The sequence below is a fragment of the Theropithecus gelada genome, chromosome 1 (assembly GCF_003255815.1).
Source record: "Theropithecus gelada isolate Dixy chromosome 1, Tgel_1.0, whole genome shotgun sequence".
NCBI lineage: Eukaryota > Metazoa > Chordata > Mammalia > Primates > Cercopithecidae > Theropithecus > Theropithecus gelada.
Genome location: NC_037668.1, coordinates 34,384,924 through 34,456,139, shown reverse-complemented (window position 1 = coordinate 34,456,139; position 71,216 = coordinate 34,384,924).

Here is a 71,216-nt window from a genome sequence, read left to right as displayed (position 1 = left end):
GGCAGCAGTGGGATTTCCTCTTGGAATGTCCGCTTGGTCCTGCATAGACATGCAAGGGTGGAGAATCTTCCAGGCGTCTGCATTCGCAGGTTTGAGCGATGCTTTCTCCTCGCTGGCCTCAGTTTCCTCCTCTGTGAAATGGGGATCGAGCCAGAGGCTCTCTCTGTCTACAAGAGTTCTAAGTGTGCCTGGTCCTCTGGCTTCACCAAACCACTTTCCAGCCATAGCTGGGTTTGCCAGGGCAGGGGCTCCAGCCGGGGACCTGGGGGGTGTGGTCAGAGCAGGCTCAGGACCCAGGAGAATGTGGGCAACCTCTGAGCCGGGGAGGCTGGGTTCGTCTCCTGGCCGGACCACTACGCACTTGGGGGAAATGATACAATTCCTTTCCCTTTGGTTTGCTTGACTCTAAAATGGGGCTGGTGATGGTTTCTAGCTCTAGGCTATGGTGCGGTCCCACAGCATATTTAATCGAAACGGAAACTTTTCAGGAAATTTTAGTTTTTCTTTTCCATGAGTCTGATGTTTAGTTTTAATCAAACCCTCCTTGGCGTCCCTTCATCCTGTCTGCCTATCTTTCAGGGCCCTGAGCCTAGGGTGTCCTGGCATCAGATGGGAAATGTCAACTCCAGGCACAAAGGACACAGCAGTTTGTATTCAGTCAGTGACTGCTTTCAAGTTAGAAGGTGGATGTCATTTTGCAGGGGCCCGATTCAGACCCAGAGGCTCCTAGACGGATTTAGCTGATGTTTGATACTGAGTGAGGGATTTCAGGGATCCATCAGCCATCGTCTCTGAGTTAACTGTCCAGGGGGCGAGCTTTGCTGTGCAGGATTTTCCTCCCTTACTTAACCTCTTGGGCTCAGCAGGTCCCTTTAATTCAGCCCACAGCTTTGGGTATCTCTGCCTGTGTTTGTGGGCCCCCAGGTGTGTTGTCCCTGGTTTCTGGGGTCCCGGGGACCTTTGCTCTGTCTCTAGTACTTTGGCACTCCTGAGTCATGTGGTCTCCTGCCATGCTGTGAGCAGGGGTTGTGCCTTCTTGTCTCTGTACCCAGTCCCACCTACACTGTCTCAGGGAGGGTGCTCAGAGGGCCTAGGGGGAAGCAAGGGCCCCCACCCCATTCATGGCCTCCTACCAGGGCCAGTGGTGAGTCTGGGCTCAGGGTGCTCCCACAGGTCAGGCCTGCAAGGTGACAGCAGGCACTTCTGTGCACGTGGCCAGCCATTGACAAAGGAGGGAGCTCTTGTCCCTAGAATGGAGACAAGTGAATAAACATTTGTAATTGGAATGTTCCTTCTACCCAAGGGGCTCTTTAAGTAGCTGGCTTGTGGGGAGAAAGAGGTGGAATCTGCATGGAATTTGCAAATATTCATGCTCCTTCAGCTCTGAGAGCTTTCTCTCTTAATAACGGAAATTTGTTCTCACTCTAGGAGTGGCACAAACGGAATCTGCGTGGCTGACATGAGCCTTTATTTAGGATAATTCCAGATAAACAGCTCTGTGACCCGGTAAGTGCCTGTGCTTGAAACATCTCAACCTCACTCTGTTTTGGAAAAATTGTTTTCCAGCTTGGGTTGAGGTGGATGTCTGTGGGGATGTCTGCCCCGCACTGTCCCTGTCCTGAGCCCCCGCTGCCCTGGGATGGTCCCCTGGGGGCAGGAGATGAGATGACGTTCCTGCCTGAAAGTCTCAGGTTATGGGTCCAGGGCTGTGCTAATTTTCAAGATTTTTCCCCTCAGCCCTTTAATGCTTTCTGGGCTTCTCCTCTCCAGGATGAGAGCTGGGGACAGCGACTCTTTTAGTTGAGGTCAGGGGTCAGAGTTGGCATCTTTGGACTGGGTTTGCATTGCCAGGAGCTGGCGGGGTTTTCAGAATATGTCTGGGTTGGCCGCTGGTTATTCTATTAGAGTCTGTTGGTTCTAGAAACCCTGGTCTGGTCGGCTGTTGGTTTGCTAGGACTACTATCACCACGTGCCCCAGTCTGGGAGACTTGAACGGCAGAAATTGATTTTCTCATCATTCTGGAGAAATCTGAGATGCAAGTGTGGGCAGGGCTGTGGGGAAGACTGTTCCCCCTGCATGTCTCTGTCCAAATTCTCCCTTTTGTAAGGACACAGTCTTACTGGATTAAGGCCTGGACTAATGAACTCATCTTAACTTGTTCATCTACAAAGACTCTATTTCCAAATAAGATCACATTTGGGTGCTGGGGGTGAGGACTTCAAGATCTGTTGGGAGACACCATTCACCCATAACATCTTTCTAGAAGGAGCGCTTGTCCCCAGCAGGAAATGACGGCAAGCATTTCCGGGCTGAACTGTTTCGCGGTGGTGCTTGTACGGGGCGTTCCACCAGCTGGGCTTTCTGATGGACTGCTGTTACTTTCCTGCAGACAGAGGAGGGGGCCTTCTCAGAGTGAAGAGGGCTGGGAGGCAGAATGCAGAGTGCAGAAGCAGGTGTCAGAGCACTGCTGTGAGCTCAGGTTGCAAAGCCAGAAGGCCTGGGTTCAAACCCCAGCTCTGCCGCCTACTTGCTGTGTAACTCTAGAAAAGTGACTTAACCTCTCTGAGCCTCTCCCGCCCTCAATCTGTGAAAGAAGGGCTTTTTGACTTTACAGGGGCAGATGCAGGCAAAGTTCCCAGCATGTGCCTGACCCTCCCCAGGCTCCGGACACTGGGTTCCTGGGGCTTTTGTGTTCAGTGTTATCCTCAGTGTCCCTGAGGCCCATGCTGTCCCAGCTAATCGCACCTCATGGCACCCTGGGCTCTGCTGGGAGCAAGGCTCCCTCAGCAACAGGTTTGGGATCTCAGTCTGGGCTGCCCTTTTTCTGAGGGGACCTCAGCTATCAGAGGCCCAGCATTGGGAGACAAAGTCAAAGCCCAGCGTGGGGGCAGAGCCACAAGGGTCGTGTCGGAAACCAGGGGCAGGGACTGCCACAAGCGCTCTCGGGCCCTGGTGGGGTGGAGGTCTCTCTTGTTTGCTTCAAGACATAAAGGAGAAGAGTGCCAGTCTCCAGGGGTAGGCGGGGGCATGGGATTCCGCCACAGCCCCCTCCCTCCACAGGAAGGAAGGAAGTGCCGCCTCAGCCACGCGACAGGGCTCCATGGGGATGAGGGGAGACTGTGGAGAGCGGGAGAGGAGCAAGTCTGCAATGCAGATAGACAGACAGACAGAGAGACAGACAGACAGAAGGTGGAGTTCCAGGCAGGCCAGGCCCAGGTCTCAACACATGAGCCTCTCTGGGGCCAGCTGGTGAACAAGAGCTGGGGTCCTCTAGGCACAGAGTGGGGACTGGAGGGAGATCCTGGAATGCAGAGGCCATGATACCTGGGATGCACTGCTGGAGGAAAATTTTAACCTGGACCTGGGTGTAGCCTCATCCCAGAAAGTGAAGGGCTGTCCCCAGAGGGCAGGCTGGAGCAGGGGTTGGTCACAGGCTACGGGTGGATGCAGAGAGGCCGCCGGTGCTGGCCCCGTCTGACATTTACTGCCCATCCCGAACAGGGCCCTCTCCTGTGCATCTCTCTCTCTGTCTCTGTCTCTATCTATGTCTCTTTCTCACTTTCTCACTGTTTCTATCTCTAGCTCTGTCTCCCTCTGTTTCTGTATCTGTATCTCTCTGTCTCTGTTTCTCTCTGTCTTTGCCTCTGTCAGTCTGTCTCTGTCTCCACCTTACCGTCTTTATGTCTGTTCTTCTCTGTCCCTTTTTCCATCTCTCTCTCTTTCTCTGTGTCTCTGTCTCTGTGTCTCTCCATCTCTGTGTGTCTCTGTCTCTTCCTCTGTCTGTCTTTGCATCTCTCTGTCTCTTTGTCTCTGTCCATCTCTCCCTTTGTGTTTGTCTCTGTGTCTCTCTGTCTCTGTTTCTCTGTGTCTTTCTGTTTTTCTCTGTATCTGTCTCTCCAGAGACATACACACAGAGGGAAAGATAGAGAGTCTCTCCATCTCTGTGTTTCTCTGTGTCTCTGTCTGTTTCTGTCTCTGTCTGTCTGTCTCTCTGTCTGCCTCTTTGTCTCTCTGTCTCTGTCTCTCTGTGTCTCCCTGTCTCTGTCTTTCTGTCTCTCTGTGTCTTTCTCTCTGTCTGTCTCTGTCTCTCTGTGTCTCCTTGTCTCTGTCTCTGTCTCTTTGTGTCTCTCCATCTTTCTCTGTCAGTCTGTCTCTCTGTCTGTCTCTCTCTCTCTCTCTCTGTCTCCCATCTCTTTGTCTCTTCACGTACTGAGAGCTGCACTGCCCTCTCTCTGGGGTCATTGCTCTCCCCTCTCGGGGATCGTTGCTGTCCTCCTCTCTTGCCCTCTTCTTCACTGTGCATCTACTCCAGGGCCAGGAGCCCCTGGAAGGCAGGGATTTAGTCTGTGCTATTCACGGCTCCCTCTGATGCATGAGCCTGGCATACCACAGGTGCTCAATAAATGCCCGTGGAGTATTGTTAGATGCCCAGCGGCCGCACCTTGAGCTGAGTGACTGAGCCATGAGGCTGTACCCTGAGGGACTGGCACCTTGATGGGCTCTGTGGGGTCCACTCGTTCCTCCTGTGGAGTCGGGAGCTTTCGGGCCTGTGGCGTCCCCACCCACGTGGTGTTTGTGCTGGGCTTGACAGGCATCAGTTGCTGTGGCAGGGGCCCAGGGCACCATGGGAGGGAGGGACTGGCCCCTGGTGCTCTGTCCCAATCCTGGTGCCTTGGCAGCTCCATGTTCCTGCTGGCGGCAGGAATGCACAGCCAAGAAGGTGGCTGTCCCCTCTCACTGGCCTGTGTGCAATCCAGGGGGGACAGAGAAAGAAGAACCAAAGGCTCTGGGGCTCACTCCCTCCTGGTAGTGCTCATCCCAGGCCCAGAGACCATCTCCCAGTGATTGGTTTTGCTGGAGGACAGCCCCGGCCTGCAGGACCAGGTGCACCTGAGGCCCTTCTCCCAGGCAAAAGCCGGGGACCCTGGGCTGAGGTGGGTCTGAGTTTGCACCATGTGGCAGCTGCTCCTGAGGGTGCAGGGCTGGGCAGTTGTTTGAATTCCCAGTGGCGTTCATGTTCTCATCTGTAAGACGCAGCCAATACGAACCCCAATGCTGCCCGGCTCACGTGGGCCTCATGAAGGATGAAGGGAGGTGGCTGCAGCCCTCTGTGAACTGCAGCTGTTATCTCTGTCCACACTGCATTTGTGAGTCTTGCTGGGGCTGGGCGGGGGCACTGCTGGAGCCAGAGAGGACGATGTCCACTGCTCAAGAACGTGGATCTTGCCCAGGCCCCCCTCTGCAGGCATCAGACAGAACCGACGGCCCTGGGGATCAGCCCAGCACTCCACGGACAGACCCCCAGAGGCTCCCACTTGGTCTTCTGCCCATGGGAGTCATGCGTCCACCTCGAGGGGCGAACAGTCCTCGGGTCCAGGTTCTGAGCTCCTTAGTGCTGTGCTGTTGGGGACTTTCTAGCCACATAGGGGACTTTGTTGCATTTGGAAGACTTGCCACTTGGGGACTAGCATGTGAGCCCCGGGCCATCTGCTGGTGAGGCCTCCCTTGTCTTGAGTGTGCACAGGGAGCTCTCCCAAGCACAGGCAATTCTGGCCCTGGCCCTTGGCTCTCCAGGACACTGTAGCCTCTCGCTCGGTGTTCTGGGGTCCTGTGAACACTATCTGGCCTCTCTAGGTCCCCAGGGGTTCACTGGCAGCGCGGGCCGGCCTATACGGGGACCCTGAGGCTGCCCATCAGAGACACCCCCATGGGACCAGTGGTGGGTTTGGTCATGCGGCTTCCTCGGTCCCCCATTCCTAGGGCAGTGCTGCTTTAGTGGCTGGTTGTAGAAGTCTCCAGTGTGGTTCCGCACACAGGGCAGCATCCCTGCAGTCCTGGGCCCCAGGCTGCCCTGAGGACTGTTGAAGAGGAGCCACCCTGGCCCCCAAGCACTGGGACCCTCACAAGGACCCGCCCAGGCCACCCGTGCCTGATGATACCAAGGGACATTAGACCTCTGGCAGCACAGATGTCACTCGAGCTCTGCAGGGAAACGCAGCCAGGAGAACCCCCGCTAGCTCCCTGGGACCTGGGGAGCTGTCATCATTCATTCAGACCCACCTCAGAGACCCAGTATCCTCCAGGGTGAGCAAAAGGGTCCCCCAGTCTGGAGGAAGGAGCCGGCAGAAGGAGAGCACGGCCGGCCAGCGGGGACCACGGAGCAGCCACTTCCCTCAGCTGAGAAGCAGAAATCAAGGGGTCAGGCTGAGACAGGGCCAAGCCCAGGTGGAGAAGGCAGTGCACCCTTGTCCTCGCCCGCTGAGCACGTGTCACCCGGAGGGGAGAGGGGGGCCCTGAATGGACACCGAGCAGGAAGGGAATAACTGTTGAGCGCCGTGCCAGGCGCGGTGCTGAGCACTTCCCATCACATAGCCCCGCTTAGCTCCCAACAGCCCTGCCAGGGAAGAGCTGCTACCCAGTCCATTTAACAGGTGGGGAAAGGGAGGCCAGAGGTGAGGAAACTGCCGGAAGTGGCACGACTCGTAGACAGCAGGGCTAGGTTCACCCCCGGCTCTTCTGACTCCAACACCCATTTGCTTCCCTCCTCCCTCTCTCCCTCCTCCCTCTCCCTTTCTCCCTCCTTCCCTTTCTCCCTCCTTCCCTTTCTCCCTCCTCCCTCCCTCCTCTTTCCCTCTTCCTTCTCCTGTCTCTCTCCCTCCCTCCTTCCTTCCCTCTCTCCTCCCTCCCTCCCTTCCTTCCCTCTCTCCTCCCTCCCTCCCTTCCTACCTCCCTCTTCCTTCTCCTTCCTCCCTTTCTCCTCCCTCCCTCTTCCTTCTCCTTTCTCTCTCTCCCTCCCTCCCTCCTCCCTTTCTCCCTCCCTTCCTTTCTCCCTCCTCAATTTCCTTCTCCCTCCTCTCTTTCTCCCTCTCTCCCTTCCTCCCTCTCCCCCTCCCTCCCTCTCCTCTTCCTTCCCTCCCTTTCATCCTCTTTCCCTCTTCCTGTCTTTCCTCCCTGCCTTTCTCCCTTCCTCCCTTCCCCGCCTCCTTCCTCCCTTCCTGCTGTTGGTCTATTGCACAGCCTTCTCTGCACTTGCTTTGAGAAGAGGCTCTGCCTTGGGACTTCCAGGCCTGCTTAGAGGCTTCAAGCTTTCTGAGCCCCAGAGCCTTTGATTCTTCTTTCTCTGTCCCCCCCTGGATTGCACACAGGCCAGTGAGAGGGGACAGCCACCTCCTTGGCTGTGTCAGGTTACCTGACTTCTCTGTTAGGGATGTGAGAAGGGGCAGAGGGAGCCCTTGGTCCCCACCCAATTCCCTGGGTCACTGAGTGCTGCTTCCTAAAGGCAGGCCTGTGGCAGGGGCAGCCCTGGCTCCTCACATCTGGGTAAGGGAGCGGCCTTCTCAGGTGTCTCTGGGCTCCCCAGAGTTCCCTGCTGATGTTACTCCATGTAGTCTTGGAACCCCGTGGAAGATCATGGCCCACGGCTTCCTCCAACAGGGATCTGGGCCCCACACTGGAACTACTCAGCCCCAGCGGCAGGTGGGCAGCGTGGTCCTGCTGAGTCCTGCGCAGATCCACCCCGAGCTCCTCTGCTGGCTCAGGTCTGGGTCTGGGCTGCAGCTCAGGCAGGCAAAGGAGCAAAGCCGGCTGCGGCACCTGGTGCGCTCCTGACTGACAGCTTGGCAGGTGCAGCCCTCACCCTGCCTCTGCGCTCTGACTTTCCGGGTAAGGCGGGTCACATTGCACACCGCTGCCCTCGCCGTTTCAACTGTAAGTCCCCTGATTTGGAATAACAGTGACTTGCATATTTGAGGAGCTCAAGAGGGGGAAGTTTAATAAGATGCCAACTGAGTAAATGCCAGTTGCTTCAAAAAAAGCAATTTAAATTGTTCAGTGGATACACGTTTGGGAAGCCTACGAAGCCTGGGAAGCCCGCCTGCTGCCACCATCGTGCTGGGCTCTTCTCGGTGCCTGTCTGATGGCTGCTGTCAGCGGCTGCAGGCTGTTTGCTTCCAGAAATCATGCAACAGACAAAACTGGAGGTCCCTGCACTTGGTGCAATGTTGGCTCCCCGGGAGCTGCGCTCAGAAAGCACCAGCACTGACATCATGATTGAGACCAGGGCTCAGAGTCCAGGGTCCAGGTGCTGCCATCAGTGGCTCAGGGGCTATGGATGGGATGGCAGAGCCCTTCCAAGTCTAGGGCCTGGCCAGGGACCCAGGGCCAGGTCAGCATCCCTTGTCTGCAGTGCCGATTGGTTGGGCTCTGGGCAGACAGGCCTCAGCCACTTGCTTGTGGATGGTGGCAGGACTGTCGTGGCCAGAGGATCCCTGGTGCTAACTGGCCTCCCCTGTCAGCTGCTCCCTCAGCAGAAAAGGGAGCAACTACAGGGCAGCCTTTCTTGGAGCCCGGCTCTTCCCTTCTGAACGCCTGCAAAAGGTGCTGGGTGCTGGCCACGCTGCCCTGCCCACCTGGCTCTGGCACCCTCAGAATCCTTTGCAGGGGTTCTCCCAAGTATGGGGAGCTCCTGGACCAGCGCTCTCCTCCTTAGGGTCTGGGAGTTAAGTCCATGTCTTGGTGCCATGACCCATGGCTGCCACCAGGGGTCAGCAGGCCCACGGCGGGCTGCAGGGTGGACGCTGTGGCCAGAGCAGCAGCAGGGACAGGAGGTCTGAGGGGTGAAGCCGGCAGCAACCTGGACACAGGTGTTGGCTGGTGTCTTGGAGGTCACCTCTGGCCAGGCCCTCTGGCTGGCTGAGCTGTGGTCTTTAGCCACCAGGGGCATTGAGGGTGTCAGCTGCCTTGGAAAAGCTACAGGGGTCCCAGGAGCTGATTCTGGTGCCTCCTTGGGGACCCCAGGCAAAGCACAGTGCTCATGACCATCATGACCAGGGTGGCGTTTGGAGTCATTCCAAGCAGGCTTTAAATCCTGTGTGGCCTTGGGGCACTTCCTTTACCTCTCTGAGCCTCAGGTAACTTTCCATCTGTAAAACGGGAGAAATCATCAAAGGGCTGTTGGAAGGATCCGACAAAATAACACATGCAAAGAACTTAGCACAGGCTGGCGTGACGCAGTCACGCAATAAACCATACGATTGTCATTCCTGTCATCAATAGAGTTTTCAGGGGGATCGTCCTTTCTGTCGTCGTCTTCTCCAGGATGCTCCTGCTGGCTTTTAATGTTTCTAATCTCCTGTTGATTATTCCTGGGGTTTCAGCCAAATAAGCACTGCCAATTAAAGCTCTTGCTGTAGCGCCGAGTGGGGTTGCCATGGCAATGGGAGCAGGGATTTTACTTCTTTCTTGGAATACACACACACGTGTGTGAGTCTTTTTGTGGGTTTCTGCCCGTGTGTCTAGCTGTTACCAGAACTCCCTGCTGCGGAGCCGGAGGTGGCAGGTGGGAAGAGAGAGGGAGGAAAGTGGGACGTGGGGTGCGGTGTGGGGGCCCCTCCTCCTGCACGGAGCCCCCTTCAGCCTGGGAAGCCTTTGCCTGGGATGCTGCAGCCAGCGTTGCGAGGGAACGAATGTGGGTTTCCCCGTGCAAACTTGCTCTGCCCTTGCAATGGCCTCAGGGGCCCTGTCCAGCCTGGTTGGCAGGATGAGGCTGTGCTGGGTGACAGATGGCCCTGCCTGAGTCTTCAGAGCGTTAGAGATGTGTGTGTGTCTGTGTGTTGTCCCTGTGTGTATTTGTGTATGTGTCTCTGTGTGTTCCTGTGTGTCTGTATCTCTTTTTCTGTGTATCTGTGTGTGTGTCTGGGCTTGTGTGTGTCTGTGTGTATTTCTGTGTGTATTTCTGTGTGTGTCTCTCTGTGTGTGTATCTGTGTCTCTTTCTCAGTTTGTGTGTCTGTTCCTGTATGTGTCTCTGTATGTCTCTTTGTGTGTACATGTGTGTGTCTCTGTACCTGCGACTCTGCGTGTGTGAGTGTGCGTGTGTGTTGGGGGGCTTGAGTTGGTCATTCAAGCTGAATCTCAGACAGGCTACAGGATTTTAAACTCAACTCAGGCCTGGGGTTAATTGAGGTCCAGGGAGGGGCTGAGCTGGAACCAGAGCAGGGGCTCAGTCCGACCTCCGGCTTCTCTGAATTCCAGATGCAGTCAGCATCAGGCCTACCCCGTGTCAGCACTGGGAGCTCCTGGAACAAGGGCTGGCTCTTGCATGTGGGGATTGGCTGGAACTTTTTTCAGTTTAAAAAGGTCAAAGTAGCTTGAGTAAAATTAAATAAATACATGGAAGAAAGAAAGAGAGAAACGAAGGAAGGGAGGGAGGGAGGAAAAAAGGAAGGGAGGGAGGAATAAAGAAAGAAAAAGAAAGAAAAAAAGAACACAGCCCCAGGTGCACATAGAGACGCTGCGCTGGGGCCCAGTTACCCAGGGTCAAGGCCCAGCCAGCTTCACGCAGAGCTGGATCTGGCTGTGTGAGCGTGGCAGGCCTGACTTTCTCCAGGAAGTGTTTGGTGCCCTGTTGCTGGGGTGGAGCCGGATGGCTCGTGTGAAGGGCAGAGCTTCTTGCTGGTAGCGTGGACACAGCAGATCTCATGGAAGGATGGGACCAGCCTTGCTGGAGTCCAGCACCCAGGCCTGGGCCACCCCGGGCCTGGGGACGTTGGTCTTTGGCTGGGTCTGGGTCTCCTTTCCCCAGGGCTAGGGTGGGTAGTGAAAATGGATGCACAGTGCCCAGGACCACATGGGCAGAGGGGGAGGCTGCCCCCAGGACCCTGCATCCACACCTGTGGGACGGGCTCGCCTTCGCTGCTAGGTGAGGAATGCCTCACTGAGGACAGAGCTTCATGTTCTGCAACCGTGATGTGCCCTGCAGTGTGCAGGGGCTGATGGAGGAGCCGTGGGCTAGGCTCTCTGTGAGCCTGTGATCTCACCACCCCGGCACCTCTGCACTGAGGGGAGGCAGCAAGAGAGGGGAGCTCATCTGGAGGAGTCAGTGCCAGCTTTGAGAAGCCTTAGCCCCTTTTAGACACCCGGAGGCTGGGAAGCCCCAGTCTTCCCCAGCTCCCTCCGTGGGGATTGGTATGAGCAGGTCCTGTCCTGCCCAGGAAGCAGCTTCCTTGGATTTGGAAGGCAGGAGCCTTGGAGGGAGGTGCCAGCTTGCCTTGAGTTGGCTGAGGAGGGGGCAGCCCCTCCAGGGGTCATACGATGGGCTAGGCAGAGCATAACTTCCAACTGCTATTGCCGGACTTGCTTGGAAATGCCCCGGGTGCTGAGGGCTCTGAGGGGCCTCAGGCAGCCCATGTGGCCAGCGGTCTCTCCCTCTCAGTTGAGATTCCACGTTCAGGAACTGTGTCTTCTTCGCTGCTGACATCACAGAGCCAGCCCAGCTGGGTGGTTGGTGAAGGCCAGGAGCCCAGCTGATGGGGCCATGGTGGACATCCTGCTGGGAGTGGCGGTGTCGGGGCTGTAGTCAGGGGTGCTGGGGAAGGGACCCCGACATCTCTCACGAGGTGAGAGAGGTCCTCAGTGGCTGGTGTTTGTGGACAGTTTTCACCTTGCTGAAGATGAGCCACCTAGACGTGACATCTGCGGGACTGAGGCGGTGCTGTGGGGAGAAGGGGACCAGGTCACTGCTCCTGCACTCGGGGAAGTCACAATATGCAGCACACATGCCATTTCCTGAAGACACGTGCCTGTCTTGCCAGGCAAGAGACTATGACTGTAATAATTAAAGAAAGAGGAGAGAAACACGAAGGGTGGCTGTACAATCAATAGGGACAGGTTTATTTTAAATAAACCTGAGAGGGGCAGCTGGCTGAGTTAGGTCAGAGCCACACTCTTTTATGGACTAAGAGGTTTTAAGGACTTAGGGTGGGAGAGTTTATTAGAAGCTTGGACTGCTTCTGTGTTTTTTTGCTGTGCTTATTTGAGAGGGAGAGTTGTGTGTGTATTTCCATTCTTTAATTCTTACAACGACCTCACCTCTTATGAGGCTCCCCCTGTGCCAGGCAGTGCATGGAGCTCCTCACATTATCCTCATGGAGGCCCCGTGGGCAGGTGTGAGGTGCCTGGCAGACAGTGAGGTGCCAGGCATACATAACTTGTCCAAAGTCCCACATCGCGGGTGGCGGGAGCCATAACCACTGTTTTCAAGGAGCTCCTCCTCCTCCTCAGGGCCCAAACAGCACTGGGCACATCAGGAAGTGGGTGGTAGGGTGGGCTGAGGGCCTGGGCTGGCCCCATGGGCTCATCTCTTTTCCCTAGACTAGGCACCTGCAGCAGGGGTGAGGTCTCTTGAGGGACTCCAAAGCCTGAGGTGCAGCCTCCAGCTCAGCTTGTTCCTCCGTCAGGGCCAGGTGGGAAGGTGAGGAGTGGACTCAGGGCAGACAGGTGTGGGCAGGGGCGTGCTGCCCGCTTCATCCAGGAAACCAAAGGGATGGAGACAGGGGTGACTCTTGAGGTTCTCCAAGGTGTCCATGAGTGGGAAGCACCCCCCTGCCCAGGCAAGAGGTGGGCATATCAGTGGGGCCTGCACTGCTTGGGCGGAGCCAGAGATATTCTGAGGGGCATTGACCCCACTGCTCCTGCTGCCCACTTCCCCTGGTCCCCAGTCAATCCTCCCGTCACCTCATCAGGCCCTGCACAGCTCAGAGCAGCAGTTGAAGTTCATCCTGGGCACGTGTGCAAGCCCACCTGGGCTCCCAGCCTTGTGTGAGGCCTGGGCTCATCTGGGGAAGGGGCTAGCTGCTCATCACCAAAGGAGTGCGGAACCAGACAGCCCTTCCCCTGGCCTGGCAGGAAGCCGGTGAGGAGGTAGATGGTTTTGCCAGAACTCCCCAACTTCCTCCTCACCTCAGGAATGGAAGACTGTGCCTGGGCGTGCATGGTGTGTGCTGGCACGTGTGTGTGTGCATTTGTATGTGTGCATATGTGTGCTGACATGCACATGTGTGCATGGAAGTACATTTGTAGATGCATGTGTGTGCACACGTGTATACGCATGTGTATGTGTGCACATGTGTGCATACACATGAATACACATGTATGCATATGTACATTAATGTGTGTGTGTGTGCACATGTGTATTTAGTACATTTGTGAGACAAGGGCTGGGCGCTGTGCCTCTGGACCCTCACCTGGCTCCAAGTGGAGCTGGGCAGCGTCCTTGCGAAGAGCTCCTGCCTTTTGAAGCCCCAGGAAGGGAGTCAGGACTGAATTTGTGCTGGGTGGCAGTAGCAGTTCCTAAATCTGCCTCTTTATAAGGATCGGCTGCAGAACTGGTTACAATTATGCCATCCTTGGCTGCATCTCCGACCTCTCTTCGGTGGGGCTTATGATGCTGTAGTCGACGAGCTTCCCCCAGGTGGTGCTGATGTTGGGTGCTCACTCAGCCCAAGGCACCCACTGCAGAGCCCCCAGGAAGCCAAAGCCCCCGCTTGTTGACCACAGTTGTTTCTCTGCCTTCCTCTGATGTTTGGTTTCCTTGATAAACCACGTATTTCTCAAATACTTGATAAGTTTTCAAGCTGTTTATTGCATTGTTGTTTAGATAAAACAGGTAGAACATTTTGGATTTCTTTTATTTGTGGGAGGAGGCCTTGCTTTTTAACCCTCTGTGGTCTATTTCGAAGACCAGTGCTCTTGGAATATTTTCTTTTACATTTTGGAAATTTACATTAAGCTTCTTCGTGGTGATTCTTTGGCTTTGAAAGTGATGAGTTTTGTTTTCTGAATGAACCAGGGATTCACTGAATCAAGAGTTTGACAAGCAGGATGAGATGTGGGTCCTGGGAATTCAGCCCAAAGGGCCAACAGCATCTGTTGTTGGGATGAATCAACTTCTCTCCTTTGCATCCAGAATGGTTCTAGCTATTTGGGACAACTGAGAAAATAGTCACTTACATCATTTTTGTGTCAGTGGTCCAGATGAGAAACCTGGTTGAGAAGCCTGTGGAAATTGTCTTCCAAGATGTTGACCCCGGAAAATTAGGGATTTACCCAAATGTCTGTATCACGGACTTCCCCTCCCCCCATCCAGAAATCTTAGCATCTCTGGAATCTTTTTGGGTTTCCATTGGCGTTCCCTTTCCCATGGGTGGAATATCAAATATTCTTTGGTTTGTTTTAAAACCATCTCCTCTGAGCCCCAAGGAAGTCTTGTGGTCACTGGTGTGCCTTTGAAGGGTAACTGCTTTCTGTCTAGTTACATTTCCATTCTTTGGCCACACACCTTTTGTCTCTGGATAAAAGGATTTAGGGAGACTTAACTGCTTTAGCTTGGCTTCTGTGACCATTTTCGTTTTCTGTCTCAGGTCTTTCCTCACCAGGATACCACACCCAGTCCTATGCTTGGACAAAATTATTCTCTTGCCCTCCTATTTAACTGGTAGGGCAAGAAACGCTAGTCATTCCACTGTGCGAGACTCATGACACTTCTCCTCCTCCTTCAGAGACACTGGAAGCTCAGCCTCCTGCCCCTCAAAGCTGCTCCTACCTCTGGGTCCTCCTAGTCCTCAGGAGGCTTCTGGTCCCAGGCCATCTCTCTCCCTCCTGTCTGTCCTTTTCCCCCTGCTTTGCTGCATGGAGGCTACTCTCAGGTCTGGCTTCTGTCTGCCCTGGGGTCTGGCTCAGGCCGTAGGCTCTGGAAGGGAGGCTCTCCCTCTCCCATTAGCTGGCAAATGGTCCTGGCCTTTCCCATCCCAGACCCCATCCCACTCTAGGCAGCAACGTCCCTGGACTCCTCACCCTCAGCTCCACCGCTGTTGCCCATCACACTGGGTTTCGCTGCCGTTTTCCCAACAGGACTGAATCCTCTCATCTTCATGAAACATCCCCAGCTGCTGGTAGAACTGGGCACAGAGGACGCACATGCTGTCTGCGTGTTGAATGGACAAATGGATGAACTTGCAGAAAGCCGAGGATGGAACCTCAGAATGTCTCATCTTTGTGTCTCATTTTCTGTCCCCTCCACTGTGCCTCAGGTCTTTTACTTCTGTGATGTGGGCTAGTGAGTTGATGTGAAAACACCCAGAATGAAGTCTTCTGGATTGTTCATTTGCATTATTGTTGCTGAGAAGCCAGGAGCATGCAGTAAAGTCCTTTCCAGAATCTGCACTTTGGCTCTCAGGAGGGAGCCACAATACCCCTGTGAGGACAGTGTAGTGGACACTGGTGGCTGTGGGTCTGTGTGGATGGCCACGGGAGTCGCCCAGAATGCACAGATCTGGTTGGGGGTGATGGGGAGGGAGTCAGTATGATTATTTCCAAACTGGATAGACATTTCCTTTATCCTCCTGGTACTCAGCTAGATGACATTTCCTGGACCCCCTTGCAATTAGGGGCAGCCAGGCGACTGCTTTCTGGCCATGGATAGTGGAAGGAACAGGCAAAGTGCACCCCTCCTGGTTCTGGCCCATGAAACCCTCACGGTGTGACTCTGGATGGAGGGAGAGTGACTCCAAGGACCCAGAGGATGGAAGGACCCTGGTCTGCTTGGGAGGGAGCCCCCCAGGAGCACCACCTATCCAGGAACACAAGTTTTGAATGGCTGCCTGGTGGTGAGATGTCACTTGGATTTTGTGAAGTCATTAAGGTGTTGGGATTGTTTGTTACGGTGGTTGGTCTGAGCTGACAAATACACTTTCTAAGTCTCTTTTGTGTCTGTGCTGTTCCTGTCCTGTAAGCTGCTGCCCAGCATTGACCTGACCAACTCTTCCCTATCTTTCAGGAAATAGTTCAGGTGCCACTTATTCTGGGTCACTTTCTCTGATCCTTATGGATCATCAGATGTCAGTTATCTTGGTTGCCCATTCCCTGGATTTACCTCTGTCATTGTGCGCTGTCCCTTGTGTCCTGAATATCTGTTTACTTGTTTCTCTTCCAGCAACCTGTGAGCACTTTGAAGGGTGGGAGGAGTAGAATATGCTGTGACCTTGGTGCCTGGCTTGGGACATGACAGAGGTGGTGTTCAATGTGCTCTTGCAAAGCTGGAGGGGAGGAAGGAAGGCTGTGGAGAAGGGGAGGTGGGGAGGAAGGGAGGGAGAGAGAGATAGAGGAAGAAAGAGATAGAGAAGAGAGAAAACTCCTCAGAGTCTTTGAGCATTTCTCTGAAATTACAGTAACAAAACAAAGATCAGAACACCCAAAATGCCCCAAATGTATACTTTTGGACACAACTGGATTTATATTAAAAATAAGACTTCTCTTCCAACGCCATCCAGCCATGAAGAGATTAGATCCTTTCCTCATGGGCCATGTAGGTTGATTTTTTCCATTTATGGGCTTGCTCTTAGTTCTGCCTTCACTCTTGCTCTTGCTAGTGCTCTTTCACTTCTCATCCAAACATCCATCTATCCATCCATCCATTATCCATCTGTCTGTCCATCATCCATTTATCATCCATCCACCATCCATCTATCAGTCACACATCAAGCATCCATCCATCCATCCATCCATCCATCCATCCATCCATCCATCCAGTTAACAAAAAGGTACTATGTGTGAAGTGCTGTTCAAAACAGATAAAAATCATTGCCATTAAACACAACAAAAGTCTATGCCTTCATGGAGCATATGTTTATTTATCCATTCTTCCCCTCTGACTCTATCTGTCTAATTTTTTTTTCTTTTTTTTTTTTTTTGAGACGGAGTCTCGCTCTGTCACCCAGGCTGGAGTGCAGTGGCCGGATCTCAGCTCACTGCAAGCTCCGCCTCCCAGGTTCACGCCATTCTCCGGCCTCAGCCTCCCGAGTAGCTGGGACTACAGGCACCCGCCACCTCGCCCGGCTAGTTTTTTGTATTTCTTAATAGAGACGGGGTTTCACCGTGTTAGCCAGGATGGTCTCGATCTCCTGACCTCGTGATCCGCCCATCTCGGCCTCCAAAAGTGCTAGGATTACAGGCTTGAGCCACCGCGCCCAGCCTATCTGTCTAATTCATTCATCCATCCACCCATCATCTATCCATCATCCATTCATCCAACTATCATCTATTCATCATCCATCCATCTCTCCATCCATTCATCATTCATCATCCATTCATCCATTATCCATCCATCACCCATCTAACCATTGTCCATTATCTATCCATCTATCCATCACCCATCCACCATCCATTCATCTATCATCCATCCATCCATCAGCCACCCATCATCCATCTATCCATCCATCTATCATCCATCCAGCTAACAAAAAGGTACTATGTGTGAAGTGCTGTTCAAAACAGATAAAAATCATTGCCATTAAAAACAACAAAAGTCTATCCCTTCCTCCTCCTGGAGCGTGCATTTATTTATCCATTCTTTTCCCCTGACTCTATTTAATTCTTTCATCCATCCATCCATCATCCATCCATCATCCATCCATCCAACTATCATCCATTCATCATCCATCAATCTGTCCATCCATTCATCATCCATCATCCATCCATCCATTCATCATCCATCATCCATTCATCCGTTATCCACCCATCATCCATCCATCCATCCATCATTCATCCATCATCCATATATCAACCATCCATCCATCATCCATTATCCATTCATCATCCATCCACCATTCATCCATCATCCATCCATCCATCATTCATCCCTCATCCATCTATCCACAATCCATCCACCATCCATCCATCATTCATCCATCTATCATCCAGCCATCCATTATCCATCCAACCATCATCCACCCATCATTCCATCCACCATCCATCCATCTATCATCCATCCATCATCCACCCATCACCCATCCATCCATCCATCTATCCATCATCCATCCAGGTAACAAAAAGGTACTATGTGTGAAGTGCTGTTCAAAACAGATAAAAATCATTGCCATTAAAAACAACAAAAGTTGGCTGAGCGCGGTGCCTCACGCCTGTAATCCCAGCACTTTTGGAGGCCAAGGCGGGAGGATCACGAGGTCAGGAGTTTAAGACCGGTCTGACCAACATAGCAAAAACCCTGTCTCTACTGAAAACACAAAGAAGTAGCCAGGTGTGGTAGTGTGTGCCTGTAATCCCAGCTGCAGAGGTTGCAATGAACTGAGATCGCGCCATTGCACCTCAGCAGCCCAGCCCGGGCCACAGTGTGAGACTCCATCTCCAAAAAAAAAATTCTATGCTCTCATGGAGCATACACTGATTTATCCATTCTTTCCCCCCACTCTATCTAATTCATTCATCCATCCATCCACCTATCCATCCATTCATCTATCTATTTATCTCTCTATGCATCCATCTGTCATCTATTTATCTGCCTATCCATTCATCCATCCATCTGCCTATCTATCTATGTGCCTAGCTATGCCTTTGTCTATCTATCCATTCATCTATCCACCTATTCAACTATCTATCTATCTATCTATCTATCTATCTATCTATCTATCTATCTATCTATCATCTGTCCATCCATCCATCCATCCACCCATCTCTTTCTTTTTCTTTCTCTTTCTTTCTTTTCTTTCTTTCTTTCTTTCTTTCTTTCTTTCTTTCTTTCTTTCTTTCTTTCTTTCTTTCTTTCTTTCTTTTTCTTTCTTTCCTTTCTTTTTTTCTTCCCTTCCTTCCCTCCCTCCCTCCTTCTTTTCTTTTCTTTTCTTTTCTTTTCTTTTCTTTTCTTTTCTTTTCTTTTCTTTTCTTTTCTTTCTTTCTTTCTTTCTTTCTTTCTTTTTCTTTCTTTTTCATTCTTTCTTTTCTTTATCACATAGCTGTGCTTGAAGTCAAAGCACATGACCATGTGACTGTCTTGGCCAAAGAAATATGAGCAGAAGTGATGTGTGCCATCACCGGGCAAAAGTTTAAGAGTCATTTCTTGTTATGCCACATTTCTTTTCCTCCTCCATATTCTGCAGCAATATCCTAGATGTTTCCTGCTTCATCAGATTGGGTCCAAGAGTGAGGAACACCATGATGCCCAGAGCACTCCCTGCAGCCTAACACCCACTGCTCCTGACATGTGGTGTGAGGAAGAGTCAGAGCTTTGCTGTACCCTGGTAGATTTTCCACTGTTGTTTCTGTAGCATAACTTGGCCTAATCTAGCTGATAGACACAAAGTGACAGGTTGTTTTCCAGATGGCTATGCCCGTTTACATCCCCTGTCCTCAGTGTTTGGGAATGTCTGTCTTCCTCTAACCTTACCTGCCTGGAATTGTATCTTTTAATTTATGAATTAAAAAAAAAATCAGTTTGAAGGTGAAAGGGAATCTCATTTTAATTTCCATTTCTTTGATTAGTAGGAAGGTTGAACGTATGTGTGATGGACATTTGCTCTTCGTATTAATCATTTTGCTGTGTGCTTACTATGTACTGGAAACACTGAACAGTGAGTAAGATGCAGTCTCTTTTCAGTTTAGCCCTACGTAGAAGAAATCAGCATTCAGCTCAAGTTTCAGGCATGCACAGTGCTGGGGAAGGAAATTCCCATATGGGATGGAAAGGTGCTGGGGTGGAGGTTCACTGCTGGGTGGAAAGCAGATTTACAAAAGGTGGAGGGGATTGGGCCGGTGAAGGCAGAGAAGGGCAGCGCAGAGTAAAGGGAGCTCAGGATGCCCACAGCCTGGTCAGCAGCTTCTGCTAGGCTGGCAGGCACAGGGCCACGTCTGATTTATCAATGTGTGCGTCCTGTCCTGCATCTCAGTTCACTGACGCCTCTGTTGCTGGTCTCCCACAGTTGCAGGTGGGTGGCGGGGCCAGGTGGGGTCCCTGTGTGCCCCACTCCGGCTTTGCCTGTGCTATGAGTTGGAGGCTCTGCCTCCTGACGTTTCTACTCAAAGCCCCTGCAGCTGGCACAGGCCTGTCCCCTGCAGCGGCTCCTTACCCTGAGCCAATGCAACTGTGTCTTGCCACCTCTGGCCCCGTCTTTAAAGGTCAACTGCTTAAGTAATGATTTCAGCCATTCTAAGGCACATTGAATTACTTTCCAGCAGTACATGTGCTTTAGAATAAAATTCATTGGAGAGCCATGGGAAGTGGGATTTGGCTGCAGGGAGATGGCTCCCCCTGCCCCCTGAGCCTGGGTAAGGGCTGGGGGCTCCCTGGGAATGCTGCAGAGTGACCGTGGTTCCCAAGGGGCCCCTCAGGATTCCAAACGTTCCCCCACCTTTATGCCACCATAAATGATTCAGGTAAATTGCTCTGGCCTGTGGGAGGAAGCAGCCCCAGCAGAGGCCTTCAGTGGTAGGTTCGCAGAGATAGGGGAGGCTGTGTGGGGCCTGTTAAGGTTCCAGGTCCCTTAAGGTGCAGGAGATAGGGGGCCATGGACTCATTAGAGAAGGCAGGGTGGGTGCTTGGGGATGGAGTGGTCGGCTATGGCAGGGCCTTGCCCGTCAGGGCTGTGGCTACCCCACGAGAGGCACCCGCAGCTCCTACCCACTGGGTGTCCATGGAAATCTCCCCCAAGGCAGTTCGCTGAGTGAGGGGAGGGGAGGCATGGATGATGGGAGGACACCTGCCTGCCTTCTTTGGCCTCCTCAGTTCCAGGTGGCACCTGGCCTGTCATGTACTCTGATGTCCCTGGGGGTCCCTTGTGTGAGCTGACATTTCTGGGGTGTTTCCTAAAGGCCAGAACAGACCCGAGGGCTAGGGGGTCCTCGTTCAGCCCAGGGAGTTTTGGGGTGAGCATCTTACCTCCCATGGTCTGCCTGGCATTCTCCAGTTTACAGAGGGCTGAACCCTGGGCATTTCACATCCAAAGGTGGAGTGGCGTCTCAGGGGTGCTGTGTGCACAGAGCCTGGCCCAGAGCCTCTCACAGCCGGTTACAGGATTTGATGCTGACACTACGATGGTATTTTGCTGACACAGGAATGCAGGCTTAGGAGCTGGTGTGAAGGTCCTTCCACAATGCCTGCTACTTGGGCATCCAGAACTAAAGCACCGAGTCCTTGTTTGTTCCAGGAACTTCCTTGATTTAATTTTTCCAATTAGTGGGTGCTTCTAATTGGAGAACCTTCCAAAAAGCGCAGCCTTTGAGAAGTGGCTGGGCGGTTCTCAGCCCTTTGGCCAAAGGGCTGCCAATATTCCCACCTGCCTTCCTCTACTCTGCCATTCTGACCGTAAAATCCCCCTGAAGAAACCTTTGTCAGGCCTGATGCAGGCAGAGTATGCGGAGAGGTGTTGGGAGTGGGGGCTGAGAATGGTAGAAGCTTCATCGCGGAGACAAGAAAAGAGACAGCTGAGGGAGAGACAGTGAGTCAAGAGAGCTCAGCGGATGCCAGACCCGGAGCAGATGGGAGTAGGACGGCAGAGGCCCCAGGGCTTGCAGAAATTGTGGGGAAGGCACAGGGCACCCCACAGGCACAAGTGAGGGTGCTGGAATTCTTTTTTACCAAACCTTACACCTGGCTTACCTGTGAATCTCAGGGGCTACATAGCAGCAGGCACACAGCTGGTGGTGGAGGCAGGTCTGTGCAGAGGTCCACTGTGGTCTGCAGCCCGGAGCACAGACATCCCAACCAGGGTTGCAGGGTGAGCACTCAAGTTTGGGGCCCAGAAGGTGGGCTGGCCTGATGGAACAGATAAGAACTGAGGAGACTCTCACTGCTACTGGAGGATGGGACTGATGGGAGACAGAAGCTGTCCACTGGCTGATGGGAGACAGAAGCTGTGCATGGGCCACCACCCCTTCAGGGTCACAGTTGCCACTGGCATGCCTGAGAGTTTGCTTTTAAAAGAATGTTCTTCAGAATTCATGATGAAGAACCCAAAAGCAAATGCAACAAAATAAAAAATAGACATCACGCCTGTAATCCCAGCACTTTGGGAGGCCGAGGCGGGCGGATCACAAGCTCAGGAGATTGACACCACGGTGAAACCCCGTCTCTACTAAAAATACAAAAAATGAGCTGGGCGCAGTGGTGGGCGCCTGTAGTCCCAGCTACTCCGGAGGCTGAGGCAGGAGAATGGCGTGAACCCGGGAGGCGGAGCTTGCAGTGAACTGAAATTGCGCCACTGCACTCCAGCCTGGGCGACAGAGCGAGACTCCGTCTCAAAAAAAAAAAAAAAAAAAAAAAAAAAGACAAATGGGACTTCCGCACAGTAAAAGAAACTATTAAAATATCAACAGAGTAAACAGACAGCCTGCAGAAGGGGAGAAAATATTTGCAAACTGTGCATCTGACAAAGGTCTGATTTCCAGAATCTATAAGGAACTTAAACAAGCCAGCAAGCAAAAAAACCAAATAATCCCATTGAAAAGTGGGCAAAGGACATGAACAGACACTTCTCAAAAGAAGACATAAAGTTTGCCAACAAACACATGAGAAAATGCTCAACATCACTAATCATTAGAGACATGCAAATCAAAACCACAATGAGACAGCATCTCACGCCAGTCAGAATGGCAATTATTAAAAAGTAAAAAAATAACAGATGTTGGTGAGGCTTCAGAGAAAAGAGAATGCTTATCCATTGTTAGTGGGAATGCAAATGAGATCAGCCCCTGTGGAAAGCAGTTTGGAGATTTCTCAAAGAACAAAAAACAGAATTATCATTCGACCCAGCCATCCCATCACTGGGTATATACCCAAAAGAAAATAAATGGTCCTACCAAAAAGACACCTGCACTCAAATGTTTATTGAAGCACTATTCACAATAGCAAAGACATGGAATCAATCTAGGTGCCCATCAGCGCTGTATTGGATAAAGAAAATGGGTACATATACACCATGGAATACTACACACCCATAAAAAATGAAATCGTGTCCTTTGCGGCAACGTGAATGCAGCTGGAATCCATTATCTTAAGCTAATTAACGCAGAAAGAGAAAACCAAACATCACATGTTCCCACCCACAAGGGGGAGCTAAACACTGGGTATACACAGACACAAAAATGGGAAGTACAGACACTGGGGGTTACTAGACAGGGGAGGGAAGGGGGCAGGGCTGAAAAACTATCTGTCAGGTTCTGTGCTCGCCACCTGGCGGGTGGGATCATTAGAAGGTCAAACCTCAGCATCAGGCAATATACTTACGTAACGAACCTGTCTGTGTACCTCCTGAATCCAAACAGAAACCCAGTCTTTCTCTTTCCAAAACCCCAAAGCAAACCCATCAAAAAACTTTCCAAGGAAAGCACAATCCCTAGACAAACAGCTATATTTTCAGCAGAGCAGACACCAGCCTGGGAGATCCAGAACTGGTTGCCTTCCACACCTATGGCCAGCCCCAGGCTGCTCAGAAAAGGCCACTGGGCAAGGAGAGGCGGGGACCTGGACCTTTGGTCCCGTTGGCCTCTCTGTCAGAGGCTTTGTCTCTGGCCCCAGCTTCTGAGAGGCTGTTTTCCTGAAGAAGGCCATAGTGGTTATAGTGGTTCTTCTCAGAAACATCGTTCTCCCTTTAATGATTCAGCATATGTGCTGAGTGGGGTGCAGGCAGCATGAGTGAGATTGGACGTGGCTAACCTTTAATGCCAGCTGGAAAGCTTAATAAAGTGACATTCGGCCTGAGCTGCAGCCTCTGCAGCTTAATGGTGCACCTCGAGGTGGCTGCTGGAGACCCCGTTTGTTCAGCAGCAGGCAGGCCTACCGTCCGGAGCTTCTTCTGGTCAGGGTGGGCCACTGGGATGCCGTAGATTGGAAGCATTCAGGGGCCCTGGCTCTTTGAGGGGCACTGTGGGGTGGGTTGTGCCCTTGCCATCAGCCTTAGGGAAAAGAGCACTGGATTTGGAGTCTGGAGAGCTCCTGGCAGCTTCCTGCCTCCCCTACTTTCCAGCAGTTTGCTCTGGAGTGAGATTCCTTGGGGTCCTGAGCCTGTTTCCTTACTCATTGGGTATAGTTAAGAGCTACACACTTTTTATATGCATGTCCTTTCTGCACAGTGACACCCACAGTCCTGGGGACAGCAGCCGTCTCCAGCCTCCTCACTATCTGGTGCCTGTACCTGCAAGTCCAGGTACAGGATGTCTCTGCGATGTGTCACTTACTCACCTGTTCATTCATTCAACATGTTTTTGCTGGGTAGGTGCGTGGTACAGGCCCGACCTGGCACTGGGGCTTCTGAGTGAGCCTCTGGCCCGCAGGCTGCAGGTGGCACACTTGTGGCTGAGCTTTCCGGACTCTGGGACTTGGATGCAGCATCTGTTTCAGCCCTCAAGGGCATCTTGCCTTGACCCCCTTTCTTCTCCTTGCCCCCTCTCTCCCTGCCTCCATCTCTCCCTTTTCCTCCCTTTCTTTGGTAACTTTTGAGTCCCTCCTATGTGCCAGGTGCTATTCTAGGCACTGGGACGGGGGTGGGGGGGTGGTGAGGGGTGGCCTAGCAGCAAACAAAACAGACAAGTCCCCACTGTCCCTGCTACCACGAGGGGCCCAGGATTGGGTGGCCCAGGGCCCCACATAGCAGTTCCTAGAGTCTGGGCCCAGGGAACATCACACTTCAAGCAGTGTGGGGCTGTCTTGATCTGCTGTCTTTTCTTGGCTCTCTTTGTCTGTCCTGCATGCTTCACCAACCCCCAGGCTGGCCAGGAGCTCTTCAATCCCAGATGTCCGTGACTTGTGCGCACTAGAAAATGGGGCATCGCCGTGGAGGGTGAGCCTTTCAGACTTGGGGATGCTGCTGGCTTGAGATGGGGACTTGATGGGAGCGTAGACCCCATATCTCTCTCTGGAGATGTGATTCTGTAGGTCAGTGGAGGAGCCCAGCAGTTCCCTCTGATGCAGATGGTCCCCTGATCACAGCCTGGGAAACATGGGGTGCTAGAGTCTGTTGAGATCGAATCCTAGCCTGCCACTGTGAGTGTGTGGGCTTAGGCAAGCACCAGTAATTGTGGACTGTCTGTGATTTCACCCTATTTTCAAGCTAACAGGTGAGCCTGCCACCCTTCCCTGGATGCTGGCAGAAGACATAAAATTCCTGGGGCAGAGACAGCTGTTGTTGTTACTTGCTACTCAGCAGGCAGCCCAAGCTTCATGGTCCTCATGGGTCCCCTCTGCCTCTAAACCCCATGGCTGTGATACTGAGAGGCCCAGGTGGATGCTGCACATGTAGGGGGTCTGTGTCCCAGCCAAGGACGCCATCTGAGGATCCCTGTCTTGCTGAGTGGACTACAAGCACACCTGCCTGGCCTTTGCCCTTGACGGGGACATTATCTTTATTACACTGGAGTCCAAACAAGCCTGCCTCTGGCCTGGAGGGAGACAGCCTCTATCTTCCAAGTTGTTCACTATTCAAACATTCTTGGACAGATAGTCTGGAGCAAACACTATAGATGGCTATATCCAAGATGAGCAGAACCACCAGCGACCCAGGGGACTGTGTCTCAGGAGCAAGTGACTCAGCCCTGCTGAGCTTGTTCCCTTGTCTGTAGGAGGGGACACAATAGTGGTGTCCACCCCAGAAGGTCACTCCATTACCTGCTCCATTATCCCCTCTAGTCCCTGCCCCCCGCCCTTGCCCATCCAGGAGTGGGGATGGGGAAGCTGGGGGAGGAGCAGGGCTTTGCAGACTTGGGTGATTCCATCAATTTCTTGTGCTTTTGTAAACTCTGCTGCTTGTTTGGGGCTGGCTGCTGCTTCTAGCCCTGGTGAGCCAGGGCCCCTGCTTCTGGTGCTGCACCCTGGCCTCCTGAGGTGCCCCTGGCTCACAAGGCCTTCTCCAGGGAGGTGTGACAGATGACTATGGAGTGACCCTCCCAGCTGCTTGCAGAGCTGACAGCCGAGAGACTCTCAGAAGTGCCTTTCCTGTTTCATTGTCTATCACTTATGTATGCACAGCAATCTAAATTCCTAGCTGTTAATGAAAGATTATAGATGTGTTAAAAATATCCTCAAAACCTCTCTTCTTTGCACTTGGATTGTTAATTACATTCCCAAGCTCCATTTTCAGGTTTTAATGAACAGCACAGGGTACTTCATTGGCATGTTGGCCTTGCGTGTAGCACCCTCCCTCGGCCCCTCTTGGGGAAACTCTTAGAACAGGTGTCTGAGTAGAGGGTCCCAAGGTCCCGACAGGGCTGATGGGCTCCCATGAACCTCCTCTGGAGGGTGACACGGGTTGCTTTGCAGGTGCTGCTGCCAGGTGGGGACTTGGAGAGACACTTGTCCTCATCAGAGTTTGTGTGTTGTTGGTGATCAGGTCCTTGTCCTTAGGGCCTGGGGTTGCAGGCCGGCAATGCCAGGAGCATTTTTGTCAGCCTTCTGGCGCCGCACTTGCAGTTTGGGAAGCTGCTACCACCTGAGCTGGGCTTTCTGGCTGAGGACATTGTGCAAACAATAGCTTCCTTTAGGCAGGGAGCCATTCAGTGCGGATCATGGTGCACTGCGCTTTCTCTATGAAATTAGAATGATCATAGAAGTAACAAAGCAATAGTATCAGCTTCAGCTCATTTCAGCTCCATGAACCTTTGCAGGGCACCTATGATGTGCTGGGCACCTTGCCGAGTGCCTGGGATCTGAAGAGCGTTGAGGCAAGACGTGGGTGGGTTTAGCTTCTAAGGTCTACATAGGTAAAAAAAAAAAAAAAATTACAGACTAAAAATTACTCTGAACTTGCTGCCAGATCTCGATGCAGGCCCTTGGAAGTGCAGGGCCCGAGGATTTCCTCTTTCATTCCTCTTTGTATTCCAGCTGTGGCTTCCCTGCAGAAGGACCGTGGAGGCCAACGTCTGGTTTGGACAGGAGTCATGGCTGTGAGGGAAGCTAATACAGAGATTGCTCTTATTTTCCCCACCCTGCAGCCCCAAGCCTATGTAGTTGAGTTCTTAGAAGTTACATGTCCATATTAGGCCAGAGGCTTATCCAGGCAGCAAAGTTAAGGAGAGAGTGGGGAGAGTTAGCATAAGTTTAGGTGACCTGCAGGAGGAGGCAGCCTGGGAGGGGGAGTTAGAATGAAGATTCAGGGTCTTGCAGAGAGAGTGGAGCTAGACACAGCTTCTGGGATACACAGAGAGGCATTTGGCCCCACCCTGGGCTTGGGAAGACTTCCAGGAGGAGATGCATGCTATTTCCTAAGGGTCATTTTTCCTATTTAGGAGGATAATGAATAGATTTGGAGCAAGAATGAAAGGAAGTGAACATCTAGGTACATTTGGGTGCCTCGTCTGCTGTAGATGAACACAGACTGTGAACACTATGTCCTCAGTGCCTAGCAAAACACAATTGCCTAATAAATATTTGTGGCATGAATAAAAGACCATGAATTATTTTCTACTTGGAAAAGAAGACTTTAACTCTCCTTTTCCGAATTCAGTGGTTCGTAAGCATTGTCAGCATCTGGGGTGTCAGAGCTACCAGGAAAAAGCCCAGCAGAGGCAGCTGCAGGAGCAAGGAGCAGGGGAACACGGAGAATGTCTGCTGGGGGTTCCTGAGCCTGGCCATGGCTGCGTGCCAGCCTCCTTGCCTGCAACAAGGCTGCAGGTGAGCAGAAAAGTGAGACTGACTGCTATGGGCAGCTGCCCACTATGGGTCCACCCCAAAGCCTCTCACACCCTAAGCACCATATTTTGCCCCATCACCCCAGGGGACATCTGGCAATACTTGGAGACATTTTGGTTGTTACAAGGGGTAGGTTTCGAGGTTAGAGGTGAGAGATATTGTTAAACATTCTACCATGCAGAGGTGGCCCACCCCTGCCACCTGACATGAAAGAGATTTGTCCCACCCAATATATCAATAGTGACGAGGCTGAGGATGCTGCACCAATGCTGCTATGGGTGTGAAAGGCTTTAGGCTGGACCTGTGGTGGGCAGCTGCCCATGGCAGTCAGTCTCACTTTTCTGCACACCCCCAGCCTTGTTGCAGGCAAGGAGGCTGGCATACAGCCATGGTCAGGCTCAGGAGCCCCCAGCAGACAGTCTTTGTGTTCCCCTGCCCCTTGCTCCTGCAGCTGCCTCTGCTGGACTTTTTCCTGGTAGCCCTGATATCCCAGATGCTGACAGGCTGCAGGGAGGCCCCGTCATGCCTGGCTGGCTGGGGACCCTGTCCTGGGCTCTGAGAATTCAGCGCTTGGCTTCGGAAAGCAGTTTGCTCCTTTTTCTCTCACATTCCCGGGATGCAGCCCAGCCTGAGGCCCTAGGAGCAGGGGAGGGCAGGGCAATCCGCAGAGCAAAGTGTTCGTGTCCCGCTCTGCTTATGCTCTTCTAGTGATTGCCCAGCACAGATGATCAAGTCCAGGGTGGCCACAGTCAAGGCAGGGTCTGTGGACTCCCTAGGTCTCCCTGACTCTCAGGCCTTGCTCTCCCTCAGCTCTGAGGACCACATGGCCTTGTGGAGCCAGAACCAGGGAAGGGAGGGAGGGTGGAATGTCCTCCATCCTGCTGCTGAATGCTCCAGCCACTGCCTGGATACACCACATATAACTCTCTCCACCGCTGGACTTCTTTGCCTCCCTCCCCCAGATAATGCCACCCCAAGTCCTTGTGCTTCAAGCTCCCTCCAGAGCCCTCCCACCCCCAGCCCATGCTCAATCTCCCTTGCCATCCTATGGCACTAATGGGGCACATTGCAAGGTTCGGTCTTCAGATGACCTCTCCCTGGAAGCACCGCCTCCTTAACCAGCTGCAAGCCTCGGGATGGCACAGCCACGTGCCCCTCCCAGAGACTCACACGTGCAGTGAGTATAATGTGTTGAGGACTTTCTGCATGCCAGGCCCCCTGCCAAGTGCTCTGCCTGTGTGGTCACGACAGTCTCATGAGTGATGATGCCGTCATCTTGACTGTTTTCCATATGAGAAGCAGAGGCTTGGTGAGGAGAAGAAACTGCTACCGATCGTGTGGTAGAAAGGAGCACCTCGTCCAGCGTGCATCCCGGGAAGAGCTGTGGGCATGCGGTGGGCACTCAAAGAAGACTTGGCCATGTGAGATGATGCTGATGTGACCAGAGCTAAGGGGGCACCCCGTGACCCCAGGCAGGTGGCAATCGTGCGAAGTCCAGGAAAATGTTGCTCGAATTTCTCAGCGTCTCTGTTTTTTTCTCCTCTTCATGTTGGGATACTTTCTAGGTTGCAAAGTTGGCAGCAGGGTGGAGGGGACAGAGAGTGCACACATTTCTCTGTCTCCCAGAGGTGGACGCCTCCTTGCCTGCTGGGGGCTGAGCCACTGTGCCACCATCTGTGCCGCTCATGGCTGAGCAACTCAAAATGTACTGACCGTGGCTCATATTCCGGGCTTCGAGTCGTCTCTGTTTTACAGCGTGTGTCTGACGCACTGCTCAGGGATTAATTAGCTGCTGCTCAATGAGCACTTAGGCTGAGAGATGGGCTCGATTCCGTGCTAATATGGCCAGGGAACTGCGGCGCCCAGCCCCAGGGGCAAAGGAGGACAAAGGAGGACGCTACTGATCCAGAGGTTGGGAAGGGAAGAAATGTCCCTGTCTGGCCAGGCTGGACAAGAACAGCACTCTCGGCCAGGCTGGGAGCCACAGACCTAAGGGGCTGCTGTGTCCCAGCTGCCTCTGCAGAGGATGTTCCTTTTGTTTAATGCCAGAAATGATTTTCCCCTCTGTTTGAGAGGTTCTTCCCGGCACAGCCAACACGAGGAGCCACAGAGTAAGAGCATGCTCCATCTTGCTGGGGTCACAGGTGAGCCAGCATCAGCTTCTGGCCCACTCTCCTGCAGCTCACAGCTTCACTTATCAGCCTGGAATGTTTGGGGTAATGTGGGCTGACCAGGCACAGGCATGCGAGGGCCTTTGGGTCTTATGTGTGCAAAAGCACTAGAAGAATCGTACAATTTAGGGCTGATAAGGCCCAAGGAAAATGATCTAACTCTCCCATTGCACAGATGAGAAAAGCAAAGTCCCAAGATGGGAGAAGGGCTGCCCAGGGTCAACAGTGGGTGGGAAACTTGAGATTAGAGATCAGGATTCACGGGATCCAGCAACCCTGCTTCTGGATGTAAATCCAAGGGAAATGAGGCCAGTAAGTCCAAGAGATAGGTGCACCCTCATGTTCGTTGCCATGCCGTTCACAATAGACAAGATATGGAAACAACCTAAGTGTCATCAACAGATGAGTAGATAAGGAAAATGGGGTAGAGACACACAATGGAGTACTATTCAGCCATAAAAAAGAGGGAGGCCAAGGCAGGTGGATCACTTGAGCCCAGGAGTTCAAGACCAGCCTAGGCAACACAGTGAAGCCCACTCTCTACTAAAAAATCACAAATTAGCCAGGTGTAGTGGTGCATTCCTGTAGTCCCAGCTACTTGGGAGGCTGAGGTGGGAAGGATTACCTGAGCCTGGGAAGTTGTATTAGTCTGTTCTCGTGCTGCTAATAAAGACATACCTGAGACTGGATTATTTATAAAGGAAAGAGGTTTAATGGACTCACAGTTCCACATGGCTAGGGCAGAAGGCAAGGGACAAGCAAAGGCACGTCTTACATGGCAGCAGGCAAGCAAGTGTGTGTGGGGGAACTGCCCTTTATAAAACATCAGATCTCATGAAACTTATTCACTACCATGAGAACAGTATGGGAGAACTGTACCTATGATTCAATTATCTCCACCTGGCTCTGCCCTTGACACGGGATGATTACAATTCAAGGTGAGATTTGGGTGGGGACACAGCCAAACCAGGAACAATGCTTTGCATCCTTCAATCCAATCAAGTTGACACTCACTATTAACCATCACAGCAGTTGAGGCAGCAGCAAGCCAAGATTATGCCACTGCACTCCATCCTGGGCTATGTGAGTGAGAGACCCTGTCTCAAAACAAACAACAACAACAAAAAAGAGGGAAATCCTGTCATTTTCAACAGCATGGATGAACCGGGAGGACATTATGTGAAGTGAAGCAGGAGATAAATACCACAGAGAGACAAATACCTTATGATCTTACTTATATATGTGGAATCTAAAACAATTGAACTCATAGAAGCAGAGTAGAACGGTGGTTACCAGGGGCTGGGAGGAGGAGAGATGTTTGGGGAGGATTTGCTCAAAGAACATAGAATTTCAGTTACAAGAGAGGAATGAGTTCAAGAGATCTATTACATAACATGGTGATTATAGTTAACAACAACCTATTGCAGTCTTGAAGATGTGCTAAGAGAGGAGATGTTAAGTGTTTTCACCAGAAAATAATGATAAGCCTGTGAGGTGATACATGTGTTAATTAGCTCGATTTAGCCATTTCACAGTGTCTGCATATTTTAAAACAACATGTTGTACAGGATAAATATACACAATCTTTTTGGTCAAAACAACAACAACTCAGGAGTCACAGTTTCCAGTGTGTGCTTATGGCCGGCTGCCCAGCTCTGAGCTGGCGGGCTAGAGTCCATGCCAGGGCTGGCACCACAGTGAGGTAGGTGGGGCACTGAAGGGGTAGCATTTAAAGAGGAATTACTCTCAGGGACCTGGAAGGGCCTGCCTCACCCGACTCTAGTCCCGACCCTGGTCCGTGCAAGTGAAGGAAGCATGCAAGCTGGGGGTTGCTCAGTCAGCCCCCAGGCACTCCAAATTCCCCCTTGGTGAGACAGGACTTGGCCTGGGGTGCTGGCACTGCCTAGAGTCTATGCATATGATGAAATATGTCAAAATGAATCTCAACACAACTCACTGTAAATCTCCTTTAGAAATACGCGAGAATGGCCGGGAGCAGTTGCTCACGCCTGTAATCTCAGCACTTTGGGAGGCTGAGGCAGGCGGATCACCTGAGGTCAGGAGTTCAAAACCAGCCTGGCCAACATGGCAAAACTCCATCTCTACTGAAAAATTACAAAAATTAGCCTCAGACCACTGCACTCCAGTCTGGGCAACAGAGTGAGACTCCATCTTAAAAAAAAAAAAAAAAAGAAAGAAAGAAAGATATATATACAGGCTGGGCACAGTGGCTCACACCAATAAATCACAGCACTTTGGGAGGCTGGGGTGGGAGGATCCTTGAGCTCAGGAGTGTGTGACCAGTCTGGGCAACATAGTGAGACCTCATATCTATTTTTTAAAAAATATATACATGAAGCACATCTTTACCACTATTCCCTTCATCCAGGGGTTCAGACAGTGTCCCCCAGGCACACTTTCTCCCTTTCCTGCTTCAGCTCTGCTCCTTTCTGTTGACCTGGTTTTCTTATTGACTGTGCCTTCCTAGTGGCAATATGTGGCTGCAGTTCCAGCCACACCTTCCTCCAGGCCTCTCTCCCAGCAGCCCCTGCAAAAGTCCCATGGCATTTATTTGTTCAGCTTGGATCACATGCCCATCGCTGGACCAATCACTATGGCCAGAGAAATGCAGTGGTCTGATTGGTCAGTTTTGAATCACATGTCCCTTCCTGGGATCAGGGTGGGAGAGGACACCACCCAGACTGAATGTCTAGGGGTGGGGAGGGGCATTCCCAGGACAAATCAGAGAACACTTATCAAAAGGGAGGGGCAAGAACAAGCAGACAGAAGATGCAGTGAGCACCAAGGGCAGTACCACCAACTAAGAAAGACCAAAGCCCTCCAGACAAACACACCCCACTGTGCTTCTGAATCTGTGGGTCCTTGTCCGCACCCCACGCACCTGAGTTTTCTGACCCCATCCCTGGGTACAGTTCAAATTTAAATACCAGTTCAATCCAATCTGGTAGAATTGACTATAGCTAATTTAGTCCTGGAAGTGAAATTTCAAAGTGGCATTTAATTTAGACTTAATTATCATGATTTCCAGTGGTCTTGCAGGTATTAATTGTTTAAAAACACTTAATGAGACTTAATCAGTTCATCTAAACAAACCACAGGCCAGGAGCAATTTGTTGACACCGCAGTCAGACAACTCTGGGTGCCTGCCGGGGCAAGGCACAGATACAGATTGGGAGGGGATGGGTGAGGAAAGGCTGCTTGGCTTGGTCTCACCTCCAGAGAACCCCTGTGAGTGATTTTTCATGACCCTCTACCTCCACCCACCTCTGGGGTTCCTAGATTTGAAAGGAACATTGCCACATTTTCACTTTGTCCTCTGGCCACTGAGCTGATCCCTTGGCCCCTACCTCCTCCTTCCCAAGCTCAGGGGAGTTTCCGGGGCTTCCGAGAGAATCTTGTGATTCTCATCATGTCTGCTCATATTCTACCCTTTGATGGATGGTGAGCTCAGATCCTGGGGGGGGGGGTGAGGGTGTGACTTCTCTCTGGTCAGGCTGGTTTTCAGGCCTCCTGACCCCAGGCTCTGTCCACCATCTTTCAAGGTTGTACCAGTGAAATCCCCCTTTCTTCCAATGCTCCTGTCCTGGGCTGTGCTGTCACTGAAGTGTTGTGGTGTTGGGTGTTGGGATCCAACAGCCTCTGACTCTGAGTAGCTAGGTGACTTTGGACAAGAGTTTTCACCCCTCTAAATGGTGCATCACATACAATGTGGGTATAGAACTGGCAGCCACAGGGGCCCTTTGGGAGGACTGGGCTAGGGCAGGGGATGTGTTGTCTGCACAGTGGTGGCCCAGCGCCCATGTCCATGTTAGATATTATTATTGTTATTATTAGACCTGCAACATTTATTATTTCAGTCCTAATGATGGGCAGGCATCTTGCCAAGTTCTGTGCATGCGAAGGCAAACACACTGTCTCTGCCTGTGGGGAGACAAGTGAATAGACAGTTACGACCCAGGGTGATGTTAGCTATTATAGCTATCTTGCTTCAAACGGGATTAAGGTGGTCCGTTTTATCTTGACATACCTTCGGCTGTGTCAAGTGCTTGGACCGTGATGAGCCCAGGTGCTGTGAGAGCACTGAGATAGGCCGAATCTCTTGGTGGAGGGAAGTCAGGGTAGGCTTTCTGGAGGAGGTGCTGATGAATGTCTCTCCTGCCGTGAGAAGCCACTCTCCCCTGCTCCCATTGGGATCAGGGGCTGGAGCTCTTTAGGCTGCAGCCTGAGCCTATTTCAGCTCCGGGTTGTGTGAAATCATCATGGGCTCGGGAGTGTGGGCACCCTCCAGCTGTGGCCCCCTCTCCCGGAGCAGCCATGCCTCCTACTGACCTTACGGTCCCCCTTGCAGTGGGAACTCGGTCATGTAGGGTCCCCGGGGAGCAGGGGTTTGGCCCGTGAACTGATGGACGTGTGGGGCCTGCACTGTCAGGGGAAGGAGGCGCCTACCTTAGGGAATGGGGAGAGAGGATGTGCTGGGGGAGTCTGGGAACAAGCAAGTCAGGGGGCTGGGCTCTGACCCTAGGCCAAGTGCAGAGAAGGCTGTGAGACCACTTGAGGTCATTGCCAGAAGCAACACCACTGCTGCCTCTTTCTGGGTTTCTGAGGGGGACAGATCTGGGATTGCATCTTGGCCAACCCTGGGCACCGTTCCTAGCCTGTGTGGACCTTTGTTTGCCTCTTTAAAGCGGGGAGAATTGTACCTATTAGGATCCTTGTGAGATAATCCAAGAAAGATGCCTTTCCGGGGCCAGCACCTGGGGATTTTCAGGGGGGCTTCCTCCTGCCCACCGCCCAGCTGACACTTCCCCTCAAGCTCTTTGAGTGGCTCCTATTCACCCCTCAGCCTTCTGAAACCCCTGACCAAGAAGTTGGCTACCCACACCCCAATCAAAGGAGTTTTTAATGCCCCAAATGAAACAGCTGAGTTTCCAGGCATGTTTCTGTCTCTCTTAGTTCAGAGCATCCCCGGAGCATTGAGCTGTCTTTGGGGTCCAGGTCTTGCTCCTCCTCCAGCCTTGAGCATAGCCCAGGCTTTGGTGATCATGAAGCCACAGGTGGGGTCCGATTGTGCCTGTCTCCTTCTACAGCTGGGGCTCCGAGGCTGATTGCTTATATGTTGTTCTTTTGTGAACTGGTGTTGGCTTTGGTTTGTGCCCTGGTGGTGGCAGTAGCCACTGTCGCAGGAGCGGCAGCGGCGACCAGTGGAAGATTCCACGGATGCGGAGGCGGTGGCTTGTGGCGGCGGCGGGGGCTCCAATGGCCCCTTTGTCTTCCCAGTGGCCTGGCTTCTCCACACGCTCACTCCCACCCGTGCACCCGGCTCCTCGGGGACCGCTGCGGCACAGAGACGACCTCTGACTCTGCCCTTAGCTTTCCTTCCACTTGAGCGGCCGGTCAGGCTCCCGGGAGCAATCGGTCAGTCTCTGGGCAAGGCGGGCGGCAGATGCAGAGTCGGTATTAACGATCGCAGAATTATTTCTTGGCCAAAGAGGCTGGGGACAGAGTGTGTCGCCAGGGCAATTCTGGTTGGCTAATTGGGCAATTTAAAACACAGGGTTTGAAAGGCCGGCCGCTCTGCCCGCTCTGGGAACCCAGCAGTTTAGGAGATGGATGTGTGTTCACGCAGTGGTGGCAGGTCCTTCTGGGAGTCACACATCAGGACTAGGGGCAGACAGGGTGGCGGTCCCAGCCCTGCATCCCCTCTATCACCATGGTGACCATGGAGAGAACTTTCTCTTGTCTGTGCCTCTCCCCATCACAGAAACGGGCTGTGGGACTAGGGGATTTCTTGGGTCCTGTTCAAAGCTGAATTTCCTAATCAGTTCCTGCTGCTACCTCTATACTTCTTCTGAATGTGTATTTGAAACCATAGTTTATTACAGACATTGCTGGGCTTTGGTGTGGGGACTATTTGTTTTTTTTGTTTTTTTTTTTTGAGTTGGAGTCTTACTTTGTTGCCCAGACTGGAGTGCAGTGGTGCGATCTTGGCTCACTGCAACCTCCACCTTCTGGGTTCAAGCAATTCTCCTGCTTCAGCCTCCCGAGCAGCTGATACCACAGGATGTGCCACTACACCCGGCTAATTTTTGTATTTTTATTAGAGACAGGGTTTCACCATATTGGCCAGGTTGGTCTTGAACTCCTGACCTTGTGATCCACCTGCCTCGGCCTCCCAAAGTGCTGGGACTACAGGCGTGGAGACTGTTTTTAAGATGTTCACACTGGACCTGGGCTGAGACTTCGACCAGGGGGTGCTCACCCCTTCTGGAAGGAGAGCTGCCAGTAGTGTCTCCTACATTGAAAGGTGAGGTGCCAGGTCCTCCCGGGGCTGGGACTGTTCGCTTTGCCAGCTGTGATCCTGTCTCCAGATGTGGCATCCGGGGCCAGCATTGGGAATCATTGTGGCTGCAGGAAGTTAGAGGTTTGGAGTCAGGGCCATTGCGCCTGGGTCTTCCTAAGGCTGGCGTTGGGTGGCTCGCTTGACCAGACCCTAAGAGGTTGGCACTGATGAATATGACTTCCAGAGCTAAAATACAGCTGGAGGCCCCATTTCCATATCCCCAGTGAAGATGACCCGCTCCTGGCCTCCTTGGAATTCAGGGAATGCTGCCCGAGCCGCCTCCTGGCGTTGCTTTTCTGTGATTCTCCTTTTAGCTGACCTTTCTGCTTTGAAATTGCCGACCACAGAGCACATCACACCCGAGGTTAGGACATTGCTTCACTTCATTCTTTGCTGGGGAAATAAACCAAACCCAAACCTCCTCGATAGCAGGGCCTGCACCCTGACGACTCGGCCACAACCCAGCGGCCGTGCTCACGGGATATTCATCCTGATCTTTCCAGAGGAAAATCGAAGGGAAAAAGGTTTACTCTCCTCTTTCTAGAAGGGAGGAAGGTTTATTCTCTCCTTTCCGAGGAGGGCTGCTGTTTCTCCAAGGAAGTCTCCCCCTTGACTCGGGAAAGAAGGCTCAAAGCTGGGGTCCCCCGTGGGAGCCCTGGCCCTGTAGTGCTGGGGAGGGGCAGACGGGGGCTTTGAGCAGAGCCAGGAACGCACTTCTCTTGAGAGACTGTTTGCTCCTCTCTGGCAGTTTCCATCCTGCTACTATTTTATGAGCAGGATGTTTACCCCCACAGGGTTTTAGAGCAGAACTTAGCCTCGCTTGGGGGCTTCAGACTTGTGTACAGAGTGGGAGCCAATAAGACTCCGGCCAGTCGGGGGTGTTCTGGCCCAATGGGCACCCTCAGAGCTGTGGAGCCATTTGTCCCCAAGGGACATGATTGGGCTGGCCCTGGCTTGGATCAGGCCCCTGGCAGAGAGGGAAGGCAGGGCCCCATAGGGTCTCTGAAAGGTTGTGTGGGTTGTGCACTGCTCAAGGGCACCTGGCGTAACAGCTGAGCAGGTGCTGAAATACAGCCTGCATCTGCTGTCCCAGACTCATGCCTGGCTCAGGCCTATGCCTGCCTTGAGGAACGGGCACTTTCTTCTTTGCACAAAAGCCTCTGTATAGTTCAGCGGTGGTCCTGGGACCTGCCTGGGCTGATTTCAAAGGAAATGCATATTAACCATGTCTTTTGTTTTCTGTATTCTGATGCTTTCATATCTCAGGGACTTTGCTGACCCTGGAAAAACTGCCCTTCCCAGGGTGAGTCAATTTCTAGAGATAGCAAACAGCTCTGGAGAGAGCCTTTCAAGTGCAAACCAACGAATCCAGAGCCCCCAAGCATCTCCTTTATTAGTCTCTGACACTCCGAGCTACCGACTATCTGCCTTAATCATCCCAGGGCTGGGCATGGGACAGGTAGGCACGCCAGAGTCTGCTGTAATGATTCAAGCTAGCCGATCTGTTCCTTCTTGCAGAAACCACAATCAATGTGGTTTGCCCACCTTTCCTCTCCACTTGCCTCCTGACCAGCCCTGGTGCTTCCCCGTGTGGCCCTGTGCGGGGTGCGCTGCCTTCTGTATCTAGGGAACTGGTAACATAATAGCTCCTTTACACGTATGTCTTACCATACCTGGGGAAAACACGTCCTGGGGACCTTTAAAACATGTGGCCATAGAGGCTGTCTGGGGAAGAGCACCTGAGAGATCACCTTCTGCAAATCCACCCTCCAGTCCAGGGCCAGCCCAAAGCAGGCTCTGCCAGGGTGTTCTGAGGATGAGTCAATTCTGGGCCGAAGTGTATCCCACAGGAGGCAGGGGAATGAGTGTTTCCGGAGAAGAGTGGGGTGGGGCTGAGTGAGAGGGGGATGAACGAGGGCTCCTGGGATCGCCAGGACTCAGCCAGACCTGGACTTTAATCCTGGCTGCACCCAGCACGTGGGAGATGTTGGGCCAGCTGTGGAAGCTCGCTGACCCTTGGTTTTCTAACTGGAAAACTGGGGACAAACTCTTCTCCATAGACCCATGGGGAGTAATCCATGAATGCACAAGGCATGCTCCTATTGGGATGAATAACGACCCCCAAAACTGTCCATATCCTAATCCCTAGAACCTATGAGAGCTACGTTATCAGGCAAAAGGGAATTTGCAGATGTGATCCCATGATGGGGGAGTATCCTGGACTGTCCAGGTGGGACTGATGTCATAGCAATGATCCATAAAACAGAGATGAAGGAAGGACAGATAGAGGAGACACCTCCTTTGTCTAAGTGATCATGGAAGCAGAGATAGGAATGATGTGGCCACAAGCCAAGGAATGCAGGCGGCCTCCAGAAGCTGGAAGAGACAGGAACAGATTCTCCCCACTCCTAGAGCCCCCCAAATCTCTAACTCTGCTGATGTCTTGATTTTAGCTCCATACAACTGATTTCAGACTTCTGATCTCTAGAACTGTAAGAGAATAAGTATGGGTTGTCTCAAGCCACTAGGTTTATGGTAATTTGTTGCAGCAGCAACAGAAAACTAATTCAGGCTGTTGGTTGTTGTTCGGAGTGCAGAATAGCTGGTACAAGCTCTAATTCTGAGGACCAATAGCCCCAGATGAGAGTCTTGGTCTGTGTGACCATGGGAATATTACCTAACCTATCTTTGCCTTGGTTTTTCCATCTGTGAGGTAGGGATGAGAATACATCCCAGCTCATGTCATTGTTAGTGTTATGTCTGACACATGTGGAGAACTTCTTGAATGCTTTAGTTTAGATTTTTTTTCTTTGCGCTTTTAAGTTCAGGGGTATGTTGCCGGATGTGCTGGTTTGTTACATAGGTAAATGTGTGCTATGGTGGTTTACTGCACAGATCATCCCATCACCTAGGTATTAAACCCAGTTTCTATTAGGTATTCTTCCTGATGCTCTCCCTCCCCACACCCCAACAAACTCATGTGTGTTGTTCTCCTCCATGTGTCCATGTGTTCTCATCCATCAGCTCCCACTTATAAGTGAGAATATGTGGTGTTTGGTTTTCTGTTCCTGCATTAGTTTGCTGAGGATAACGGCTTCCAACTCCATTCATGTCCCTTCAAAGGACATGATCTTGTTCCTTTTTATGGCTGCATAGTTTTCCATGGTGTGTATGTGCCACATTTTCTTTATCCAGTCTATCATTGATGGGCATTTGGGTTGATTCCATGGCTTTGCTATTGTCAGTAGTGCTGCAGTGAACATATGTGTGCATGTATCTTTATAAAAGAATGATTTATATTCCTTTGGGTATATACCCAGTAATGGGATTGCTGTGTCAAATGGTATTTCTGGTTCTAGATCTTTGGGGAGTCGCCACACTGTCGTTCACAATCGTTGAACTAATTTACACTCACACTAACAGTGTAAAAGTGTTCCTTTTTCTCCACCACCTTGCCAGCATCTGTTGCTTTCTAATTTTTTAATAATGGCTGTTCTGATTGGTATCTCATTGAGTGAGATGGTATCTCATTGTGGTTTTGATTTGGATTTCTCTAATGGTTAGTGATGTTGAGGTTTTTTTTTTTTCATGTAATTATTGGTCACATGTATGTCTTATTTGGAAAAGTGTCTGTATATAGATATTACTATTGTCTACATTTAGATGGAGACCTAGAACCAGAGGCCTGGTCTTTTCCCGGCTCAGGACACAGGGTCTCCATGAAGACGTTGTGGATAAATTCTTATTGGAGGGTGGAGGGAGGTGGCAGGTCTAGTTTATGGTCCTCAGGTGACAGATGGGGAACCCAAGACCAGAGCTGGAGCTTCCAGAATAGCCCAGCCTGTTAAAGTCAGTCAGCTCCATGGTGTGCCAAGTCCCAGGGTGGTGGTGTCTGGACATACTTGACTACCTCTAGATGCTACTGTGCATGTGACTGAAGGGGGACAGCCATCTTCGGGCAGCTGTGGGGTTAGTGACATGGCTCTTGGAGGCCTGAGATGCTCACCTGTTAAAGCCCAGCTCCGATTTCTCACCTCCGCTGTGTCACCTCCTGCCCCTGGCCGGCCAGCACCCTCCCACCTGAGATAGATGAGCAAGTCTGTTCCTCAGATTAACATGGCTTTCCCGTGACATTGAGCTGTGATTTTGCTACCATGAGTTGGATTGGTGTGAACCGTGGCCTACCTAGAGTCAGGGAAATGAGTTAAAAACGCTTTTTTCAGAAACATTCCCTACCCGAGAAGAGTCTACAGTTCATCTCAGAGATTCTTTGTTGCATTGATCTGGCCCCACACTCTGGAGGCCTCAAGTATCACTTTCAGTTGTTTAACTCGAAAAGGGAGCTGTAAAACATCGCCAGAGAAGAGTCTTGCATGTTAAGAGTGGGGAGATAAATCAAGGGAGGGAGCGTCATGAGAGGCCAAGTGCAAAAAGCGCATTTTCAGAAATCGAAACGAGACAGACACTCGCAGCTTCAGACTGGCATCCCCGGGAGTCTGGGTGGGGTGTCAGAGCATCCGGGAGGAACTCCAGCCCTCAGCAATAATAGAGCGCTAAGTCCCCAGCGTGCGATTTCCAGGTCCCCGCAGAATCCAGCCCTCAGCGATAACGGAGCACTAAGCCCCAGGCGTGCAATTTCTGGGTCCCACAGAAGCACATTTCCTTCCTACGCCCGCACTTGACTCCTTCAAGGTCAGGCTGTTACCTCCAGTGTTCAGCTGCAGCCAGGACTCAAGGAGCAAAGTGACTTGCCCAGTCACATCCTGTGCGACTCTGGGGACATGCATGGAGCCACCCAGCCCTCCTGAGCCTTAGTCCTTCTCTGGTTCCATTCTGATTTTCAAAGAGTGGAATACACAAATAGGAGGGGTTCCTAGGCAGCCCATGTCCTCTGGGGGTGCAGTAGGAGGAGCGTGTGAAGGATAGCAGAGTCTGGGACAGAACCAGGCCCTCAGGTGCTGACCTGGTGGTCACATGGAGGGCCGGCTGCCTCATCTTAGGTCTTCTCTGTGGAGGGTGACAAGGATGTCCCTGGGGAGGGTACAGGCAGCACAGAGATAAGGATTTGGGAAGCAGCGTTTATTCGTATCTGAGTCTGGTCTATTCTTGGATCCCTGGCCCTGTCTGCACCTGCTACATCACAGGTGCTATTGTAGGGGCAGGGGAGGCAGCTGTGGGTGAGACCATGTCCTGCCCTTGCTGAGCTCACCCTGTGGACTCCCCAGCAACCTGGTTCAGAGACAAGGAGCAGAGTGAGGGCCTGGACAGTTCTCAGTTGCCAGAAGGGCAAAGGCACACCGTGGGGAGGAGAGCAGGTAGACCAGAAGGACAGACCACTGCCTTCAGAATCAAGCTCAGCCCGTCACCGGAGGCTTCCGGCCATCAGCCACAGCAGGAAGTAAGAAGCAGGCTGGGGATACGAGGGACTGCTCTGGTTTTAACCTGCCCTTTATGACTCCTTGAGGGCACAGACAGTGTCCTACACAGGCCGCATGGCAGCTTGCAGGGTTCTCACCGCTGAGTGCCGCCACTCAGGGTGAACCTAGGAGCCTGTCTTGTGCCTGACTTGTCTGGGATGCCGCTGCCTGCTTGCCCATTTGAACACCTTCTGGTCCATCATCTTGATCTACGGCATGACCTTGGCCTTGGTTTCCCCATCTGTGAAGGAGAAGGCTGCCCTACATGTCCCCCGAGGGCTCTCCTTGCTGGACAAAGATTCCCCACTGGTGCCAGACACCTGCTTTATGACCGGCTGTGCGGGAGCTGGGACACGGTGCCTTCGCTGGCAGAGGACAGTGCGGTATTTATCTGATGATGGCCTCCTGGGTTCCTTGTCTCCCCACTGTGTCCGGCAATAATGATGGAGCGCCCAGGAGTGCCAGAGCCATTTTACTTTTATTTTATTTCTTCCTGAAGTTCAATACTTTCCAAAGCACCTCCGTGTGGTAATGCTATTTTCCTGGCAGGAATGCATTTATTGAAGCTGTCAGTCACTCCAGGCTCCTCCATCTCGGCTCTGCGGCAGGCCTGACGAGTGATGCAGCCATCTATAATTTAAAGGCTGATAGACCCAAATTGCCCATGCAGACCTTGCCGGTGGCACAAGTTAAGGACAAGTTCCCTGCAAATTGGTTGCCTAGTAGTTTCGTGGCCCTAAGTGACTGAGTTTTCTGTCCTGGCCAGTTTCCCTCAAAGGGCTGGCTGAGACCCTCCAAGATTGTTCTTGTCAGTCTGAACTGCCATGGCGTGAGGGCCCTGGGAGAGGGACCTACAGCCTACCCTGTTTTGATTGAAAATGAGGGGATGGGACCCTGATGAAGGAGGTCAGGGCTGGGGGTTGTGACCCAGAGCGGGTCACAGAAAGATTACAGGTTTGAGAGCCAGGTGGGCTTAGGTTTGAATCCGGGTCTGCCACTTCCCAGCAGTGAGCGTCAGACTCCATCTGTGATAGAGTTGGTGATTCCCACGCTTACAGGCAGTTGTGGAAACTACAAGGGGAAGGGTGGGGCACAGGGCTTGGATACCGTGGGTCCCTTGTCTGACGACTCATCGTGCCCAGGGTCTCTGGACTCTAGGCCTGGGGTGGAGGCAGTGTCAGCCCTCAAAGTGGAGGAGTTCCCCCTTCTCCCTAAGTCCTGGGGCCGACGTTCATGTTATTGGAGGTTCTGCACTGAGCACCTTCTCTCTCCTCCACTGAAGTCTCCATCTCTTCTGAAGATGTGTCTATTTCCTGTGCTTTATACACTCCAACCAAGCCAGAGGATTTCTGCTTAAAACACTTATGGGCTCTATGCTAAGGAGGGCAGCCATAGGGGTTTAAAAAGTACTTATAATGGCTTGTTTTGATAAATAGACTAAATTTTTCCTATTAATTTGTTGGTCGTATGAACTTTCAGGCTTTTTTCAGGTCTGCTTCCTTTTCTTTCTTTCTTTTCTCTTTCTTTCTCCCTCCCTCCCTCCCTTCCTTCCTTCCTTCCTTCCTTCCTTCCTTCCTTCCTTCCTTCCTTCCTTCCTTCCTTCCTTCCTTCCTTCCTTCCCTCCTCCCTTCTCCTTCCCTCCTTCGCTTCCTTCCCTTCTCTTCCCTTCCTTCCTACCTTCCCCTTCCTTCTCTTTCCTTCCTTCTCTCCTTCCTTTCTTCTTTCCTTCTTTTCTTTTCTTTTTCTTTTTCTTTTCTTTCCATGTCTCCAGCTGGGTGACTGCCCTTCCCCAGAAACAATCAAGTGTATTTGCATTAGTCAATACTGTGGTTCAAAATAGTAGGAATACAGCTCAAAATGCCTTACATAAAAACAAAAAAATCCATTGGCTTCCTAAATTGAACCTGGAGAAGGGTCCACGTGGAGCTTGGCGCAGGGAGCAGGGGCCTGAGTGCTGTCAGCCAGCTCCTGCAGCCCCATCCACCACTCCCAGTCCCAGCTCCCTGCCCATTGGCTTTGTCCTTTATGCAGGCTGCCTTTCCAGGGCTGCAAATGGCCACTGGCCTCCTTCTTTGCAGTCTCTCAACCAGAGATGAGAAAGGCCTCCTCCCTTGGCTTGAGGAAGAAAAATCCCAGGGCAGGCCTCTCATTGGCTCAAGGGCTCATTCGCCCACCCTTAGAACCAATCATTGTGGCCCAAGGGTTCAGATGCCATGACTGACAGCACCACCGCATTGTGTAATTGGACCCTGTGCAGAGCAGTTGCCCCAACGGAAGGAGGAAGGAAGTGGGAGGAGTGGCGGGAACCCAGAACGCAAACCTCTCTATTTGCATCTTCTGAAGTATTTCTCCTTCTGGCTGAAAAGGGGACACAGAGCGGGGCTTGGTCCTAGATTTCTCCGAAAACATCCCCCAGGAAATGGCCGCACAAGGGGCCACCTCAGGATTTTCAGTCTTCCCAGCTTCCCTGGAGAGAATGGCCACAGCCTTAACTAGCTTTCCCACACTCCCAGGAGCACCGGGTTTTCTTTTCAGTGCCCTCCTGTCTGAGGTAGGATGATTAGTTGGTAGAGCAACATCCTAATGTTTTGGCTGGAAACCAAGGCACTTGGGGAGTGCGTCCAGCTCCTCCAGAACACGTGCTCCCACCCATCCCGCGCCCACTGCTGCCTAGGGGATGACAGGGAAGATGGGAGGTGGGAAGCAACAGAGGGACAGAAGCCCAAGGCTGACCACACAACCTGGGCACTGCTACATCCAGGCACAACTTCAGCTGTGGAGCTGAGAGCGGCCGCAGGGATCTTGTTCTTGTGTTCGGTCCTTCCCTCTCTGTGAATGTGGGGTGGGTAAGGTGCTGGGAGTCACGGACCCTTTCCAGGTTGAGCTGCAGTGAATCTCAGCTGGGGGACATATCCAGTGCCCCTTCCCTCTCTGAGTTCCAGATTTCTTACCTGGAAAGGGCAAGAAGCAGGAAGAGAAGGGGTTGGGGGTGAGGACCCAGCCGCCACTACATCCATAGCCTTGGGTATTCTATTTCTTCCAGGAGAACTTGGCCGGTGTGAGAGGGCTGGGCCCTTTGCTTTTCTGTCCTCCTTGGAGATGGTGGGGCAGGCAGGAAGCATGGAGGGGTGGGGTGGGGTAGCTGTCCAGGATGGACAGAATCCACATTTGAGTGGGGGCTGACTTTGAACCAAGCCCACCCGCCCTAACCTGAGCCTATTCTCTATTTCACTACACAATTGATGAATGAGGTTTTTAGGTTTTAATAAGTCAGTAGGTCCAGATGTTTCCCATTGTATGTAACAAATGTTAATTATCTTCTAATTACTTATCAGCTGAGGCTGTGCTGGCAACCAGCGCCCCAGAAGCACAGCCAGATGAGTCCAGAGCTTCGGAGAGAAGATTAACTGACGGCTTCTTCTGGCAGCCGCTTCCAGAGGTTTCTCATGGCACATAGTGTTCTCTCCAATGGTTATTATTTTTGGAGGGGAGAAGCCCAGTGGTCTCTGCACTGGGACGGGTACAGTTAAGTTTTTGGTGCCTCAGAGGCACCTGACACCGGCCGGGCTGATGTGTTTCATCTGGCAGCTTTCGCACTAAACCCTGCCACACCCAGGGCTTGGGAGGACTGGTGAGATGCAGGGGCCTCTCTCTGAAATGGGAGGGCAGGCTGCTCTCCTCCTAGGCCTTGCCCCTGCATGGTCCTTCTTGAGCCACTGGGCATCCATTCTCTCAGACTCAGGGCCAAGGCCAACAGGAAGGGAGCTTCCCCAAGCGGAGCCTTCGGAAAACGCTTGCCTGCCAGGGGCTCACGACAGCAAGGGTGTGACTGCCACTCTCTGTCTCACGTCCAGCTTTGAACCTTGTCAGATGCCTGTGTCCTCTGGGCCACAGTTCCACCTAATACCAGTTAGTAGGCAAACCCTCTCTTATTGGGAGACCAGCACTGGCGTGGAGGTGGAGGTGCCTCCTTTGGAGGTCTGTATTGAACCTCTGAAGGCGGCCGATACCTAAGCGCAGGCCTCTCTCCTTGTTACTGCCGCCTCCTTGCTCATCTGGCCCAGCTGGCAAAGAGATTCTGCAGAGGTTATCCTTGATGGAAGGGCCCATCCGTCATCTCCTTGGGAGATAGGCACCCCTGCCCACTGCAGCAAACCCCTACTTCTGGTTCCTCCTTTGGAACCCCTTTGTTATTCATGAGGATTAAAAATAGACAGTGTAAAAAGTAAAACAGATGGCTGTAGTCATTGATCGGGGCAGTGTGTGCCACTTTTACAGAAAATTATGACCTGTTTTTTTTTTCCTGGTATTGAGGTTACATTGATCTCTGTGAACTCTGTGGGGTGTGACACATTCATTCTTCCGGTTGCAGACACTGGATTGATGTGTGTCCTTGTGGCGAGTGATGCATTTTGCAGAATCCTTCTGGCATCTGATGGTTCCTGTGTGTGTCGCCAGATTCATTCATTCCTGCATTCGTGTGTTCATCTGCCTACCCACATACCCGTCTATGCACTCATATTAACGTTGATCCATCCATCCACCCACGCACCTGTCCTTCTTCCTCAGGACCATTTGCTGAGTACCAGGCAGCTGGTTCCCTGTGGTGCTTAGAATGTACACTCCTGGAGGGTAGGGTGGTGTGGGTGGGGCCTGTATTAGCCTGCTCTGGCTGCTGTGACAAAGGACCACAAACTGAGTTGGTCACACAACCAAAATTGATCGTCCCAGTTCTGGAGGCCAGGAGTCTGAGATCGAGGTGCAGATAGGGCCGTGCTCCCTCCAAAGGTGCTAGGGAAGCATCTGTGCCAGGCCCCTCTCCTGCTGCTGGTAGTTCTTGGTTTGTGGCAACATCACTCCACTCATTACATGGCCACAGTGTCCCCCTGTGTGTGTCTCCGATTCACATTTCCCCTTTTGATAAGGACGCTAGTCATTTTGGATTAGGGGCTCACCCTTCTTAACTAATTACATCTACAGTGCCACCATTTCCAAGTAAGATCACATTCTGAGGTCCTAGGAGTTAGACTGCAGCACGTGGAGTTTGGGGGATATGTTTCGACCTGAAACACCAGCTGTGTTTCGTCTCCCCCAGAGAGCATGTTGGACCATCCCAGGTCTGTGCTGAAGAGCAACTTGCAACTGGGAGAGTCAGGTCCAGTCACGGCTCCAGCTTCACACCTGGCCTGGAACCTGATCACTTCAGCCAGCAAATGCCACCTGTCACCTGCCTCCAAGACCCATTAGGAGGAGGTTCCAATCAACCCAATGGATCACCTTGGCTTGGTATAGACAGTGAAGGTCAAAACTCCCAAGCATGCTTTTCCCACCTGAAGCATACAGGAGGAGAGCTAACCTTTGCTGTGGTGCCCACCATACCCTGAGCTGGCAGTGTATTTAGTGGGATGAAGCGTGTGACAGGGTCATTGCATACATCCACCAGCCAAGTGTAGGTTCAGCAGCATTTAACAGAACCCTTCCCAGTGACAGTGTCAAAACAGGATGGGTCCTTCATGTCTCTTTCCGTGTAACAGTAGTTTGGAGGTGGGTGGCTGTAGGAAGCTGTTAGGGATAAATACTCCAGTCTGTCCTCATCCTCATGGTCCAAGATGGGTGCTGGAACTCCAGCCATCTCATCCATGTCCCAAGCAGGTGTCCCCTCTTAGGGAGACTTCCTGGAAGTACCATCCAACACTTTGCTCATATCTCATTGGTTACAACGGAATCGCATGATCACATCTAGTGTAAAGGAGGCTGGGATATATAGTAAAGGAGGCTGGGATATATAGTTTTGTATTAGGTTGGTGCAAAAGTAATTGCGGTAATAATTGAGCATGTTGTTGTCCAGCTAGAAATTGGGTTCTGTTTCTAAGGAAGATAGCAAGAATGGATGTTGGTCAGGCAATTGGGAGTCTCCACATTTGCCAGCAGTCTTGTCTGACCACCTCTCCAGGTGGGAGCCCGAGTGGATTCAGGGTGCACAGTGTTGGGGATGGGCAGGAAAAGGCACAGAACCACAGCACCACGTTCCACATTGCTGTCCTTGGAGCTGGCTGTCTTAAAGGATTTATTTTAGTCCTGTGAGGTACTTGAGTTCCCCAAGTGATCAACTCAGCTTTCAAGAGGTTTCCAGGGGACAGGAGAGCGGTTTCTGACCCCCACACTCCAACAGTCCATGGTTCTTCACCTCAAGGCTGCTTAGCACTTAGGGTGAATGAATAGGGTGCATGGGGCACTCTGTCTTCTGTGGGATCACTGGATCACCCTGGGATAAAGTCTCCCTCAGACCCTGTCATAGCTCTGGTCCTTCTTAGGAAAGGAAAAGTCCTATTATTGTTTTTAGCTACACAGTGGTCTTCCTTTTCTTTAATGTATTTGGTTGAGCAAAACCATAAAAACCCAGATCTCTGTTCAATGCCTGTGTCTCTGGCCCTCCAACCTGGCCTGGTCTAGGCTGGCAGCCTGCAGTAGGGAGTGGGGTGAGGGCCTTCTGCTGTCTTTATTCCAACAGGTCTGGACCTCTACTTCCTGCTGGGTCCCAAGGCACAGGGTCCTTCCCAGGTTGTAGGGGAAGGGAATGAGGAAGGGGACAGGGAGGGGCATTTGGCACCAAGAATTCGCGGGGCTTCTTGGAGATTGACTCCTCTCCAGTCCCTGGAATGCTGCTGTCTCGATGGAGGCCAGCCCTCTCCTTGCACTGCTGGGTCTTCCTGGCTGGCTCCAGGGCACCTGGCCATGCACTTCCCACACATGCTGAAGGCTCTGATCCATCTACTCCTCCCAGGAGGACCCTCTTTAAAGGGACCCCAGGCCATTTTCCTTACCAGGAGACCCACAGATTGGCCGCTGTGGTTGGTGGGGAGGCCATCTCCCTTCAGCCCTCTCCTCCTTCTTCCACTGGGAGCCACAGCTAGCCTCAGCCTGGGTGCAGCCTGGCCTTTGGGAGCGACTCCCTGCAGGCTGTGTCCTGTGCACTCCTGGGGACTGACAACAGTCCCTCTGCCCACCCCCGCAGGGAGCTCCTTCAAGCTCCTCTCCCTTCCACGAGGTGAGAGTAAGGGCCTCCACCCATTTCCTGGAGGGCAGGAATACAAGGGACTCACAGCCTCTTTCTAAAGAAACTAACTTGGCAATCTCCAGCTGCCTTCTTGGCCTCTTCAGCGCTCGGTGTGGGTGAGGCTGAGGCCTGGCATGTGGGGGCCATGCACGTGCAGGTGCACCTGCTGCAGACTGTAGAGTCGCTGCTGGCATCATTGGACTTTGGCCTCCAGCAGAGACTGAGTCAGGAGCCCCATTGTGATTTTCTAAGAATCACCTGAGAAACTCATTAAAATGCAGATTCCTGGGGGCAACCCCCAGAGACTGGGTTCAGCTGGTTTGTTATGGGGCCAGGGGATCTGCATTGACCCCACACCCCAGGTGATGCTGATGCTGGGAGTCCTGCAGAGACTTTTGGTTGTCCTTAGGGGTGGAATGCAATACACAGTCACCATGGCAACCCCCATCCTGGTTTTCCTGGAGCCCACAGGTCCAAGACCTTCCTCGGGCCGTCTCAGCTGCCTTTCCAGACACTCTGCTTAAATGGCTGTTTTATTTTTTCATAGCCCGCTGATCTATTTAAATGCCTATAATACAGCAGTGTTATCTGAGGGAGACACACACACTTTCTTGACTAGATTTCCAAGAAATTTTATGAAAGGCTGATTTTCTTTGAAAGGCCTGGCTCCTTTATGTGGTGGAATAGAATCGTTTTGGAATTGATATTCTCAAGGACGGCGAGAGCCTCCTCCACTGTTCTAAGATGTTTATAGTCCCTCTCTCCCTTCTTGCTGATAACTGAAGCCTGCCACCTCTTCATCTTCAAAAGCACAACATAAATTAGACGAAAAGAATTTTTGTAAAAAATATTTAACCCCTCCTTAGTTCTTTGACAATCCCAGCGGTGTTTGCATAGCTGTACCACCTTAAACCTGGTGGTGAGAGGAGTGCAATCCTTGGCGTCTGGTCCTCTCTTCCCCACCCACCTCCCTCTACAGCCTTCCTTCTGCCATCTGGATCCAGCCACCTGCGCTCCAGCAGGTCCCTGGAGGGCCTTAGACCTAGCTCTGCCTGGCCTGCATATGGCATCCCATAACCATGTGCATGTTCTTTGTCGTTTTTTTCTTTTTCTTTTTTTTTCTTTTTTTCTTTTCTTTTTTTTTTTTGACATGGAGTCTTGCTCTGTCGCCCAGGCTGGAGTGCAGTGGCGCGATCTTGGCTCACTGCAAGCTCCGCCTCCTGGGTTCAAGTGATTCTCCTGCCTCAGCCTCCCGAGTAGCTGGGACAACAGGTGTCCACCACCATGCTCAGCTAATTATTTTTAGTAGACACGGGGTTTCACCGTATTAGCCAGGATGGTCTCGATCTCCTGACCTCGTGATTCACCTGCCTTGGCCTCCCAGAGTGCTGGGATTACAGGTGTGAGCCATGGCAACTGGCCTCCATGTGCATTTTCTAAAACTGATTTCAAACTTCAATTTTCTTTTTTTTAGAATGAAGCCTTGCCTTTGACTTCCAGGCTGGAGTGTGATGGCACGAACTCGGCTCACGGCAACCTCTGTCTCCTGGGTTCAGGCGATTCTCCTGCCTCAGCCTCCCTAGTAGCTGGGATTACAGGCGCCTGCCACCACACCTGGCTAACTTTTTGTATTTTTAGTAGAGATGGGGTTTCACTATGTTGGCCAGGCTGGTCTTGAACTCCTGACCTCAGGTAATCTGCCTGCCTTGACCTCCCAAAGTGTTGGGGTTACAGGTGTGAGCCACCACGCTTGGCCAACTGACTTCAATTTTATCCACCTTATCAATCTTGGGTACCTCCTCTGGGCCCCATATGTACAGCTTTGGAACGAAGTTTGTGCCCCTTCATGCCAGTGGAGGGAGGCAGGACTGATGGGTGCCTGAAAGCTCAGGACAAAGGACTCAGGGGAGTGCCCAGGGACAGGCCAGCTTTTTAGAGGGCAGTACCACTGCCCAGTCCAGACTGCCTTTTGGGGTGACAGTTCAAATCCAGGTCCACCACTGGAATATGACTCAGTCTTAAACAGGAAGGAAACTCACACACCTGCGTGGCTGAACCTTGAGGATGCTGTGCTAAGTGAAACAAGACAGTCACAGAAGGACAAATACTGGATGACTCCATTTGTAGGAGGTCCCGGGGGTTGTCAAATTCATAGAGACAGAAAGTAGGACGGTGGTTGCCAGGGAATGGGGAGAGGGAGGAAGGGGAATTATTTTTTATAAGTACAGTTTCTGTTTTGTAAGATGACAAGAGCTCTGAAGTGGATGGTGGTGATGACAGTGACATAAAATGTGAATGTACTTAATGCCACTGAACTGTGCATTTAAAAATGGTCAAAATGGGCTGGGCGCCGTGGCTCATGCCTGTAATCCCAGCACTTTGGGAGGCCAAGACGGGTGGATAACCGCTGGTAGGGAGTTCGAGACCAGCCTGATCAACATGGAGAAACCCTGTGTCTACTAAAAATACAAAATTAGCCAGCTGTGGTGGTGCATGCCTGTAATTCCAGCTACTCGGGAGGCTGAGGCAGGAGAATTGCTTGAACCCAGGAGGCAGAGGTTGCAGTGAGCTGAGGTCGCACCACTGCTCTCCAGCCTGGGCAACAAGAGCAAAACTCCGTCTCAAAAAACAAAAACAAAAACAAACAAACAAAAAGCATGTTAGGTATATTGTACACAATTAAACAAATGAATTTAAAAAAGAAAGAAAAAATCCAGGTCTACCTCCTAGGAACTGTAAGCTTAGGGAAGTCTTGAAGCCTCCATTTCCTCATCCAGAAAGCAAGAACATTATACAAATCAAGGCTGCCTGGAGGGTTTTCTGAGAGAAAGGAGAGAATCACGATGTGAAAACTGTAGCCCACCCCAAAAATACAGAACATGATTGAGGACTTGTTTGCTTGTTTACTAAGTTTTCAGAGTTCACTCTCAGATATATAGTTTGCAAATATTTTCTCTCACTTGGTAGCTTGTCTTTTAATCCTCTTGAAGGATCCTTCGCAGAGCACATGTATTAAATTTTGAGGAAAGCCAGTTAATTTCTTACTTTTACAGATTGTGCTTTTGGTATCAAGTGTTAGAACTCTTTGCCTAACTGTAGATGCTGAAGTTTTTCTCCTATTGTTTCTAAAAGTTTTAGAGTTCTATGTTTTATTTTATGTCTTTGATCCATTTTGAGTTGATTTTTTAATCAAAAAGACAAGTTTCTTTCTTTTCTTCTTTTTTTTAGCCTATGGACATCCAATTGCTCTGTTAGAGCATTTGTTGAAAATGCTCTCCTTGCTCCATGTGATGACTCTTGTGCCCTTGTCAAAAGCCAGCTGGGCCCATTTGTGTGGGTCTGTTTCTGGGTTCTCTATTCTGTTCCATTGGTCTACAGGTCTGTTTCCCCCCAATCCCACACTCTTAACGTCTGTTGCTATACAAGTCTTGAAATTGCGTAGACGAATTCCTCCTACTTTATTTCCTTCCTTTCTTCCTTCTCTTCCTTCCTTCTCTTTCTCTCTCTCTCTCTTTCTCTCTCTCTCTTTCTCTTTCTTTCTTTCTTTCTCTCTCTCTCTCTCTCTTTCTTTCTTTTCTTTCTTTCTCTCTCTCTCTCTTATCTTTTCTTTCTCCCTCTTTCTTTCTCTCTCTTCCTTTCCCTCCCTCCCTCCCTCCCTCCCTCTCTTTCTTTCTTTCTTTCTTTCTTTCTTTCTTTCTTTCTTTCTTTCTTTCTTTCTTTCTTTCTTTCTTTCTTTCTTTCTTTCTTTCTTTCTTTCTTTCTTTCTTTCTTTCTCTTTCCTTCTCTCTCTTCCTTTTATTTTTTATTTCTTTGAGACAGAGTTTCGCTCTTGATGTCCAGGCTGGAGTGCAATAGTGTGATCTTGGCTCATTGCAACCTCCACCTTCCGCGTTCAAGCAATTCTCCTGCCTCAGCCTCCCGAGTAGCTGGGATTACAGGCATATGCCACCACGCCTGGCTAATTTTTGTATTTTTAGTAGAGACGGGGATTCACCATGTTGGCTAGGCTGGACTCGAACTCCTGACCTCAGGTGATCCACCTGCCTCGTCCTCTGAAAGTGCTGGGATTACATGTGTGAGCCACCACACCGGACCTTATTCTCTTTTTTCACAATTGTTTTGGCTACTCTAGTTCCTTTGTCTTTTCAAATCAATTTTATTTTGTTTATTTATTTTTGAGACAGGGTCTTACTCTGTCACCCAGGCTGCAGCACAATGGCATGATCTTGGCTCACTGCAACCTCCGTCTCCTGCATTCAAGCGATTTTCCTGCCTCAGCCTCCTGAGTAGCTGGGATTACAGGCACACACCGCCATGCTCGGCTAAATTTGGAATAATCTTATCTATATCTATAAAAAGTCTCACTGGGATTTTGATGGGAATTGCGTTAAACCTGTAAATCCACTTAGGGAGAAATGACATCTTTACTATTTTGAGTTTTCCAATCCATGAGCATGATATGCCTCTCAATTTATTTAGATCTTTGTTGATTTCTTTCATCAGTGTGGTGTTGTGTTTAGCATACAAGCCCTATACATTTTTGAGATTTATAACGATTTAATTTGTTTCAGTGATTGTAAATGGCGTTTTTAAAAACCAGCCTTACTGAGGTACAATTGACAAGTAAAAATTGTGTATATTTAAGGTATATAGCCTGATGATTTGATATACATATACATTGTAAAGTGGTAACTATAGTTAGCAACAATGTATTGTATACTCGAAACTTGCTAACGGAGTAGATCTTAAGTGTTTTTTGTTTGTTTGTTTGTTTTTGTTTTTGTTTTTTTGAGATGGAGTCTCACTCTGTCGCCCAGGCTAGAGTGCAGTGGCATGATCTTGGCTCACTGCCAGCTCCACCTCCCGGGTCCACGCCATTCTCCTGCCTCAGCCTCCCGAGTAGCTGGGACTACAGGCACCCGCTGCCACACCTGGCTAATATTTAGTATTTTTAGTAGAGACGGGGTTTCACTGTGTTAGCCAGGATGGTCTTGATCCCCCGACCTCGTGATCTGCCTGCCTTGGCCTCCCAAAGTGCTGGGATTACAGGCGTGGGCCACTGCACCCAGACAATCTTAAATGTTTTTACCACCAAAAAGGTAACTTTATGAAGTGATGGATATGTGAATTAGCTTGATTGTGGCAACTGTATTTTTTTTTTTTTTTGAGACAAGCTCTCACTCCGATGCCCAGGCTGAAGTGCAGTGGCACAATCTTGGCTCACTGCAATCTCCGCCTCCTGGGTTCCAGCGATTCTCCTGCCTCAGCCCCCCAAGTAGCTGGGGTTACAGGTGCCCACAACTACGCCTGGGTAATTTTTTATATTTTTAGTAGAGACGGGGTTTCGCCATAATTGGACAAGGTGGTCTTGAACTCCTGACGTCAAGTGATCCGCCTGCCTCTGGGTCCCGAAGTGCTGGGATTACAGGTGTGAGCCACCACACCTGGCCCAGTGATTGTGTTTTTAATGTCATTATCCACATGGTCATTACTGCAATATAGAAGTAAGATTGATTTTTGAATCAATTGAAAAATGCTTGAATCTACAAGCATTTTTGTTGGTTCTTTGTGATTTTCTGCGTAGACAATCATGCCATTTGCAAATAGGGATGAGTTCTTTCCTTCCTTTTGATCGGGATGCTTTTTAAAAACTTTACTTGCCTGATTGCACTGGCTAGACTGCTAGCACTACCAGAGCAGAAGCGGTGAGAATGGGTTTTCTTGCCCTGTTACCAACCTCTTGGGAAAGCATTCAGTCTTACTCCATTTTGTTAAATGTTGGATGTGGGCTTTTTGTAGATGCTTTTTACCAAATTGAGGGAATTCCTCCCCCATTGTTATTTTTCTGAGAGTTTTATCATGAATGAGTATAGCTGACCCTTGAAGAACATAGGATTGAACTGTGTGGGTCTATGTATACGTGGCTTTTTTCAGCCACAGCTGATGGAAAATATATGATTCCCGGGATTTGAAACCCAGGTATATAGCAGGCCAACTTTTTAAATGTATACATCCCACGGAGCCCACTACAGGACCTGAGTATGTGTGGATCTGGGTATAGGCAGGCGGGTGGGGGGTCCTGGAACCAATACCCCATGTGTACCAAGGGACGACTGTATAGATTTTGAGATGTGTGTTTTCTGATTTGATGAATATGATTGTGTGATATTTTTCCTTTAGCCTGTTAATATGGTGGATTACTTTTCCCAGGGAGAGGGGGAGAGGAGGCTTGGACCAGACCGTTGCCATGGCAACCAGAGGCCACTGGGGAATGTGTTTTGGAGTTGGAGGAACCGGCTTGGCAAGCTCCGTGGGTGACCTCCAGGACTTTTCACATATTAAAAAGTGAAGTAAAATAAAACCCAAAGTGAGATCAGGCAAACCACTTGTGTTTCCGAAGAGCACCGTGTTCCTGTCTCCCGATGGGTGGGACTGAATCTCTATCATTTTTACTTCCCACTCACTTTCATTTCCTTACCCCTTGGAGGGCCTCTCGGTTTAATTGTTGTGTTTCTATCTGCTGTGCGGTACCTGGTGGGGGTGCCAGGCTGGAGGCAGCTCCGCCTGCCTGGGTGGCTGCCACTCTATTGTGTAGTGGTGTGGGGGGTGCAGCAGCTGACTCTACAGCCTTCTCTGTGCTCAAGGCGGTGGGTGCCAGGTGTGGTGCCTGGAGCAGTGGGTGGGAACCTGCAGCTTTGGTCTCAGACACTTCGAGCTGGATGGGGAGCTCCTGGGCCTCAGACCCCTTCTACCGACAGCAGCCTCCAGTGCTTTGTGTAGGAATGGAAGGGAGAGGGACCCTGCTATGCAAGGCTCACAGTAGGGCAAGCTGGCTATTCCAGGGCTACAGGAAAGCAAACCCTGCTTTATCCACCATTGCTAGCACAGTGGAGGGTGAAAGAACCGAATTCCTGAGTTTTTCTGTTGATCAGCACTGGAACCTGGGCATGTCTCGAATCTATTCAAGTCTCTGGTTTCTCACCTGCAGCATGGGAACCGTGAGAATCCTTACGGCCTTGGTATGGGGTCAGTTGAAACAGCACATGCAAAATATCTCACAGTAGGTACAACCAGAGGTAATTCCTTTTCTTGCAGAAGTAAATTTTGTTTTAACGTTATTACAACAGTCAGAAAATAAAAGTTTATCTCTTTAAGAACAAAGCATTAAGAAAATTTCCAGCTGTTGATGGAAAATTTCTGAAATACATCAGATGGCTCCAGCCTTGGGGAGCAAAGGGTGCTAAATAAGTGGCCTTGTCTGCTGGCTTGACCCTCAAAGCCCACGGTGCTGTGGGTGGAGATGTCCCAAGAGTGGGCTTGGTGGCTGTGGTGGTGAGGGCAGAGTCTGCAGGGCTTCCCCCGATCTACTGATCTTCCTTCCTGCCCCAGAATTGGCCTTCCTCAGGATGTGTGGAGTTCTCTGCTCAGAAACTGCTGAGCCACAGGCCTGGGAGATTAAAGTGCTTGACCGATCAGGCTTTTTGAGGGCTCTCTTTTTGAGCCTCCAGGCTTGCCCCGTTCCGCTTGGTGGAAGTTGTCAGAATTCTGCTCTGTGGCATGTTGGGGGACTGCCTTCGTCTGCCTGTGCTGCTATAATAAAATACCTTAGGTGGCCGGGCACGGTGGCTCACACCTGTGATCCCAGCACTTTAGGAGGCCAAGGCCGGCGGATCACCAGAGGTCGGAGTTCGGAGAAACCCCATCTCTACTAGAAATACAAAATTGGCTGGGTGTGGTGGCGCATGGCTGTAATCTCAGCTACTCGGGAGGCTGAGGCAGGAGAATCAGTTGAACCCGGGAGGTGGAGGTTGCAGTGAGCCAAGATGATGTCGTTGCACTCCAACCTGAACAAAAAGAGCAAAACTCCATCTCAAAAAAAAAAAAAAAAAAAAAGTATATCTTAGGTAATGTATAAACAACAGAAATTTATTTCTCACAGTTCTGGAGGCTGGGAAGTCCAACATCAAGGAAGCATCAGGGTGGGTGTCTGGTGAGGGTCCCATTCCTGCTTTCAAGGTGGCACCTTGTTGCTCATCCTCTGGGGGAACCAAGGCTGTGCCTTCACAGAGTGAAGGCAGAAGGGCAGAGAGGCCTGGCGAGTTCCCTCCAGCACTTTCATAAGGTTGCCCATCCCATTCTAAATAACCATTCTGAAAAACGTAATAACTTCACGTAGGCTCCACTTCTTACTACTGTCGTTTTGGAGTCTAAGTTCCAACATAAGAATTTGGGAGGGGCACTTACACTCAAACCATGGCAGGGACAGAAGGGGGCTTTGTACTGGTGCCCAGGTTTGTTTGTGAAAATGTAGACACACACACCACACTTATTTAAATAAACTTTTTATTTCAGAATCATCTTAGATTTACAGAAAATTTGCAGTGATAGTACAGAGAGTTCCCATAATCCTCTCACTCAGCTTTTCCTATTTTAACATCTTACATTAGTATGGTACATTTGTTAGAATTAATGAGCCAATATTGATGCATGATTATTGACTAGACTCTACACTTTATTTAGATTTCATTGGCATTTTCCTAATGCCTTTTTCCCTTCCAGGATCCCACCCGGGAAACCATATCATGTTAACTTATCATCTCTCCTTAGGCTCTTTTTGGCTGTAAAGATTCTTAGACTTTGTTTTTGATGACTTTGTTTCAGGGAGTACTGGTCAGGTAGTTAAAAATGTTTGTCAGCGGGGACTGTGATGGTTTTCTCCTAGTTAGACTGGGGTATGGGTTCTTGGGAGGAAGACCACGGAGGTGAGGTGCCATATTGATCCCATCAGCTCAAGGGCACATACTATCCACATGACTCACCAGTGTTGATGTTGACCTTCATCAACTGGCTGAGTCTGTCACATTTCTCCATGAGAAAGTTAGTTATTTTTTTCCTCTTTCCACACTGTACTCTTTGGAATGAAGTCACCGAGCACAGTCCATGCGGAAGGAGTGGGGAATTATGTTTACCTCCTTGAGAGGGTAGTTATTTACATAAATTATTTAGAATTCTTCTGTATTGGAGACTAGTCTATTCTCATAGACGAGTCTGTGGTATGTTGGGGGACTGTCTTTGTTTGCCTGTGCTGCTATAATAAAATATCTTTTCTTTTTTTAAAAATTGAGACAGGGTCTCGCTCTGTTGCCCAGGCTGAAGTGCAGTGCATTTATTTACTTATTCACTGATTTAATCAATCATCATTGATTTATATCAGTATAGAATCATGGATTTAAAAAAAGACTTCAGGTTATACTTACTGTTTTGCTTAAATTGTTCCAGCTTTGCCCGTGGGAGCTGGAGTGCTCTCCAGTTCGTTGCAGTCAACTGGAAGAGCTCCCATGGCCAGCGCTGGAACAATTTCGAGATCCCCCATTATTTTGTTTTGTGAGCACTTCCTTACTTTCCGCCATTGTGGGATGCTCTGGGCTCATCTCATACATGTCATGTCTCAGCAGTAGAAGCAGCAGTTTCTCTATAGAGCCCTGGTTCCTTTTTAATTGGAGAATGGTATTTGCAAACCAAGGCCCGGTGCTGTGTATGCTCACTGCTACAGGGCTCTCTCATGGGCAGAGCTGGGAAGTATATGTATGTAGAGTGACCCATGTGTATGCATTATCTATTCTATCAATCAATCAATCAATCAATCAATCATCTGTCTGTCCATCTGTATCTAAATTAAGCAAAACATGAGTTCATATTGAGGTCTCCAACTCTAACCCTATTCCACAAGGTTCAGTCTAGTTTCCTCCTTTGCTTATCTGTAACCTGCTTCCCACTATTCTCCATCCATTTACTAATTTATGTGATCTCTGTATATAAGTATAGAATTGTTAACCTGAATCCCCATAGGAAGCAACTTTACCAGCTAGAGTCCAGTGCTATGTGAAGATGCATTTCTCTTTAGTCTAACAGTCTCTACTCAACAGTTACTGAGGTCAGTACCTTTTCCTCTTACCTCCTTCAGTAAGGTGATGTCATGCATTTGTAGTACAGATTCTTTTATCATCATCTCCATCCCATCTTGGGATCCCCTGACCTCCTAACTGATTTTTTAAAAATTCACATATAAGGTTCTCTCTTTGTGTTGTAGAATTCTATGGGTTTTGACAAGTGCATAATGTCATGTGTCTACCAGTATCATGCAGAATTAGTTCACTGCCCTAAAAAATCTCACGTGTCACCAATTCAGTCTCTCCCATCCTCAAATCCCTGGCAACCACTGATCTGTTTACCATTTCTATTATTTTGCCTTTTCCATTGGAATCATATAGTAAGTAGCCTTTTAAGGTTGACTGCTTTCATTTAGCAATGCCCATTTAAGACATTTCTTTTCACCCATGTCTTGATAGCTCCCTTTTTTGACAGGGTTTTGTTCTGTCTTCCAGGCTGGAGTGCAGTGATATGAACATAGCTCACTATAGCCTCAACCTCCTGGGCTCAAGTGATCCTTCTGCCTCAGGCTCCCAAGTTGCTGAGACCACAGGCATGTGTCACCACAACGGGCTAATTCTTAAATGTTTTTGTAGAGATGGGGTGTCATTACATTGCCCAGGCTGGTCTTGAACTCCTGGGCTCAAAGCTCATTTCATTTTTCTTTTTTCTTTTTTGAGATGGAGTCTCTGTTGCCGAGGCTGGAGGGCAGTGGCATGATCTCGGCTCACCACAACCTCTGCTTCCCATATTCGAGTGATTCTCCTGCCTCAGCCTCCCAAATAGCTGGGACTACAGGTGTGCGCCACCAAGTCCAGCTAATTTTCATATTTTTAGTACAGACGGAGTTTCACTATGTTGGCTAGGCTGGTCTTGAACTCCCGACCTCATGATCCACCAGCCTCGGCCTCTCAAAGTGCTGGGATTACAGGTGTGAGCCACCACGCCCGGCTCATTTTTCTTTTTTTAAAAATTGAGACAGGGTCTCGCTCTGTTGCCCGGGCTGAAGTGCAGTGATATGATCTTAGCTCACTTCAGCTCCAACCTCCCGGGCTCAAGTGATCCTCCTGCCTCAGACTCCCAAGTAGCTGAGAGCACAGGCACATGCAATCCCACCTGGCTAATTTTTGTGTTTTTAGTAGAGAAAGTGTTTCACCATGTTGCCCAGGCTGGTCTCAAACTCCTGGGCTCAAACAATCCGTCTGCCTCGGCCTCCCAAACTGTTGGGACTACAGGCGTGAGCCACGACACTGGCCTCATTTCTTTCTTTTTTTTTTTTTTTTGAGACGGAGTCTCGCTCTGTCGCCCAGACTGGAGTGCAGTGGCCGGATCTCAGCTCACTGCAAGCTCTGCCTCCCGGGTTTACGCTATTCTCCTGCCTCAGCCTCCCGAGTAGCTGGGACTACAGGCGCCAGCCACCTCGCCCGGCTAGTTTTTTGTATTTTTTAGTAGAGACGAGGTTTCACCGTGTTAGCCAGGATGGTCTCGATCTCCTGACCTCGTGATCCGCCCGTCTCGGCCTCCCAAAGTGCTAGGATTACAGGCTTGAGCCACCGCGCCCGGCCTCTCATTTCTTTTTAAATTATTGAATCGTATTCCATCAGATGGATGTGCCACAGTTTGCTTATTCGTTTACCTTTTGAAGGATATTTTGGTTGCTTTTAGTTTTCAGAAATTATGAATAAAGCTGCTGGGAATATTCCTGTGCAGGTTTCTGTGTGGACGTAAGTTTTCAACTCATTTGGTTAAATGCAGCGGAGTGCAATTGCGGTTTGTATGGAAAGACTGTGTTTAGCTTTGTAAGAAACTGCAAAGCTGCCTTCCAAAGTGGCAGTGCCATTCTGCATTCCCACCAGCAATGAAGGAGGATGGCTCTTGCTCTGTGCCCTTGTCAGCATTCTTTTAAGATTTTAGCCATTCTAATAGGTGTACAGTGGTATCTCATGGGAGTTATTTTCAAGTCTATTTTTATAGGTGGAGAATATGTGTGTATCTGATGTGCACAGGAATCCCTCACTGCTGAGGGACACCTTCGCGAAATAGGTGGGAGGTTCTGAAATCTCGTTGGTGGTCTTTGTTTCTTTCTGTTTGGAGTGGGTCCCCAGGCCAGGCCTTGCCTTTTCCAATTCACTGTGAGCGTGTACACAACTGTCCCCATGAAAAATACTCCAGAAAGCCCTAGAAGCACAATTAATCAATGTGTAATTTATTGCTTATGCAGCGATTACCCAATCTGGTAACGTCACTTTGGTCCAGGAAATATAGATCTTTTTTCCCTCCCGGTAAATCTGCTGGCCTTCACTGCCACAGGCATTTGTTTTCAGGAATAGGTGACAAATAACCACCACTAAATTACATGAGGACTTTCTTCCTTTAGTTTAAAAATATGGACTATGATTTCTAACCAGCAGGCAAAGGCAGCAGAATGCGCAGCAGCTCTGACATAAAGAAAGTTGGGCGGAAATGCAGCGAACTCTGGGTGAGGCGTCTGAAAGAAGCCTTTGGTTTCTTTCTTCCTTTTTCCTATGTGTGTCTGTTTTTCAAAAGTGCCCATTGATTTGATTTTTGAGATATGAGACTTTCAACTTTTCTTAAAGCATTTCCCAGAAGAGCAGAAAAGCTGAATGCTATTAACATGATCCCAGTCCCCTGGGTGTGTATGTGCGCATATGCACGAGTGTGTGTCTGTGTATGTGTGTGCGTGTGTGTGCATTTTTTGATAACTTTAGAAAATATTTTGGAAAGTCTTGGGCCCAGTCCTGGATGTTTACAGAAAAGTAATCACGGTTCCCTTCAAAGCCCATTGTAGAAGAGAAAGATAAAGGAAACAGCAAGGCATCAAAAACCCATTTATGTTCAGGAGGCAGGTGCTCTGGACAGGGAAGACAGCCGAGCTCCATGCAAGGTGAGGCAGGGGAGCTTTCTCAGCTCCTGGGAAATGCTGCCAGGGCCAGCCAGTAGCTCAGCCCCACCCCCTCGGAAGCTGAAGCCGAGTTTACGGCAAATCGCCCATCTGGGAGCTCAAACTCGCACAGAAATAAGGCTGAGTCACAAACTGTTTCAGTTTCTAAGGTGCTTCCAGACCCGCTCTCTCACCTGGTTTCAAGGTCAACATCATGAGGCAGCACCGTGAACTCCTCTGTGGGAGTGAGGCTCAGTGAGATTACAGGGCCGGTCAGGGCGCTGCCGCTGGGGAGTGGCAGCTGGGTTCTCAGGCTCTGAGCCTTCTCCTGCAGCCACCACTGGTCTTTTCCGGCCACAGGTATACTAGCTCTCCCCCACCTCTCCCCACCCATGCAGCCTCCACTGAACAAACATTTATTGAGCACTAACTGCATGCCAAGTTTTGTGCTGTGCAGGGGCTTAAAGAGGGGAAGTGACTGTGTGTGGTCCAGCTCTCAGGGACCCCCCGCTCTGTGCCCCTGGTCAAAGTCAATGCCAACTGCTCTTGGTGGGGGACCCCTGAACTGCAGGAACAGGCACAGTGTCCAGCTCCTCTCCCAAAGCTGCGACCGCAAGGCTCACTCTGCCCAGGGAACTGGAGAAAACCAAGGCTCGATCAGACCTCCAGACCTCCATGCTGACCCGTTCAGGGACACCCGGGAGTCCAGGGCCTGGCCCCCGGTCCCGGCGTGGGAGCAGACATCTGCTATGCTGCCGGCTGCTGGGAGACCTGCCTGGCCCTGGGCGCTCGGGCTCTATTAAATTGTTAATACAACCATTAGAGTGTCAGCATATTATCTCTCTGCCCAGGAGGGATCTGATGCTATTCGCACTTCTGTCGGTTCATTTTTATTTATCTGACTTTCACCTTGATGGATAACAAGTTTATACAAAGCCCCGGTGCATGTGAAATATGCCAAAGGAGAGGAACAGGAGATGGGAGACAGCCACTATGGGGACTGGGTTTCACGAGGGCATCCCCACCCCAGGCCCCCAGGCTGTCAGGGAGTGATGCAGGGCTTATTCCAACACCAGGGGCAAGAGTGAGGGTCCCGCTGCAGCTGAGCCACCAGCAACTGAAATGTGTCTGCGGGTTCTCCTATTCACCCATCCATCCTTCTGCCCATCACATGAGTCTGCAGAGGGCCCAGGGTCCGCTGTTGTGAGAGATGTGGTGGGGAGTGAGTGGGGGAGATGCAATGGCAATTGAAGTAGGGGTGATGCAGTAGGGAGTGAGGTGGGCACTGTCCAGTCCTTCAAGGCCTTTACCGCTAGAGCAGCAGCTCTCAGTCAAGGGCGGTTTTGCAATTTTGTCCCCAACGGATGCTTGGCAATGCCTGGAGTCACCTTTGTTGTCATCACTGTGGTTGGGGAGGGGTTCTGCCAGGGACGCTGCTAAGCACCCTAAAATTCCCAGGAAAGCCCCCCATAAGAAAGGCTGATCTGGCCCCAAATGTCAACAGCGCTGAGCTGGATCAACCCCGGACTGGAGGAAGGAGTCACTCCGAGCAGGAGGAAGAGGAGGGAGGCACTGGGAAAAAACAGGGGCTGTCCCCATGGTCTCCTGTCCCAGTCACTCTAAGCTGGGTGCTGAGATGGCGCGCTGTTTGCTGAGACGCGTTATAGATTTTTTTTTTTTTAATTTCAACAGCTTTTGGGAACAGGTGGTGTTTAGTTACATGGATAAGTTCTATAGTGGTGATTTCTGAGATTTTTGGTGCACCCATCACCTGATCAGTGTACACTGTACCCGATATGTAGTTTTTTATCCCTCACCCCTCTCCCACCCCAAGTCCCCGAAGTCTATTGTATCATTCTCATGCCTTTGCGTCCTTGTAGCTTAGCTCCACTTACAAGTGAGAACGTACGATGTTTGTTTTTCTGTTCCTGAGTTACTTCACTTAGAATAAGTGGTCTTATTTAAACCGACACCCTACAAGGGAGTTGGAGAAATTGGCAGGGAGGCAGTGTGGCTTCATGAGTGCCTGTGCGAGGGAAAGAGGAGGGAGACAGGCAGGAGTGCCTCGGGTCGTGTGTGAGAGTGGCGGAGCTTCGAGGTGGGTGCAGCATCGAGGGGAGCCCAGGGCGCTGAACTGCTCTGCAGTTAGAGGGAGGAAGAAGCCAGGTGGGGACCGGCCTGCCAGCTCTGCTAACATTTCAGAGTCTACGCCAATTTGGAAGTGGCTAGCTGGGTTTAAGCACGCTATGATGTGCTCAGATTTTTTTTTTTTTTAAATCACCTTGGCTGCCTTGTAGAGGAAGGGTTTACACAAGCTTCCTGGGGCTGGCATCACAAGGTGCCACACACCGGGGGCTTAAAAAATAGAAACTAATTCTGGTGGCTCCTTCTGAGGCTGTGAGGACCTGCCCAGACCCCTCTCTCAGTCTCTGGGAGGCTCAGGTGTTCCCTGGCTTGCAGGTACGTCTTCCCTCTCCATGTGGCCAAAGTTCCTCTTTGGTGAGGACACCAGTGTTTGCACTAGGGCCCATCCTAGGGACCTCATTTAGCTTCATTATCTCTGTAAAGACCCTGCCTCCAAATAAGGCCACATTCACAGGTCCTGGGGGGTTCAGACTGTAACATATCTTTCTCTAAATTCCTCCCGTAACAGGACCAGCAGGGGAGGCAGGAGAGGCGGGAGGCAGGATCTGTCTGATGACCCGGGTATGCGCTGAGAGTGGGTGGGACAGGGGACGATGGGGACAGCAGGAGGAAGAGCAGGGGTCTGGTTCGATGTCAGGAGTGAACTTGGTGATGGAATCGGCTGGGGTGGGGCCTGGGTCCCCTGGGCCCAATGGGGTCCACTTTAGAGTCGTGGGAAAATGGTATCCCCTGCAGCCTCAGAAGGGTTTCAACCTTCATTTCTCTTTGTTGTTAAGATGATAGGCTAAATATTAGAGGAAATTTTCCAAAGGGCCAAATGCACCCATTACATCCTTAATAACTTTATACAACTGTTTTCCAAACATGTTGTAGCTCTTCACCCTATGCATATGTTAAAAAATTAATTTGTTTACTCTCAGTAAAGTAATGCATACTCATTGTATGAGATAGATGATTCAGAAAACACCAAAGAGTAGAAATAATCAGACAAAAATCACTCATAGTCATGTATGGATGTGACAACACTCACTCATTGCTACCTGGAATTCCTTTGAATAGTTATTAATTTAACCACTGACCCAGGGTTGGACGTTTGAATGATTGTAAAAATATTCACGGTCTTCTAAAACGTTGGCCTCCTGAAACCTAATTATCATACAAATGTTTGTCTGCTGAGTGAAAGCAACCCTTCAGCAGTCCTAGACTGTGCAGCTTTTTATTGGAGAGGGCTCACATCTCTAGTGCTCCACTGCATCATCCCTTCAGCCACGGGGTCTTGGGGATGTTCCCAAGGACCCAGGGAGTTCGCTGTGAAGCGGGACCGTCCTTCCAACATTGGAGAGGGAGAGTAAAGGCAAATCAAAAGCAGTGCTGGGTGGGTGCCTGTCCCGCTTGGTGGAGGTGCCCATGCCTTTGGAAGTGTTCCTCTTCATGTGATGACAAAGAACACGGCTTACTGAGCACCAGAGCATGGTGTGCAGGCACCATCTCATTGGCACCTCATATTGGAGCCAGGAGCAACTTGGCCAACAGGACGCATTAGGGTCTAGCAGTGCTGGGGTCTGGGCCTTGGTTGTTGGACCCTGGAGCCCTCCTGTCCCCCTATGTGTGTCGGAAGTGTCTACAAAGGGGGTGGTAGAGGGAGGCTCCTTTGGCACTGACAGCATCTGTCTTTGGAGGGTCCCATCCCTCACTGAAGCACTGCCTGTCCTGGCCTGGACCTTCCCTGGTTCCATTCCCTGGTGCACCCCAGGTTGGGGTCTGCAGATCTCTAGAAACTTTGCATCTGCAGAGAGAAAACCCTGTCAGCCCGGGCACTCCAAAGGCCCATCTGGCCATCTCTCTCTAGAAGACGAATTCTCCAACAGAGTGAATTTCCACGTGGAAGGACGACAGTGAAAGTGCACTGAGCCCGGAGCTGTGCTGGGCACCACACGCATTCCATCCTTTAACTGCGCAGCAACAGCGGGATTCTTCCCATTCCAGACGAGGAAACAAAGCTGGAGATGCCAAGTCACTGTGCAGAAGGCCCCATGCTGAGCCAGTGCAGGGCGGGGTCAGAGCTCAGCAGTCTCTGCTTCCTCCCATGCTGCCTCTCCACACTGGGTCGCCTTTGGGGACAGTGTTGGTCTCAGGTCATTGCTTCGGTACTGTCAGTTGCCTTTGGGTGCACGCGCCCACACGTGTTCACACACTCACACTCACACATGTGCACACACACATTCTCACGCTCATGGGAACACAGTAGCACACACACTCGTGAACACACATGCCTTCACATACACTCACACACACACATGTGCCCGTACACGGACGCACACGTTCGCACACGCAGGTGCTCTGCTGGGCCCTCTCCACAGTTTATGACTGTCTGGGAGCAGAACAAGGCCGAGATCTTTATGACATTGACTCTTTGTCATGTTCCATGCTGTTATTTCCCCGAGTCCATTGTTTCTCTTTTTATTCTAGTTTCGTGTGCTTTCACTGTACAATTCTTTTTCCCTTCATTTTTCACTGCCTTATTCTAGATGTGTTTCTATTACTGGTGACTGCAAATAGTTTCTGAGGAGTGTGCTGGCTCTCTCTCTCTCTCTCTCTCTCTCACACACACACACACACACACACACAGAGCAGGCCTCCCTGGGGGTCTTGGCTGCTAGAGCCTGCAGGAGCCCCCCTCCCCTTGCCATGGGGGCCAGCCGTGGCCTGCACAGGTTAGGGCATCTGTGGAAACACCCCCTCTCCCACCAGGCTAGGGGCAACGGGGTGGTAAGGCCGGCAAGGGGAGGGGAGTGCAGTGGGGATCCAGGGCTCCCTGTTGGATCTGGATTCTAAGAGGGCACTCTTTCCACCGCAGGGTGATGAAAAGACATTTTCCAGGAACGATTGTTCTGGTGACTTCATGTGGCTTCAGACACAGGGAAACTCTTTTAAAGGCTTGGGAATAGTTTTCCTTCCATTGAAGAAGGTAAATCTCATGCCCTCTGTGTGGATCCTGGGAGAGGCTATTCTTAGAGATATTCTGAAAAATTCTATAATACTTGAAAATGCCATAGATGCAGAACATTTGAAAGAGAGGGAAACTATAATTTCTCTAAACCGTTGTCTTCTTATGTTGAACAAAGATATCATTAGTTCTATTTTTAATCAGCAAATGCTATATTTCCAAATATAAATATAAAGAGGCTGTGCCAGCTACTAGCCCACTTGGGGGAGAACCCAGGAGCCTCCTGCTTGCTGGCCGGGTCTGCTGTGGGATCTCTAGTGAGGCACAGTGGCCTCTGCATTGGGTCTGGACATGGCACCTCCTGCTCAGGTATCTAGGAGCTGAAAAGACAAATTACCTGCACTCCTGGACCCAAGGACTACAGGACAAGGACAGAGTGGCCACCCCATTCAGAAAGGGGTAGAGCAGGGGCCCACAGCATTCACCTGTTGGCTAGGTAAACATTTTGAGGCCTGACTCTCCTGAGTGGGGAATATTCTTTGATCTGATACTGATTCTGCTCCCCGGCAGCAGCTCCCTAGGTCCTCTGCAGCCCTTGGCTCCATTCTCTGGGAGGTTTGCTTTCTCCATTCTCCTCTTAGCCACAAGTGAAGTAGGCATGGGGACAGCTCTCCCTGGGGATAGAGTAGTCTTCCCAGCCCACTCCTGGCTGTAGACATTTTGCCTAAGGTGTTTCTGTGCCCTGCTGTGCATGCTGGGGAGCCTTGTGGCCTCAAAGTCCTCTGAAAATGTGGTGAGGGCTTCATCTCTTCAGCTCCGTGTTCCAATTGCCACGCTACCCTTCCTTGGGAGGTGTAATTCTCATTTCTAAATGTCTTTGTTGTTTCTTCCTTGTGTTTCCCTGTCTTCCTTGTCATGTGACTGCCTTGTCACGTGACTTGCATTGGCTAGTGAAACAGAAGAAGAGGTTGGGTGTGGTTATGTGGCTTTCTTTGGCCAATAGAACAGGAGTAGAAGAAGTTGAGTGTGGTCATGTGGCCTGTCAAACCTACTCTCAAGGCCCTTGAGATGTCCGGCTTCAGTAGGAGAGTCACACAGGCAGGCTCCTTCCTCTGGGCTGCTCTGTCCGTCCTCCATTCAGGCTACTCTGGATGCTACACCTTTGTCTGAACTGCTATCCTGAGACCCCCCAATTCATTTGCTTTTTCTCTGGGTGTAGCGCCCACTCCCTTGATTTGTTTATTCACCAAATGGCTGACCTACTTCTCAAGGCACCTCAGGCAACAGTTTTACAAAAATCTGGCCACTGCATGACATGATCACCATCTTTCTAGCCTTTGGTATCAGTTTTCTAAACTCCTGTTGCCTGATCTCAAAGCCAAAACGACATATTTGGGTTTCTGCTACAGCAACTCACTCCTGGGATCAGCCTCTGTATTAATTAAACCAGGCTTGATTTTGAGGAGGTGACAATACCCTGATTTCAGTGGTTTAAACCACAGGGCTCTGAAGCACACTGCACTTGCCTGAGATTTAGGCTTCCCCATCTGCAGCCTTCACTATCTGGAGTGACCCTTGGGTACCATGGCAGAGTCAAGGGAGTATGGGAGGTTATACATGTCTGCCATTGGCCAAAGTCAGTCACATCACCCTGCCCAACCTCTACTCCAGTTCCATTGGCCAAAGCAAGTCACATGACCACACTCAACTTCAACATCTGTTCCATTGACCAAAGCAAGTCACATGACCACACTCAACTTCAGCATCTGTTCCATTGGTCAAAGCAAGTCACATGACCACACTCAACTTCAGCATCTGTTCCATTGGTCAAAGCAAGTCACATGACCACACTCAACTTCAACATCTGTTCCATTGGTCAAAGCAAGTCACATGACCACACTCAACTTCTACACCTGTTCCACTGGCCAAAGCAAGTCACATGACCATACCTAACTCCAGGAAAGGTGGGAGAAGTTGATCTTCTACTCAGTAGGAAAGACTCTAGATATTAGGAGCAACTCTAATGACAGTCTCTTGTAGGGTTTAAGTAATAATGGTTTCTCCTCTGTCTTTCTTCCTGCCATCTAAACACAGTTCCTCAACTGTATCTCGTCCCCAGGCCTGCTCTGGATCCCTTCCAGTTGCCTACCCTGCTGCTTACAAGCTGTTATCAACGTTTACTGTAGCCTCAGAAACTGGGACCTGGTGCTGTTGACAGTCAAGAATGAGGCTGGGCATGTCTTGTGCCCACCTCCTAACAGTGAAGGGGGAAAAGGGAAAGTGTGAGGATCAGTGAGGGCTGTGTCCCCATGGGACAAGACACTTCCTTCCAGGTTCGGGTCCTTCTCTTGTCTTTCCCTTTCAACACTCCCCATCCCCACCTTGGAAGGGTTCTGTGATTAATCACTGTGGTCTCCCTGCTTCTCTGGGAGAGTCACAGCTAACAGGAGCTTGGCCCCGGCTCTGAGAAGCCCTGCAGTCGGGGCACCAACTGAATTTTGATTTTGTGATTTCGTTCAGTTTGGTGTTCCCTCAACCTATGTGACAAGAGAGCCCTCTCTTGCCTGCCATCCGGGTCGATGGAATGAGTGCCCAGCGGCTGGCCTGGCCCGGAGGAGAAAGCCTTCCTGAGTCCACAGGCTCCTGCCGGAATGGCTGCTGGGCACGGATTCAGTGACGTTCTGGCTATTAATCAAAGCAGGCAGCTGTTTATTGTTCTGTGCACTCCAAACTTGGAGAGATTCTTCCTTAATTATAGTTTAGCAGCTTCATCCAAATGAATTAGTAACTGCAGCCTTACAGCCCATCCCTGCAGCACGTCTTCCTCCTGTACATCCCTCCTCCGCTGGTGTCCGCTCCCCAAACCCCTGGGCTTCTCCCTCCAGCCTGAGAGCCCTCAGGTCAGCTGCTGGAGCTGGAAGGACGTAGGGGCACAGAACTCACGCTCAAACCCCAAACCACCTGGGAAGGCACCTGGGTCTCTGAGACTCTCTATGAAAACAAAGGAGGATGCCTCCTTTTGGGGTGGGGCTGTCTTCCTAGGGAGGCGGTGGGCGTCAGGGTGCGTTGCTTCCTGTCAAGTGCTCCCCGCTCCCAACCCAGCCCCACAAGATTCCCAGAGCAGCCAGCTCTGAGCAACTTTTAATCTCCTGGACAAAAGAAAAAAATGACAAACTGAATCCCTCGTCCTGACCTTGGTACCCAGGGAGCCTTTTACGAGCCTCCCTCCCGGCTTCAGTGTGTGCAGTCAGCCCCAGGCCTCTGACATTAATCGGCTCTTTACGAAAGGCCATGGCCTTCGCTTCTCTGGACGTTTTCAAAGGTGGTGAATGAATCAGATCGTTTTTAAATAGTTATACCCTGCATCCTCACATTTCCTCTCGTTCATATACTAAGCGTGTAATGTCTAAAACAGTTGAAGTACGGTTTATGAATTCATTCAGCAAATCTTTACTGCACTTGAACATGGAACACAGAGTGTGCCTGGCAGGGGTTAACTCTGGGGACCTCAGTCCTTGCTTTCGAGGGGCATACAGTGTGGCCATAGGGAGAAGTGGCTCAGCGCCCATCTGCACCAGGGTGAGCAGGCTCCATGAAGCGGGCCTGGGGGAGGGAGGGTGTCATAGACCAGCTGAAGTTCTCTGGCATCCCAGGAGGGGCTGCACAGGACTCATGGGGCATGGAGAAGAGTCACATGGGTGTGCCCCCTCAACACTGTGGTTCTCAAATGTGTGCGTATCCATTCTGGTGTCTGGGTGAAGGGCGGTTCTGCCTCAGCAGGTCTGGGTGGGTCTTGAGCTTCCGCCTTCCCAACAATCTCCAGGTGAGGCTGATGCTGCTGGCTGGAGGAGCACAAGGTTGGAGACAGGTAGCAAGCTTGGGGGCAAAAAGAGGCACCAAGGACGTTGAAGGTATAGGGTGCACACAGCTCATTATGGGTGTGGCAGAGTGCAGGTGGGCCAGGCAGGGTCCCATCTGCAGGGTTCTCTGGGCTTCCAGAAAGTTCTTTCCATGCATCTGCCTGAGCCTTTACCACACTGTCCACGGTTCATCAGGTATGCTTTCTTTCCTCCTTTTGCACATGCAGACCCAGGATGGGACCATATCTCCATCATCCTGGTGGCCTGAGAATATGGTGAGTACTTGCTGAGTGATTGAATCATCTGCCTTCTCCATGTTGCAATAGCAGAGCCAGGTCTTATTCATTCAACCGCTGTGCCTGAGATGGAGCGATTGCTGAATTCATGCTTTTGGAATTGAGTTTCCTTATTTGCCTGTGGCTTCGCCTCTTAGCGTGTTTGCTTGCACTGCAGTCCCGTGACGGCGGGTGAGGTTCCTGTCAGGTTGCTCAGGTTGAGCACTGCATGAGCAGAGTGGAAACTGCCTTAGTGAGGAAGTGTGAGGACTTACGGTGGGCTTGTATTCTTTGGGCCTGAGGTTTCATCTTGCCACCAGCTGCAGCTTCCTGTTTCGTCTGTCTGTCCGCAGTTCCAGGGTCTCTGGCAGGTCTGGCCTGGCACCCTATCAAAATGAGAAGCTAGTGTTCCCTCCCCAGCACCATGGCAATTGTATTCATCTAATGGCATTGTGAAGGTGTGAGGTCTGGACTCTGATTTGCAGGCCACAGAATGTAATATACCTCCTACTGTTTCATGGGTCAGGAAGCCTGTGTTTCCTGTGGGTTACTCAGCATTGATGTGGGCTGCAGCTCCCACCGATGAGATGGGATAGTTCCCCCACACTTGGCTTCTCACTGAGGTTCTGAGCTTAAAACCTTCATGCTCAGCCAACAGCTTCAGGGTTTATTGGCCTCTTATACCTGAGTGAGAATAAGTTCCTTTCTTGAGAGTGAGATTCAATGGAACGATTCGGAAAAGGTGCTTGAGATGGGCAGAACAAAGGACCTGGGAGTGAGTGGTGGGGACGTGCAGAAATGGTAGGTTGGTCCTCAGGGAATGCTCGGCCATGTTGATCTGGGGATGGCTGATCAAGTGTGGCTGTTGGTAGACATTCAGCCACCTCGGTATAGCTGTCGGGACAGAGAAG